The sequence below is a fragment of the Pinus tabuliformis genome, chromosome 6 (assembly GCF_031772625.1).
Source record: "Pinus tabuliformis cultivar Carrire ecotype Pingquan chromosome 6, CPIR1, whole genome shotgun sequence".
Taxonomy (NCBI): domain Eukaryota; kingdom Viridiplantae; phylum Streptophyta; class Pinopsida; order Pinales; family Pinaceae; genus Pinus; species Pinus tabuliformis.
Window position 1 is genome coordinate 1,992,989,557 of NC_142292.1, and position 72,089 is coordinate 1,993,061,645.

At 37.3% G+C, this 72,089-nt stretch overlaps 1 protein-coding gene across 1 annotated transcript; it reads right to left on the reverse strand.

The window, feature by feature from the left end:
- Nucleotides 1-38,108: 38,108 nt before the first annotated feature.
- On the reverse strand, nucleotides 38,109-39,488 carry LOC149267233 (uncharacterized). Its single transcript, XM_089398367.1, has 2 exons — nucleotides 39,277-39,488; nucleotides 38,109-39,137 (listed from the first exon to the last, which is right to left on the reverse strand). The coding sequence occupies exons 1-2, from the start codon at nucleotides 39,484-39,486 to the stop codon at nucleotides 38,490-38,492; spliced, it is 858 nt and encodes a 285-aa protein (XP_089254493.1). The 5' UTR covers nucleotides 39,487-39,488; the 3' UTR covers nucleotides 38,109-38,489.
- Nucleotides 39,489-72,089: the final 32,601 nt, after the last annotated feature.

Genomic DNA, 72,089 nt, shown 5'->3' on the forward strand with positions numbered 1-72,089 from the left:
AAATTATTTTCGAGAAAAAGCCACTACAAGTAGTGGTAACTTTAGACCCTCCAGAAGGATTGCGCTACACAGAGCCAGTGGGCGACTATGAAAGCGATGATGATCTAGACTGTATCTACAAGATAACCGCTCAAGATCAGGACTAGGTGAATCCAACAGTGGGTGGCAGGATTTCATGGGAGCGCAAAAGCTCCTGCACCTCAAATTCGAACGAGGAGATAGAACGATGGCAGAACCGGTTGCATGAGGTAACCACGCTTAACTGCAACATGATGACAAGGTCGTTGTGCTGCGTGGCAACACAGGTAAGAGATCTGAAGTACCAGAACCATAACGGTTTGACGCTCTGAAATGGGTATTGTGCACTACACCCACAAGATGGTGGGGTACGCATCAAAGAAGTTTTGAGGACTGGCGCGAATGCAGAAGGATGATGCTCAGGCAGTTTGGAAAGCCTCAGATGCGGATGAAATCTGGGTATGATGGACGAAACATCTTGCGCTCCCACCTCTCCATATGGGTACAGGTGTATGGTATGCAACCTGCATGAACGCACATCGTCCTTACGATAGGAAACACGACCAACAAGCAGGAGAGGGCAAGACAATGGTGCGAGCAACAAAGTATGATAAGACTAAGCGCACTGAAGATTTAACCGCGTGGAAGCCTTTAACAGAGTATGCGAAGTACTGAACGCGGTCCACCATGTGAAACGCATTGACTAGGACCTGTGCGTATCAGCGGTTCTATGGGCTTATAAGACCATGTGCAAAACCATAACCCCGCAGTCACTTCTGAAGCTGAAGTATGAAGCAGATGTTGTAATCCCTATGAAGCATGTGAAGCCTAGACCGTGCATAGTAGCACCCATAGATATGATGGTTCGCAAAGCCTGTAAAGGAGTGATCACACAACCGCAAGAAACAGAACGCATGGGACTGGAGGAAGAAATCCAACAGGGAAACCTTAGACTCCACAAATTGGAAGAAGAAAGGGTACGATTAAGAAAGAAAAGCGCTTTGATGGACGTGGAGGTTAAGAATATGGAGGACGAAATAACGAAAGATTTTCTCAGCAAAAATACCAGGCTAATAAGATAGGGTGCGTGCGATCTCGATGACAGGGTTAAGGCCTATTGCTCTGAATTGATCAATCTGATGCCTTGGCTTAGACCGAATATTGCTAAGCATAGTGACCAGGGTACCGTGTTGCAAATGGTGAAGTGCGCGATGCCGACCGTAACAATACAAGGTGGGGATTCTCTAGGAACCATGACAGAGGACAGGATGGAACTCTACATGGGTGGTGCGACCACCTGACTAGCTGAGGGAAGGATAGTCTTAGCACTACAAGTAATTGGAAGGGAGTAAGGGACTATAAACTATTCTGCTCGGGAGGTGCGCGCAGAAGTAGAGAGTCACAAGGTCTGCGACTGTGCACAGGGGGTTGCACTGCCGTGTGGGTTGGCCAGAAAGTGACCGTTGAAGTCACTATTCACGATGGGATGCTCGAATTGAGGCCAAATGGAGCGGGCGATAGGTATTTAAGACGCGATTTATGGGCAAGATTTGGGAAAATCTACCGCCAAGAAAGCATTAATAGACCGGAATTGTGGGGAACAGTCGAATTTGAATTCAAAAGGCACTATAAAATACAAAGGGCTGCCTAGAAAACAATAATTTGTCATTTGTGAATTGAGTGATTGAGCAGGGCCCTGAGTATTGTGAGCCAGGCGTTGATTGAGCCCCTAAATTCACGAGTGACAGATTGCAGCACAGACACAATGACAGCAACTAAGGATGGTATGGGGATAGAAGAGGTGACCATCGACGAGGCCGCACAGGCCCTAAATATGGAGGATGTTCCAGAAGGTTCCAATATTGTGGCAAAGACCCCCAAATCACCACGTACGCCAAGACACAAGAAGGATAAACAAGAAATGGCTCCAGTACGTGTGTCCCCACGGAATTTGCTGCGTAACAAACTGTTGATGGAGGAGAAAGGGAAATCTATCACGATAAAATAGATGAAGAAGAAGAAAATTTGCAGGCCCTTATCATCACAGAGGAAGAAAATGAAGGCATGGAGGTGGACACTCAACCTATGCCCTTTGCAACAAAACTTCCCGCCTATGTCCCCCCGTGAAAAGGGAAGGCAAAAGTGCCCAAGGACCTGGACAAGACCAAGAGTTCACTCTAGACCCTGCTCCTCCCAGATGGCATTATGTTTGAAGGCACGCACTTGGGCCGCATGCCAACCATGAAATTTGAAGATTGGGACCTCGCTGATTATGAGAAGTTCCCTCACCTTGATACCAGAAATATCATGAAGTAAAACACCCCGGGGGTGGTGACGACATTAGAGTCGTGGAAGTGGTTGCATGGTGTGGAAAAAGCCGGGCTACTCAACCTACTATGGGTGCCACATTTCCATCGCACCCCAATAACCATTTTCGTCATCAAGCAGCTGCTCTGCCTGGTGCATGATTGGTACTTATGGCTAGAGGAACCCATCCCCATCACGGTAGACCTGATTCATCGTGTTTCTTGACTTCCATACAAAGGAAAGGGCCCAGCGACCATATCAGAAAGAAAGGGCAGTGATTTAGCCATCGTAGAGGCCATGAAGACGATGTACAAGCTGGAAAAGAAGAAGAGGGGCTACGCCATCTCCAACATCAAGGACAAAGTAATCTGCGTAGCAACCCAAATTCTCACAGGCAAAGTTATGTGCAAGTGTCGCACTGATGAGGTACCAGCGTCGGTGGTCACACTGGCCGAGCAGTGCGCGGAGGGGGTCCAATTCAACTGGTCTGAATTCCTCTGCAAAAAATTCTTAAAGAATTGTCTCGAAACCTAGGAACAGGGTAAAACCTTCCACTATGCGTGGCTGTGGCTATCCATAGTGCTCGTAGCAGGGGAATTTCCGAAGGACAGTGAATTCCCCATAATTGACAGAGAATTACCAGAGGCCACGAAGTACGCTTCACTCTGGGCCACGAAGGATGCTACCAAGATACGCAACAACAAGATCTTCTAGGTTCTCATGGATATGAACATCCGAATGTGGATCAACCGGAAGCCGCATTTGTCACCCACGGTGTACAATAGTCTATATATTTTTGAAAAATTTAAGGCAGACATGCACAACATATATATCAGGGTGTGAAAGGATCCAATGAAGTAGTGGACAAAGCTACCCTTTGTAGCCACTAATGATGCCATCTTCACTGTCTTGGAGGCATGGCCTCCAGAATGGTGCGCCCCAAATCTTGCAGAACTCGAGAGGGTAGTAGCACAGAAGAAGTAAGACGATGCCAAGTTGCACATCGTACAGTTGGCTAAGAAAAGGTGGAAGTAAATAGCAGTAGCCGAGGTGCAGACAGCACAGGAAGTGGCACAGAAGGCAGCCGAGTAGGAAAAGGCTGCAGCAGCAGCACAAGAAGTAGCCACGAAAGCGGGTGAGGGCCAAGCAACACCTTCGCAAGGGTAGGCAACAGAGGAAGAAGAAACAGAAGAAGGAGGCATGGACCCATGGACCGCATCCACATAGTTGAAGCGCCAACACCCAACAGAGTGAGCAGGATCGAGGAAGAAGGTTAAGGCCTCAAAATTGGCCATTGACCTGATCACCCTAACTAAGGGTGATCTGCATGACATCGGCGAGACGGTGCGCGATGTCACAAATGAGGCTCTTCAGGATTTCATGCAGGAGCAACACATTGCGTTGGGGGCCCTCAGAGCACAGTTGCAAGAGTTACAAGTGCACCCCCTTAGGTTGGAACCCTTTCAACCCACCTCACAGTAGGATCCATGACAGCAGAGCAAATGATGCATGCACGGATGACGAACACAATAGTGTTGCTGGAAGGGGCTCTAGTGACATCAAATGAGGATGACAGGCTTTCGGTTAGCACGATGAAAGGCCTAGGTGTTAATATAGATGCCCTTCCATGTGAGACACTATATCTATTGCAGGATGGGATAACGACAGAGCTGCACACTAGGGAGAGCTGCGCGCTCCAAGTCCTTAGAAAGCAAAAGATAAATACGAAACAACTCAACTTGCAGCGCGATGAATTGGTGTCGCAAAATCAACAGTTGGTGTAGGTGGTAGATGACACTTGCCAAAGTGTCCCGCAACTGGCCATCCCAGCAGATCTACCAGTGGAGTTGCGGATCCACAGGTTAGCAATAGGAGTCTGCGAGGCCAGGGAAGAAACGACAAAGGTTCAGCTGGAGCTGAATCTTTAGATCGTCGAGCTGTAATTAAAGGCACAACCATCCACTCCCCCGGAAGTCAAAGAAAAGCGCGCTAGCGTTGTCACAACGGGATTAGAGGAAATCAGAGGTGTAGTGCGAGACTATACCAGCATGTTGGAAGAAGCACTTAAGGTCCTCACAACTCTGCTGGAGGACCCCAAGATCCAACACTTAGAGACAGAGGCGCGAGAACTCCAACAAAAGCACGACAGTGTCTGAGGAACTGCGCAGACAGTGATCCTCACCTAGTGGCTTGCGAGGATGCAGCAAGCTAAAGCACTTAAGGAACAGGTGGATGCAGCATGACATAAGGAGGCAGTTCTAAAAGCGCGCATATAGCCTTAGATCGACGAGGCCTTCACCATCACGATAGACATCAAAGGCAAGCTCATGCACATACAGGGGATGCACACATTGATGCAGAGAAGCACCCCAAACATAGAGAAAGTCTTGGAACATGCAGCAGATCCAGCAAGCAGCAACTCAGTGCACTTCTGACCTCTGCGCAATTCGAGAACAGTTGGAGGGACTCCGCGCAAAGATTGTCACGTTGATAGAGTGACTCGAGGGCAAGTCACGATGTTTGTGTTGGGGGCCTGTTGGGCATGGAATCCCCCCCAAGGCATGTTTTGGGGCTCAATGCCCAAGTTTTGACCCATTCTTGTTGTAAATATCCGTGAATTGCGGGTGCGAAGCGCGAAATATATGATAGAGTCACGGGGTTGTCCACCCTATTGTTGTAATGTAATGTCAGCTGGATAGACCTACCCATGGTCGACGGACCATGGGATTGTATAAATAAGCGAGGATCTAAGTGTAAAGAGAGTAGGAAAGAGGAGAGATAGGAAAAGTCTAAGTGACTAAGTGTGTCTTTGGGTCGTAGAGTAGGAGAAGGCTCTGCAGCTAAGTGCGCAGTGGCCTAGTAGTCCGCAACTGAGTGCGCAGACCCCTGCAGCTGAGTGTGCAGGGCGAAGTCAAGTCTGTAACGGAGGAAGGAATTAATAAAGAGAAGTTTGTTATCATTTTGTGTATCTGTTCTCAAGTTAATGCATGTTTGATATAATTTTCAAATATATTGTTTCTTTATTGTGCGCACATGTATGAATGGTTTATGTTGTTAACTATAACTTAAATCACGCAAGCGTAAAATAATCAACTAACATTGGAATACCAGTAAGGACTTGGGTAATAATGCATAAGCACAGAATTTGGCCCCCGAGTAGGGCTGCACGAAGGCAGTATAACAGGCTGTGAGGTACGGGAAAGTGCACAAAGAAGCCTGAGCGCAGGGTCGAACCGCAGACCACTTGAACTCATCAGACATCTCCAGGGTGCGGAAAACGGGTTCTAGCACCCTCCCATACTACTTCAGGTGAGACCTCAGTCTACCCTCTGCGAACTGTTGCCGAAAGGGCCAGTAGTACTGGGATTTGTTTGGCTAAATTAACTCTGAACCTGGGCTAGGCCCCAAGAAGCCAACATCCCTTACTCAAATTGGACATTAAGTTTGAACTTCCAATGTACAATGGTGAAGTGAATGTAGAAAAGTTAGACAATTGGATTTGACAATTGGAGGTATACTGCAGAATTCAGAATCTTCAAGAATATGATATAAAGATCCAGTTGGCTTCATTGAGGCTAGAAGGAGCAACATTAGTCTGGTGGGAAGCAAAGACTCAAGAGGAAATGAGAATTCATGGTAAGATATCCATTTCTTGGGTTGAATTTGTTTCTACAATTAAAATACAGTTGTATCCTTTAGCCTATATGCAAAAAGCCATTATGAGTTGGCAGAATATTAGGAAGCTTAAAGGCTAAATAGTCCAAGACTATACCCAGGAGTTTAGAAAAAGGGCTTTGTTGTTAGGAGTAAACTTGAAATCCCAAGATACACTTTTGAAATATATTGGGGGTTTACCTTCCTATTTGAAACATATTATCTTTATGTTCAATACGAGCAATTTGGATGAGGTATGTGTGCAAGCCACGCATCTAGAAGCAAGGGGAAAGAACATTCATGAAGAGGGTAGTAAGAAAAAGACATTCAAGGGTAAGGAGAAAGAGAAGGGGAGGAGACAGAAGAGAAAGAATAATGCAAGTGTGAAGAAAGAAGGGGAGAAAACCATATGTCAGCATTGTTCCAAAGCTAGGCATGATGAAGCCCATTGTTAGAAATTACATCCCAAACTAAGGCCCAAGAAACAAAACAATAATGGAAAACAAAAGACGATGCTACCACACAACATGACCTTGGTTCAGATTCTAGTGATGAGACCAAGATTTCAGCCATGGTCACAAAAGGGAAAGAAAATGTTGCAAGCACTAGTTCCTCAAACAGTCAAAACAACACTCCAAATGAAGATTCAAGAATAGAGTTGTTTCATGTAAGGGTGATTTCAAATCATACAAAGATTGATGAATTATTTGATAGTGGGTCACAATCAAACTTAATTTCAAAAGACTTGGTCAAAAATCTAAACCTTGAAACTGTACCTCATCATAAGCCATATACATTGGGTTGGATAGTTAACAATGCAAACTTACAAGTTACAAGGAAATGTTTGTTCAAGTTCATCATTACTGAAAAGTTCATTTATGAAGTTGAGTTAGATGTAGTTCCACTTAACATCTTAGGAATCATTTTGGGTAGTCCTTATTTGTATGTGTTATGCTCATATACCAATAGGTGTCATATTTCATGATTGACTGGTTAAAATCCCAAATATGTTCATCCTTTCCCTGCTGCAAAGGTTCCATATTTTGAAAAAATCAAAAAGCTTAAAAAAAATGAAAAGAGGGTATGCCCTAAAAGAAAGATCAAAGGGTAAAAAGAATGAAATGGTCAAAAGAAAAAGAAAAGAAATGAACCCCAAATAAAGAAGACCAGGAAAGTGTGCTAGTCCAAAATGCCACTACTATTCTATTTTTGCAAAGAATCTCATTGTGTGCAGGTAGTTGACTCTTGCCACAGTTGATGGATGGCCAAACAGCTTAACCTTGGCGAGTTCATGTTTGAATTTCTTGTTTTAGGGATAGAGAATAAAATTTGTCCAAGCAGTTCAATCTTGGCAGATAAGTAGATAGGCAGAGAAGCAAAGGAGCTCAACTGTTAAATCTGAGCGCTTGGAAGAAATAAGGGCAGACTTAGATAGGATTTCCATGAAAAGAAAAGAAAATTTTTAAGGGTTTTCTAGTTCAAGTGCACCCATGGAAGAAGAAAAAATGTTAGGTATAATAGGCTGGGTAGGGAGTTTTGGTGTTGCAGAAGCATGCTTATGATTAATCTTTGTTTCTCAAGAGGTTCATATTATTGGTATCATAAGTACAATGGAAATTGTTTGGCTACAAACCAAGTAATGCATGTCTAACTTCCCTTCACACTTCTTCCTAAAAACACTTACTAACCTCCCCCCAAGGATATTGAGATCTGCTCAAATACTCCTAAATTACCCCATTCCATGAAAAAGCCTGAGAAATATAACATTTTTTGCTTTAGGTAAAGAAACCACATTTCTTGTGTAAAAATTCTCCTGTTCCCTCAGCCTAAGTTATCAAACTTTATAGCTTGGCGTCCTTTTCATAAACCCATATTAACTGTTAAGATTATTACATAAATCCCTCACAAATTCCCCTTCCCCGTATTAATATATCTTTATAATAAAACCCCCTATGTATAATAATCCCGCTCCCAGTTGGTTACGGCTATATTTCAGTTTACAAAGGAATTATAGGTTCATCTGGAACCACATAATAACCCTCCCCGCACGCAAATATTCAAGGTTAATTAACTATTAAAAACCTCGACAGTCAATCGAACTACCCCCAATATATTTAAAATCATTGTTTATTACATGGGCCCCGCGCCGTAACAATTAGCCACCCCAGACCTGCGCCAACCGTTGGATCTGGGCCCGTGCATCCAACGGCCCATGATTATATCGCAAGGCCCTCCAATGCCGATATTTACCGCCCGGGGAGCCGACGATATTCCCGCCGTACCTGGGAGACGCGGCACCCTCCCGCTATGCTCACGGCCCCTCCTCCCGATACCACCTAAGCTCGTAAGCGGCGCGGGCCGATACCGCTTACCGCCCTCCCGCTAACCCCGCCCGCTGACATCATTGCCACGTCACCTCCACCTCAGCATTCCGTACCCTGCGTCACAACAAAACATCATGTCCCGATGACATCAGCCAACCCAAAAGTGCCAAAAAGCCCCGCGAAGCCGATTTTTTGTTAAAAAAACTCGTAAAAACTATCATTTTCACCCATTTTACTCGTTGTTTTCGCAAGATTGTTGCATGAAAAATTACGTCCAGCAACTGCAGAAGCTCTAGTCTGCCACCCGACCAAGTAAAGACCAGGATTCTGCTCTGCAACTCGTCAATCAACCTACCAATTGCACTGTTTAGCCTCCACAAATATAGGTATTTACCTAGTCCCACCTACCGAACCTGTGTTTTTGGTTTTCCTTTGCAAAATTGTACCTATAGGAGCCAAATTCAAGCCGAAACAATCCATAATTGCCATACCAACCCATCCAGAACTGCTCTTTTGCCCTTTTTTCCACATAAATTCAACCTCCACTGTAAAAACACAGAGAATTGAACAATGGAAGCTCCTTTGGCCCTCAATATAGCGCCCCTCAATGCACCTCATACAGACCAGCATCATTTACCCTCGGCCGACAGAGATTTCCAAATAAAAGACCCAATTGGTTGCCAAAATCACCTTCATACTTTCTGCCTAATCAGAAACAGTCATTTAAACAACTCTGATATCTATGGAATATGGGAATCCAATCTCCCCAGGTATTACCTTCCTTCAGTCAATGTGTTCCCAGATATTGTTCACCATTGTTGTTCCAATTATGACCCTGTCAGTAAAGTAGTTATGACCCCATCAAAAACTATTCTCTTTTACATAACTGCTGAATCTATCAATGAGATGCTACACTTCCATCCAGTTCAGCCTCTTGCTCCTCTTTCTATGGGATTTTTGCTTGAGTAGGGCTCTCAATTGTCCACTGCAAAAATAACCCGGATGGCTAAGATATTCATGAGACCAGATTGCCAGCCCCAAGGCCCACCTCCTTATTTATATGTCTCCTTCAATGAGACTGGAATAATTATTCTTGACATGATATCAGTAATCTTGGGATTCAGGTCTAGTGAATATGTGGATGAGATGGTCCTGGTTCTGTTATCCACCTTTCTAGGACAGCCCCCTGCTATTAAGTATGACTATGCCTCTTTCATTGCTGACAAAATCCATGCCCAATTTATGAATTTGGAAAGAGAAGGAGTGTTTAAATACACAACTTTCATATACCATTTACTGTTGTATTATTACTCAGACAATTTTATATTTCCGATCAAGAAATTGGATTCCAAAGGAGAAAGGAGGTCTGTGATCTTTTGGACCTCGGTCTTTCACAGAATTTTTGAATCCCCTTATACCTACTGTGAGTTCATTGACTTGTTTATACATCCAACCTCCAGTCTATTGATAGGAGATCCTCCTCCTAGGCTCTCTGGTGACATAAAGAAGATTTTACAGCTCTCCAAAAACTACAGGATAGGTGACTGGTACTTCTACCAGGATCACACTGAAGTCAGGGTATATGGCTGTGAACTGTGCCCTTATAAGCTACCCAAATATGTGCCTATGAGACTATTTGCACTGGAATATTTCAGGCAACTTATCAATGAAGACTTAACCCACTTCTGCAATGTAAAGAAAAAGGCTTAGCTAAGGATAAGAAACCAATTAGGACCTTTTATCATTAACAAGAGGGAAGCATGGGAAGATGCTGATAAGATATTAGGGGAAGACCTTAAATTGAAGAAAAGCTTCTGGTGGGTACCATATGACCCAAATGGCTTTATAAGTGACAGAAAAGTAAAAAACTAGCTGTCAGCTTACACACATAATAGGATCCCTGAAGTAGAATAATATGCTAATCAGGATTAGTGGATAGAGGGTACATTAATAGAAGAACTTACTCGGCAAGAAAAGATGGAACAAGCTATGAAAGATTTAGAAAAGACCCTTGACCTGGACTCTTTTGGACATGTATCTTTCAAGCTGCCTCAGCAAACCGGAGTGGTTACATCTTGTGCTGGGACTTCACAGCAACCAATACAAGAAATCAGCACCCCAGTTTCAGGTTCTTCAAAGGGCAAGGAAGTAGCAGGCACAGAACAGCAAGCCATGACAGATCAACAGGAGCAAATTCCTCCAGTACAGACCAAAGCAGCAGGGATTCCTGCACTACAGACTCATGTAAATGAGGAAAAGGGAAAGAAAAAGGACACAAGAGAAACCACACCTATTAGTGGACCTACAGAATAGCCAGGTGCAAAAAGGCAAAGACTGAATCCTCTATCTGAAGAGGAAATCATTGAAGAAACAATAGAAAGCCTAAGAGGTGAGAGGGAAACCAGCCCACAGACCTCTCCAGCGATAAACACATCAACCAGCTCACATAGGCAGGAGCTAGAAAGGCAGCATAGTGTGGAAGTTTCATCCACAAGGCCACCAAGCAAGCAGACCTCTGATGTCAAAAGAACATTCACAGAAATAAAGGCTAGAAATGATCCATTGAGGCTGCAAATTTATGACCAATATCTTAAGATTGCCCCCACAAAACAGCAAAGATTAACGTCAGCATATGACATAAAGGAGAGCAAAATGATCAAGAGCTATTTCAAGCCCAAAGTGCAGCAACCACAATTAGCAACTGACTACATCAGGACAAATCTAGAAGTCTTGGCCAAGGACATTCATCCAATAGACCAGATTGAGCTGCACAAACAAACTGGAGAGATGGTGTATTCCACACTAGCTGACAAGGAAATGTTGGCTCATAAATTGCAAAACTCATTGGAGAACACCTCTGATCAGCTAGATTTAGAGAAAGCTTCTTCTCTAGCAAAGGACAACAGGATCAAATCCTTGGAGGATATTATCATTGAACTGGGACATGATCCCAAAGATGCCAAAGGCATAAAAGTGCTAATGAGGAAAAAGGAAGAGGATATTGCTGCCCTCAGGAAACAGCTCAAAATGCCTCCTTCTATGCATCCACAAACAGCAGATGTTGTACAACAAAAATCTGAAGAGGACATGATGGACCTACTCATGAGGCTGAATGAGAGATTGAGTGAGACAGAGCAGGCATTGGAGAAAGCACTAGAATAAAAGCAGGGAGAGTCAACCTCCCAGCCACCTGAAGTAACTCCAATAGTCGCAACTGCTCCTTCCATAGTTATAACAGCAGTGCCTCCCACTGTCCCAGCATCAACAACAGAAGTCACCACAGGTACCTCAGCAGCAACAGCACCAGGCAGCAGCACTACTATGACTACAGAGAAATTAATAAAATCCATGGAGGAGTTGAAACTCCAAGTATTAGAGCTAAAACAAGTCAAATAAAAATTGGAAAAGTAGAGCAAAGTTATGATAAATCCAAAATGAATGTAGCGGAGAAAACAAGGGAGGTCAAAGCATTGGAAAACAAGGTAAGAGCCTTAAAAAAAGATCTCTCTCTGCATAAGCCTCTGGCAGAAATCAGAGGAATTTTGTGGACCAACATCACTCAATCCCTTAGTGATGTATGGAGGTCTATTCAGATGATTTATGAACAGGTTGATTTGATAAGAGTAGCCCAAGTGGAAATTCAGAAAACCAGAGCCTTATTGGGACAGATGCCTGAGGAAGCTAACAGGCTAATACATTTTTTGAATACTAAGACCAGTGAAGAACTGGAAGCACTGGATATTAGAGACAGAACAGGTACCATTTTGGACATAAAGAGAGTTCTAACCAAGAGAACTCTAATGCAAAATTTGGACAGAAGATGCCAGGACATGCAAGTATAAATTGATTCTTTCACAGAAAAATTTATAGTCCTACATCAAAAGGGTTTTCCAAGTCCTTTGGGAGATAATGATCGTCTGATGAAGCACAAGGACTATGTACGTAAATTAAATACTCATGCTGTCAATCAAGCTAATGCATCTTCAAGTACTTCAGGAGATAAAGCACTTCCATCTAGCCAGTCCCTTTATGATAGCCTGGAAAATCTATTCTACATAGAGCATGAGGTGAAGCATCTGTTCACCATCCCTCCTAACTTCTTCAGGTACACAGAGATTGAAGAGACTCTAAGGAAGCTGTAGAGACATAAAATACCAGGACCAAAGTGGTGGCAAAACATGTTAGAGATCCTGTAAATTTATCTTGGGTCAATGCAAAATTTTGGATCATCGACTATAATGCGCAGAACAGCAATAAATCGCGGTCACGTGGGTTAAAGCGCATCACTTCAGAGTTAAGGGAGGTCCGACTAATACAGAGTAATCAGCACAGAGAATCAGTAGAAGGTAGCTGGGAACCGACTAGCAGCACCTACCTCCAGTACTTTTCATAAAGACAGAACAACCAGCGCAGCATAAATTTATTGTATCTATTTATTGTCTCCCTATTTTCGAGACTATCTGTCTCTATCTATGTAAAAGAAGCATTAATTGTCAGCAGATATTATGTTATGTACCTAGGGGGGATAATATGGGGTACCAAGGGAGTTACCCAAGGTAATAATGTAATAATGGGATGGGCCATAGTAATAAATAAGGTGGTTAACCCATGTCATGTAAGGGACCACAAGTAGTTAATAATAATGTAAGGGGCCCATGGTATTAGTTGATGGTATGAGGGAACCATGGTAATGACCCATGGTATTGTATGTATGAGGCCTATATAGAGGCTAGAGACTCCACATGGAGAGATAGGAAGATGAAGAGAAGTATTATTGTATGAACAGGCATATGGCTTGTGGAGTGTTCTCCTTCCTTAAGGAGTGAATGTATGGTGTTGCCCTACCTTAAGGGTTTTGATCAATAAAGTGAATCATTTCTATCTATTTCAATCTTATTATTCTTGGGTTTATTTCTGTTATCATATATATTTTGGTATCAGATCTACAACATATTATTTCTATCAGATATTTTGTATGATGTCTTGACATTTTTGCATAAATCCCCCCCCCCCCCCAGACAAAGTATTTGGGGTTGGTTGGTGGTGGATGTTCATAGCTTTGACTGTAATACTGAACAATTTTTGGAATAAAAGGCTGTTGGAACCATTTTTGTCAAGCTCACCGGATGAGGAATTGATGCTAAGGACCATGTTGCAGAATTCTTGAATCGTTTATGGATCAATAAGTCCCTTCTAACTTGTGTTTTACAGTTTCTGTGTTTATTATATCATCTATGTTTCATGATCTAAATAATAGAGAAAAAGAATAACCCAGAATTTCCTTGTTTGCACTCTGTGTTTAGTCTCTGTTATTATTAATGTTTTCTTCAGAATTAGCATAAACAGTGAATTCTTAATTTCTCCTGTTTCCCCTGGTTCTTTCATCTTGAATATTAGTTAAGGAATTCTTAATTGCTCCTTAGCAGTAATCATCCATCTCCCCTCTGTCAACATGATGAAGGATTCTTAATTGCCCTTCACCCATTGACTCCATTCCATAAGATTTCAGCCTTTAAATTGTTCCATATTATAGTACCTTGCTCTGTAATAAATTCTCTGATAAGAAACTTAACCCAGGAAGCCATCCTTCTTTGACTCCATCATGCCCAATGGACTGAAATGTTTCAGTTTTACCTCACTATTCTATTGAGTCCCCATCCTTCTAACCAAACTCTAAACAAAACCCTTGTACTTCATAACTAGCCTAATATACCTCAAAACAAAGCTAAACTATAAAGAGAGAGCCCTCTCTAGATGCATATTGGCTATAATCTGTATCTAAAAGATTGGTCTGTGGTTACCTCGGCCGTATTCCCTTTTTTACAACTTTTGGGAACAACTTGAGTGATAACATCATTGGCGACTCCACTGGGGAACAGAATAATTGTTTGTTACTGCTGTTTAATTTTTAAAGCTACAGATGGAGCCTGAAGTTGGCCAGGTATCCTTTGAAACTGCTTTTGCTATGCAATTGCAGGAGTAAATAAAAGCTGCTTTAGTCTATCTCCAGTCTAATTTTAGGCTTTAAACAGTTGTCTCAAATACTTGATCAGATCCCTATTTCAATAGATCTTTAGGAAAATTCAAAACTCCCATATTTTAAAACTTCGTACACGACATTGTTAAAGTTGTATTGTTTAGATAGTTCAAGAAAAACAAAAAACATATTCAGACGCTGGCTCAAAAGAAGAAGATCCGTTACACTAGATCAAATCCAGATCCAAATCCTCCTCTTGTGTTTCAGAATCCTAATTTGATTTCCAAGAACCTTAGAAGCCAGAAGAACCTTGTCCAATCTGAGCTTACTCCTGGAAAAGCACCAGTCCTTTCTGCCATTACGGTTGCTTCTCCTAGTTCGCCATCAGCACTTCAAACCATCTTTTCCACTCCCCATCCGTAGCACCTATTTCAACTGATATTCCTGTTCTTCCAGATGTTATGCTTGTCTCTGAAAATATGGCAAACCGATATGCTCCCCTACAATTACCTGCAAATCCAGGGGCTATGCCTCAAGATTATCAAGGCAAAATCACCTATTTTGATGGTACTGGCACTCACATAGCTCAACAACACACCAAGAAAATGATGGATCATTTTGAGAACTATGAGATTGATGATGATGATGTAATAATGAAAGTCTTTGTCCAAAGCTTAACTGGAGATGTTAGAGCCTGGTTTAGAGCACTCCTTGCAAACATTATTGTTGATCCAGAAGCCCTTTATCAAAATTTCTTGAATAGATGGGAAAAGAAGAAAGATCCTCTCCATATTTTATCAGAATATGAAAACTTAAAGAGAGGTCCACAAGAAACTGTTCAAGATTACTGCACCAGATTTAACAATGTATACAATGCTATTCCTCAGAATCTAAGACCTCCCCCAGAATTAGCCTTGATCAAATTTCTTGATGCATTTGAACCTGACATGGCATACCAACTTAGGGAAAGAGCTCCTCGAAGCCTAGAAGACATGCAAAGTATAGCTGTCAATGTTGAGGCCAACCTGATTTCCAAACGAGCTCGAGCCAGAGCTGAAAGGAGGATACCCATCAAAGAAGAACCTTCTGCATTTGAGCAGAAATTAGATGTTATCATTAAAAGAATGGATAGACTTGGTGATAGAGTAGAAACAATTGAGAGAAAATCCCCTTGGGATAGTCAACCGAGCAACATTGCAAGAAACCCAAATTTTAGAAAAAAATCAGAATCCCAATACTGGGAAGGCTGGCCCTGACCAAAACATTAGACCTCCATTCCAAGAAAACTATGCTGAAGCTTCCACTTCTAGTGAACCAATAGAAGACACTCAAATTAACTTAATGGGGCTCAGTAGTGAACAGCAAATTTTCTTAACCCAAGAAGACCAAGAGGCTCATACTCTTAATCAATTCCAAATCCAGTCAAGTGAATCATTTGGTTTTAGGGAGGGATATGACACAACCATCTATGAAGTCCACAAGCAATATAATCTGAGAAGCAGAAAAATAGATGTCCCTGGTGACATTAAGCAGAAAGAAACCAAACAACCTACCAAAGCTAAAATCAAGAACCCTCCCATACAAACTCCTCCTAAAGCAATTCCTAACCCAAATAGTCCAACAGTTGAAGATATTTTAGATAATCAACAACCTAATAAACAATCTTCAGCTTCCATTTCTTCCAAACAAATTGCGGGAGAACCTACAAAAATTGACATACAAGCAACTTCAGCTCATAACAACATCCCTGTGAAAGAGATACACACAGAAAATGCAGCAGAAAAAGAAAACCTTGCTGCCCGAAATGCAAAAATACAAATAGAGAAACCGTTCAGCCTTGAGGTTGAAATAGGTAAGTTAAAGGTAGCCATTACACTGTCAGAATTGGCTAAGCATAATGTATATAGAGAACAAATCAACAGATCAATTCAAATTTCAGAAAACAGAGATGCAGTGAATGTCCTTGATGACCAACCAGAATTAATTTTTGGCCCTGAAGTAAACGGAAAATCAGTAGATGGAGGGGTCCCTCCTTTCTACGTAAGTCTGAATATTCATGACAAAATACTGCACAATGCAATGTTTGATTATGGAGCTTCCCATAATTTAATGCCCAAATCGGTAATGGAGAAATTGGACCTAGATATTACTAGACCATACAAAGACTTGTTCTCCTTTGATTCAAGCCAGGTCAGATGTCTAGGATTGATCAAAGATCTATGTGTATCATTAGTTCAATACCTTGCCAAGACAATTTTAATGGATGTGGTGGTAGCTGATATTCCACCAAAATATGGCATGTTGTTGTCTAGATCTTAGGGTGCAAAGCTCCATGGATCTTCACAGTTAGACATGTCCTATGCCACCATTTCAGTATTTGGCCAGCCAAAGAGATTGTACCGAGAAACTTTGATGAAATATGTGGTCAGCAGCCAAGAGAAACCTCAAAAATTTCCCATCTATTCCACACATTCTGACATGGACTCATTCATCCTATACAATGCTGAAATTCACCCTTCAACTAATGACAAGGTTTTAGCACTTGAACAAGAAGAGATCATAAACGAAAAACCTAGTGCTCAAACCCAAGAAATTTCTGAAATAATTGATATAACATATACTCAAGGGAAACCATATGAAACTAAAAATCCAAATCTCCCTAGTAAGCAAATTTCTGATACCCTTGATACTAGCTATAATCAAGAAATCCAATGGTACTTAGAGTTTGATGGATCAGTCAATAAGCTAGGAGCAGGGGCAGGGATTTGGATTCATAATATGGAAAATGATCATGCTGAAGGGCATGCATACAGGTTGAATTTTAGATGCACTAATAACATGGTTGAATATGAAGCCCTCTTGCTAGGACTCAAATTGATCAAAAGTCTAGGGGTAGTTAGGGTATCAATTTTGGGAGACTCTGATTTAGTTATTCAACAAATGAAAGGAAACTTCCTCACCAATGATCTCAGATTAAGATCTTATAGAGGGGCAGCAATTTAAATACTCAATACATTCTTAGAAACACAGCTTATCAAAATTCCAAGGAAACACAATTTGCATGCTCACAGTTTGGCAACATTTGCCAGCACTTGTAAACTGCCATTTGAGCCTAATCATCATTTTACAGTTGAAATTAAACACAGGCCAACTATACCTGACAATGTAAAAAACTGGCAAGTGTTTGACAATGACACTCAGATTAATAATTTCTTGACCTTAAAAGAGGAATTTTCCAGCACTAATATAGACACAGGCACCATGGGAGAAGTTGATCAAATATGCAAAATTGAAACGCACGTTTCAGCTGAAACAGCAACTCAAATACTACATCCAACAAAATTTACCAGCAAAGAGTTGCAAGAGCTTAAAGAAATAGACTTTGATGAAACTATTGGAGGAGAATATGAAGTTATTGATTTAAAGGACAATTTTTTACCCACGAGATTAACTCCTCTGGAAGACATTTTTGATTCTAATGATATCCCAAGGAAGCCCAAAATGCAGCCATTAAACGCAAAGATTGAGGACTGTAACATAGGGACTGAACAAAATCCTAAAATGATAAAATTGTCCAAAACTTTGCCTCCTGACCAAAAGCTTAAATATGTTGAACTGTTCAAGGAATTCCATGATGTTTTTGCATGGAGTTATGAAGATCTTAAATCCTATGACACTTCTGTGATTCAACATACAATACCCCTCAAATAAAATCAAAAACCTTTCAAGCAAAAACTCAGAAGGGTCAACCCTGTACTCCTCCCTCTAATTGAAAAAGAAGTCAAAAGAATGTATGAAGCTGGGATAATTGCACCCATTAGATTTTCAGAATGGGTCTCTAATTTAGTGCCCACTAGGAAGAAAACAGGAGAAATTAGATTGTGCGTTGATTTAAGGAATCTAAATAAAGTCTCTTTAAAAGACCACTACCCCTTACCTAAGATGGACCACATTTTACAAAGGGTAGTAGGTGCCTCTAGAATTTCACTGCTAGATGGGTTTTCAAGCTTCAACCAGATTTTAGTTCACCCTGATGATAAAAAAAAAACTGCTTTTACAACTCCATGGGGGACTTTCAAATTTGTGAAAATGCCTTTGGACTCAAGAATGCAGGGGCAACCTTCCAATGGGCAATGAACATAGCTTTTGCTAAGAAAATTCATGATTTTATAGTTATATACCTAGATGATCTCACTGTGTTTTCCAAATCAGATCAGCAACACCTAGATCATCTGAGACAAGTGTTTGTAACCTGCAGAAAATATGGTATATCACTAAATCCAAAGAAGTCGTTATTTGGCCTAGAAGAAGGCAAATTGCTAGGTCACATAATCTCAAGAGATGGAATCAAAATTGATCCTGACCAAATACAAGCCATTTTACAAATACCACATCCCAGAAATGTCAAAGAACTCCAAGCTTTCCTAGGGAAAATTAATTTTCTAAGAAGATTCATACTCAACTTGGCTGAACTAATAAGATTGTTGAATAATATACTGAAAAAGGATTCCAAGATTAAATGGACATTAGAAGCCAAACAGACGTTTAAAGAAATCAAGATAGCTTTAACCAAAACTCCAATCCTCACAAGCCCAAAATTTGACAGAGATTTCATAATATTTTCATTTGCATCTGAACATACTATTGTTGTTGTTTTGCTACAAAAAGATGATCAAGGATGTGAAAAACCCATAGCCTTCTTTAGCAAAGCACTGAGTGATGCACCTCTAAAATACCCAATCATGGAAAAACAAGCTTATGCACTTGTGAAAGCCATCAAATATTTCAGATACTATACTCTCATAAAGTAGCTTATGTGCCAAGCACTGTTGTCAAAGATATCCTAACCCAAGAGGGGATTGAAGGAAAAAGAGGTAAATGGATTGCTACTATATTAGAGTATGATATTGAAATAAAACCTACAAAGCTTATAAAAGGACAGGGATTGGCTAAACTCTTGATTGAAACCAATTGCCAAGCCCTAGATATTAATGAACTAGATAATGAACAGGAGATGGCGACTCCACAAATCAGTCAGGCCTTCCTAGAATCACCTTGGTATGCTGATATATGTCATGTATTATTAAATCTGCAGGCTCCTCCAGGGTTATCCAGCACAAGGAAAAGGTTTATAAAAATGAAAGCTTTGAAGTTTTTTATTTTAGATGATACTCTCTTTTGGAAAAATCATGAAGGTGTTCTATTAAATTGTCTAACAAAAGATGAAACTGACAAAGTACTCAAATAATTTCATGCAGGGGACTGTGGTGGACATTTTTATTGGAAATCAACTGCTGATAAAATCCTAAGGGTTGGATTTTACTGGCCCACCTTGTTTGTTGATGTCAAAAAATTTGTTACTACTTGCCATAAATGTCAAATCTTTGAAGGCAAGAGGAAACTTCTGCCTCTACCCCTTACACCAATTTCTACTGAAAAACCATTTCAACAATGGGGTTTAGATTTCATTGGGGAAATTCACCCTCCCTCTTCCGACCAGCATAAATGGATTTTGACTGCCACAGATTACTTCACCAAGTGGATAGAGGCCATCCCTTGTAGACAAGCCAATGATTCAGTGATCATGCAATTCTTAGAAACCAACATCCTGTCTAGATTTGGCTGTCCTGAAAAAATTATAATAGACAATGTTGCTGCTTTTAAATCCAAGAGAATGATCAATTTCTGTCACAAATACCACATTACCTTAGGCCACTCCACAGCCTATTACCCCCAAGGTAATGGTTTAGCTGAGTCATCCAATAAAAGCCTGATGAATATCATTAAGAAAGTATTGGAAGAAAACAAGAAAAATTGGCATAGGAAGCTTACAAATGCATTATGGGCAGACAGACTTACTACCAAGAGATCCATTGGAACTAGCCCCTATGAGCTTGTCTATGGTATGGAGGTTGTATTTCCCTCCTCCTTGGGAATACCTGTAATGAAATTGTTGCAAGAAGTCCAAGTACAGCCCAATGACATCCAGAGAAGAATAAATCAGACTATACATTTGCAGCAGACTAGAGAAGAGGTATATCAAAGATCTCAAGTGCTACAAAAAAAACTCAAGAAGATTTTTGATAAGAGGACTAAGGCAGAGGATTTCTTCATAGGAGACAAAGTTCTGAAATGGGACTCCAGAAGAGAAGATAAAGGAAAACATGGGAAGTTTGACTTCCTGTGGAAGGGAACTTTTATTATTCAAGCCTCATAAGGAAACAATACCTACTTTTTGAAAAGCCTGGATGGTACAGAAGTAGAAGATGGACCAGTTAATGGTCGAATGCTGAAACACTATTTTGATCCAGTTTGTTGATATGTCAGGACTCTAACTTGTACATAAGGATGTTTAGGTTTTGCAGTTTATTACAGCAATAAGAATGGGCGGGAATGTGTAGGAAATTTTGAGGAGCAGTCAAGGAACTTTACCACCTTTTTGTGTTACCTTTTTTAGTTCAAATAGAAGTTCAAGAAGAAGACTTGGGAGCTGAAAATATCAGAACAAACATTCAGACAAACCACCCAAAACCGAAATGCAATTGTTTGGATCAGCTCATGAGAGATGTCTATATTTTACATGGTCCTCTGTACAGTTTTTCTATTTACAGCAAAAGAAGATTCCGAATGCAGCAAGAATTGTACATAAGGCCATCTGACCTGCTGTTCTTGACTTTTCACGAGGAAAATTCATCCCCAAGTGGAGCCAGTGTTATGCTCCTATACCAATAGGTGTCATATTTCATGATTGACTAGTTAAAATCCCAAATATGTTCATCCTTTCCCTGCTGCAAAGGTTCCATATTTTGAAAAAATCAAAAAGCTTAAAGAAAATGAAAATAGGGTATGCCCTAAAAGAAAGATCAAAGGGTAAAAAAAATGAAATGGTCAAAATAAAAGGAAAAGAAATGAACCCCAAATAAACAAGACCAGGAAAGTGTGTTAGTCAAATGCCACTACTATTCTATTTTTCCAAAGAATCTCATTGTGTGCAGGTAGTTGACTCTTGCCACAGTTGATGGATGGCCAAACAGCTTAATCTTGGCCAGTTCATGTTTGAATTTCTTATTTTAGGGATAGAGAATAAAATCTGTCCAAACAGTTCAATCTTGGCAGATAAGTAGATAGGTAGAGAATCAAAGGAGCTCAATTGTTAAATCTGAGCCCTTGGAAGAAATAAGGGCAGACTTAGATAAGATTTCCATGAAAAGAAAAGAAAATTTGTAAGGGTTTGCTAGTACAAGTGCACCCATGGAAGAAGAAAAAATTTTAGGTATAATAGGCTGGGTAGGTAGTTTTGGTGTTGCAAAAGCATGCTTATGATTAATCTTTGTTTCTCAAGAGGTTCATCTTATTGGTATCATAAGTACAATGGCAATTGTTTGGCTACAAACCAAGTAATGCATGTCTAACTTCCCTTCACACTTCTTCCTAAAAACACTTACTAACCTCCCCCCAAGGATATTGAGATCTGCTCAAATACTCCTAAATTACCCCATTCCATGAAAAAGCCTGAGAAATATAACATTTTGTGCTTTAGGCAAAGAAACCACATTTCTCGTGTAAAAATTCTCCTGTTCCCTCAGCCTAAGTTATCAAACTTTATAGCTTGGCGCCCTTTTCATAAACCCATATTAACTTCTAAGATTATAACATAAATCCCTTACAAATTCCCCTTCCCCTTATTAATATATCTTTACAATAAAACCCCCTATGTATAATAATCCCACCCCCGGTCGGTTACGGCCATATTTCGGTTTACAAAGGAATTATAGGTTCATCTGGAACCATATAATAACCCTCCCCACACGCAAATATTCAAGGTTAATTAACATCTGGTTAATTAACTGTTAAACACCCCGACAGCCAATCGAACTGCCCCCGATATATTTAAAATCATTGTTTATTACATGGGCCCCACGCCGTAACCATTAGCCACCCCAGACCTGCGCCAACTGTTGGATCTGGGCCTGCGCATCCAACGGCCCATGATTATATCGCAAGGCCCTCCAATGCCAATATTTGCCGCCCAAGGAGCCAGCAGTATTCCCACTGTACCTGGGACACGCGGCACCCTCCCGCTATACTCGCGGCCCCTCCTCTCGATACCGCCTAAGCTCGTAATCGGTGTGGGCCGATACCGCTTACCGCCCTCCCACTGACAGCGCCCGCTGATGTCATCGCCACATGACCTCCACCTCAGCATTCCGTACCCTGCGTCACGACAAAACGTCACGTCCCGATGACGTCAGCCAACCCAAAAGCGCCAAAAAGCCTCGCGAAGCCAATTTTTTTTTTTAAACTTGTAAAAACTGTCATTTTCGCCCATTTTACTCGTTTCTTTCGCAAGACTGTTGCATGCAAAATTACGTCCAGCAACTGCAGAAGCTCCACTCCACCACGACCAAGCAAAGACCAGCATTCTGCTCTATAATTCGTTAATCAACCTGCCAATTGCATTGGTTCGCCTCCACAAATACATGTATTTACCCCGTCCCACCTCCCGAACCTGTGTTTTTGGTTTTCCTTTGCAAAATTGTACCTATAGGAGCCAAATTCAAGCCGAAACAGCCCATAATTTCCATACCAACCCATCCAGAACTGCTCTTTTGCCCTTTTTTCCACAGAAATTCAACCTCCACTGTAAAAACATAGAGAATTGAACAATGGAAGCTCCTGTGGCCCTCAATGTAGCGCCCCTCAATGCACCTCATATAGACTAGCATCATTTACCCTCGGCCGACAGAGATTTCCAAATAAAAGACCCAATTGGTTGCAAAAATCACCTTCATACTTTCTGCCTAATCAGAAACAGTCATTTAAACAACTCTGATATCTATGGAATATGGAAATCCAATCTCCCCAGGTATTACCTTCCTTCAGTCAATGTGTTCCCAGATATCATTCGCCACTGTTGTGCCAATTATGACCCTGTTAGTAAAGCAGTTATGACCCCATCACAAACTGTTCTCTTTTACATAACTGCTGAATCTATCAATGAGATGCTACACTTCCATCCAGTTCAGCCTCTTGCTCCTCTTTCCATGGGATTTTTGCTTGAGCAAGGCTCTCAATTGTCCACTGCAGAAATAACCCAGATTGCTAAGATATTCATGAGACCAGATTGCCAGCCCCAAGGCCCACCTCCTTATTTATATGTCTCCTTCAATGAGACTGGAAGAATTATTCTTGACATGATATCATTAATCTTGGGATCCAGGTCCAGTGAATATGTGGATGAGATGGTCCTGGTTCTGTTATCCACCTTTACTCCAGGACAGCCCCCTGCTATTAAGTATGACTATGCCTCTTTCATTGCTGACAAAATCCATGCCCAATTTATGAATTTGGAAAGAGAAGGAGTGTTTAAATACATAACTTTCATATATCATTTGCTGTTGTATTATTACCCAGACAGTTTTATATTTCCCATCAGGAAATTGGATTCCAAAGGAGAAAGAAGGTCTGTGATCTTTTGGACCTCAGTCTTTCATAGAATTGTTGAATCCTCTTATACCTACTGTGAGTTCATTGACTTGTTTATACATCCAGCCTCCAGTCTATTGATAGGAGCTCCTCCTCCTAGGCTCTCTGGTGACATAAAGAAGATTTTATAGCTCCCCAAAAACTACAGGATAGGTGACTGGTACTTCTACCAGGATCACACTGAAATCAGGATATATGGCTGTGAACTGTGCCCTTATAAGTTTCCCAAATATGTGCCTATGAGACTATTTACAATGGAATATTTCAGGAAACTTATCAATCCAGACTTAACCCACTTCTGCAATGTAAAGAAAAAGGCTCAGCTGAGGATAAGAAACCAATTAGGACCTTTTATCATTAACAAGAGGGAAGCATGGCAAGATGCTGATAAGATATTAGGGGAAGACCTTAAATTGAAGAAAAGCTTCTGGTGGGTACCATATGACCCAAATGGCTTTATAAGTGACAGAAAATTAAAAAACCGGCTGTCAGCTTACACACATCATAGGATCCCTTAAGTAGAACAATATGCTAATCAGGATGAGTGGATAGAGGATACATTAATAGAAGAACTTACTCGGCAAGAAAAGATGGAACAAGCTATGAAAGATTTAGAAAAGACCCTTGACCTGGACTCTTTTGGACATGTATCTTTCAAGCTGCCTCAGCAAAAACCGGAGTGGGTACATCCTGTGCTGGGACTTCACAGCAACCAATATAAGAAATTAGCACACCAGTTTCAGGTTTTTCAAAGGGCAAGGAAGTAGCAGGCACAGAGCAGCAAGCCATGACAGATCAGTAGGAGCAAATTCCTCCAGTACAGACCAAAGCAACAGGGATTCCTGCACTACAGGCTCCTCTAAATGAGGAAAAGGGCAAGAAAAGGGACAGAGAAGAAACCACACCCATTAGTGGACCTGCAGAACAGCCAGGTGCAAAAAGGCAAAGACTGAATCCTCTATATGAAGAGGAAATCATTGAAGAAACAATAGAAAGCCTAAGAGGTGAGAGGGCAACCAGCCCACAGACCTCCCCAGTGATAGACACATCAACCAGCTCACATAGGCAGGAGCTAGAAAGGCAGCATAGTGTGGAAGTTTCATCCACAAGGCCACCAAGCAAGTAGACCTCTGATGTCAAAAGAACATTCACAGAAATAAAGGCTAGAAATGATCCATTGAGGCTGCAAATTTATGACCAATATCTTAAGATGGCCCCCACAAAACAGTAAAGATTAATGTCAGCATATGACATAAAGGAGAGAAAAATTATCATGAGCTATTTCAAGCCCAAAGTGCAGCAACCACAATCAGCAGCTAACTACATCAGGACAAATCTAAAAGTCTTGGCCAAGGACATTCATCCAATAGACCAGATTGAGCTGCACAAACAAACTGGAGAGATGGTGTATTCCACACTAGATGACAAAGCAATGTTGGCTCATAAATTGCAAAACTCATTGGAGAACACCTCTGCTCATCTAGATTTAGAGAAAGCTTCTTCTCTAGCAAAAGACAACAGGATCAAATCCTTGGAGGATATTATCATTGAACTGGGACATGATCCCAAAGATGCCAAAGGCATAAAAGCGCTAATGAGGAAAAAGGAAGAGGACATTGCTGCCCTCAGGAAACAACTCAAAATGCCTCCTTCTATGCATCCACAAACAGCAGATGTTGTACAGAAAAAATCCGAAGAGGACATGATGGACCTGCCCATGAGGCTGAATGAGAGATTGAGTGAGACAGAGCAGACATTGGAGAAAGCACTACAAGAAAAGCAGGGAGATTAGACCTCCCAGCCACCTGAAGTAACTCCAATGGTCGAAACTGCTCCTTCCACAGTTATAACAGCAGTGCCTCCCACTGTCCCAGCATCAACAGTAGAAGTCACCACAGGTACCTCAGCAGCAACAGCACCAGGCAGCAGCACTACTATGACTACAGAGCAATTAATAAAAGCCATGGAGGAGTTGAAACTCCAAGTATCAGAGCTAAAACAAGTCAAAGAAAAATTGGCAAAAGTAGAGAAAAGTTATGATAAATCCAAAATGAATGTAGCAGAGAAAACAAGGGAGGTCAAAGCATTGGAAAACAAGGTAAGAGCCTTAGAAAAAGATCTCTCTCTGCATAAGCCTCTGGCAGAAATCAGAGGAATTTTGTGGACCAACATCACTCAATCCCTTAGTGATGTATGGAGGTCTATTCAAACCATTTATGAACAGGTTGATTTGATAAGAGTAGCCCAAGTGGAAATTCAGAAAACCAGAGCCTTATTGGGACAGATGCCTGAGCAAGCTAACAGGCTAATACATTTTTTGAATACTAAGACCAGTGAAGAACTAGAAGCACTGGATATTAGAGACAGAACAGGTACCATTTTGGACATCAAGAGAGTTCTAACCATGAGAACTCTAATGCAAAACTTGGACAGAAGATGCCAGGACATGCAAGTAGAAATTGATTCTTTCACAGACAAATTTACAGTCTTGCATCAAAAGGGTTTGCCAAGTCCTTTGGGAGATAATGATCATCTGATGAAGCACAAGGACTATGTATGTAAATTAAATACTCATGCTATCAATCAAGCTAATGCATCTTCAAGTACTTCGGGAGATAAATCACTTCCATCTGGCCAGTCCCTTTATGATAGCCTGGAAAATCTATTCTACATAGAGCATGAGGTGAAGCATCTGTTCACCATCCCTCCTAACTTCTTCAGGTACACAGAGACTGATGAGACTTTAAGGAAGCTATAGAGACATAAAATACCAGGACCAGAGTGGTGGCAAAACATGTTAGAGATCCTGTAAATTTATCTTGGGTCAATGCAAAATTTTGGACCATCTACTATAATGCGCAGAACAGCAATAAATCGCAGTCACGCAGGTCAAAGCGCATCACTTCAGAGTTAAGGGAGGTCCGACTAAGACAGAGTAATCAGCACAGAGAATAAGTAGAAGGCAGCTAGGAACCGACTAGCAACACCTACCTCCAGTACTTCTCATAAAGACAGAACAACCAGCGCAGCATAAATTTATTGTATCTATTTATTGTCTCCCTGTTTTCGAGACTATATGTCTCTATCTATGTAAAAGAAGCATTAATTGTCAGCAGATATTATTTCTATCAGATATTTTGTCTGATGTCTTGACATTTTTGTATAAATCCCCCCCCCCAAAACAAAGTATTTGGGGTTGGTTGGTGGTGGACATTCATAGCTTTGACTGTAATACTGAACAATTTTTGGAATAAAAGGCTGTTGGAACCATTTTTGTCAAGCTCAGTGGATGAGGAATTGATGTTAAGAACCATGTTGCAGAATTCTTGAATCGTTTATGGATCAATAAGTCCCTTCTAACTTGTGTTTTACAGTTTCTGTGTTTATTATATCATCTATGTTTCATGATCTAAATAATAGAGAAAAAGAATAACCCAGAATTTGCTTGTTTACACTCTGTGTTCAGTCTCTATTATTATTAATGTTTTCTTCAGAATTAGCATAAACAGTGAATTCTTAATTGCTCTTGTTTCCCCTGGTTCCTTCATCTTGAATATTAGCTAAGGAATTCTTAATTGCTCCTTAGTAGTAATCATCCATCTTCTCTCTGTCAACATGATGAAGGATTCTTAATTTCCCTTCACCCATTGACTCCATTCCATAAGATTTCAGCCTTTAAATTGTTCCATATTAGAGTACCTTGCTCTGTAATAAATTCTCTGATAAGAAACTTAACCCAGGAATCCATCCTTCTTTGACTCCATCATGCCCAATGGACTGAAATGTTTCAGTTTTACCTCACTGTTCTATTGAGTCCCCATCCTTCCAACCAAACTCTAAACAAAACCCTTGTACTTCATAACTAGCCTAATATACCTCAAAACAAAGCTAAACTATAAAAAGAGAGCCCTCTCTGGGTGCAGATTGGCTAGAATCTGTATCTAAAAGATTGGTTTGTGGTTACCTCGGCCGTATTCCCTTTTTTACAACTTTTGGGAACAACCTGAGTGATAAGAGTATGATAGAAAAGCAATATTTTTATCGCCATGAAAATAAATACTTATTTCTCAAGAATGGGTGGAGTACATTGTGAGAGTCCATCGTAAAAATATGAACATTTCTTTGGTTAATGCAACACAGATGAAGAGACTAGTAAATGCAAGTAAAAATTTTGTGCTTCTCGTGATCAAGAAAAAGAATGATATTGATTATGAATCTTTTGAAGGTTGTGATGTCAAATTTTAATCTAATTTGTTTCATGTGGTAAGCAAGCATGGCGAGATGTTTCAAGAACCAAAGGGGTTACCTCCCAAGAGGGGAATTCAGCATGAGATACAGCTGCAGCAGGATGTTCCACTTCCAAACATTGATATGTATCGCATGTTGATTGTGTAGAGCATGGAAATCAAGAAGCAAATTCAAGAATTGTTGAACAAAGGTATCATACGCCCATCTACTTCGCCATGTGGTTCACCCAATTTTTTGGTGCCAAAGAAGGATGGGACTTGGCATATGTGTGTGGATTTCCATGCACTGAAAAAAATCACGTAAAGAATCGTTATCCACTCCCAAGAATTGATGATTTTCTTGATCAGTTGAGGTATGAAAAGTATTTCACAAAGTTAGACTTACTAAGTAGTTATCATCAAGTTAGAATAACTAAAGAGAACATTTGGAAAACCACATTTAAAAAAAAACAAGGATTGTTTGAGTGGCTTGTTATGCCTTTTGGTCTTACAAATGCTCCAGCTACTTTCATGAGAGTTATGAATGATGTATTGAGGCCATTTCTAGATGAATTTTTCATTGTGTAATTAGATGATATACTCATATTCAGCAAATCCAGAGATGAACATGTCATGCGTGTAAACAAAGTACTTGAAGTCTTGAGAAAAGAACAATTATTTTTAAATATGTCAAAGTGTGAATTTGGCAAGACTTATTTAGTGTATTTGGGACACATTGTTGGAGGAGGTGAGTTGAAGATCGACCCCTCTAAAGTTGAGGTCATTCTGAATTGGCCCAAGCCTAATACAGTTATAGAGGTAAGAAGCTTTTTAGGGGCAGCACAATATTGGAGAAAGTTTATTGCTAATTTTTCTTCCATTATAGCTCCATTACATGCATTGACAAGTGTCAAGAAATTCTTCCATTGGGGAGATGTACAACAGAAAGCATTTGATGCTTTGAAGCAAAATATCAGTTCAACACTGGTATTGGATCTTCCGGATCTTAGACAACCATTTGAGATTCAAACGGATGCTAGATGGGAGCAGTTCTTATGAAACATGGTAAGCCCATTTCATTTCATTCTAAAATTTTTAATGGAGCTGTAACTAACTATCCCACTTATGACAAAGAATTTTAAGCATTGGTACAAAGTGTAAAAAAATGGAAACACTACTAGATGGGGAAAGAGACCATTATCCATACCGACCATCAACCATTGCGGTATTCACTGTCACAGTCAAAGTTGCAGCAGTCACAACATTTCAGATGGATGGCATTTCTACAACAATTTCATTTGGTTATCAAGTATAAAAAGGGAATCTAAAATAAGGTAGTTTATATTATTTCAAGGCCTATTGTAAATTCATCTGTTATACTCAAGCATAATTCTGTTTTGCATGAAAGTTACATTGAACAATATGCAAATGATAGTGACTTTCAAGATGTGTATGCAAGCTTGAGTCAAGGAAACCAAATTGAAGAGTTGGATTATCATGTACATAACAGTTTGTTGTATCATTTGGGCAAGTTATGTATTCCACAGGGAGAAAGAAATAGTATCATAAGGGAGGCGCACACTTCATTGATTGTTGGACACTTTGGTGTAGGCAAGACAGTAGCGAATCTCCAAAGGTATTGTTATTGGCCACGCATGTTTGATAATGTTTCTCGTTTCATAAGAGGATGTTCTTTGTGTGCAACAAGTAAGCCTAGAAATAGGAAACTTGGATTGTACACTCCACTTCTGGTACCTTCACGTCCATGGGAGAGTATCTCAATGGATTTTGTAGGAGGTCTTCCATTGTCAAGGAAAGGTCATGATTACTTGTATGTATTTGTAGACAGGTTCAGCAAAATGTGTATACTAACACCATGTAAAAAGAAAATTACAACTGAACAAATAGTTCTTCTTTTCTTCCAAAACATTTGGGTTCATTTTGGTCTTCCTACTTCTATTGTAAGTAATCGAGATTCTCAATTTGAAGGGAATTTTTGGTCAAATTTGTGGGACATGATGGACACAAAGTTGAAGAAGAGTACAACCTTTCATCCACAAACAGATGGAAAAACCGAGGTGGTCAACGGGACAATAATTCATCTTCTTAGAGGATATTGCAGCAAACATCCCAAGTTGTGGGATGAACAGTTGCATTACATACAACATGCACACAACAGGGCAAAGCATTCTTCCACAAACACATCACCATTTGAGGCATGTTATGGGTACTTGCTAAGATCACCATTGGACTTCATCTTTGAGAAAGATGTATCCATTGATGGTCAACGTGACATCGATAAGGCAAGGGATTTCATAGAGAAAATTCAGTTGATACATCATACAGTGCAGGAACAGCTTGAGAAAAGTCAAAGCAGCGATAAGGAAAGGCATGATAAACACCGGATTGATTACAAATTTCAAGTTGGTGACAAATTTTAGTTATATATTAGCAAAGAGAGACTGCAATGGGAAGGTAAAAATATTAAACCAATCCGTTATGGTCCTTTTAAAATTCTAGAAAAGATTGACAACAATGCATTTAAGCTTGATTTGCCTCCTTATATGCAAATATACTCTGTTGTTAATGTTGAGAATTTGAGATTGTTTGAGCCTCCTTTGATTGATGATCAAGGAGAGCATGTTCAGATGCCATCAATAGATGATTTCTTGCTAGAATATCTTGATAAAATTCAGCAGGATCTCATACTTAACAAAAGAACCAGGACTTCGAAAAGAGGGGATGTCAAATACCTTAGAGTGGGACTCAAGGGACAAAATCCTTCTAAAGCCAAATGGTTGTAGATTGAGAAGGTGAGGGAGATATGCCCTCACTTGCTGAACAATTGATAGTATCTTTTGGGATCCAAAAGGCTTCTAGTGGGGAGGAATGATCAGACACTCAGTATTTAGCTCAAAAATCAAAGTTCTCAAAATGGCTCGAAACTTGAACAACTGCGTCCATCTCGAAAAAATGATCCTAACGTAACTCATTTCACTGAAAACCGAGTTCGTATGAGGAATTTATTGAGTTTTGTGTGCTTTGCTAAACAGGTGAAATTTTCAAAAAAAATGCCTAGTCACTGCATAGTCAGCAGTCCGTACTGCTAACGTGACAAGTGACTAGGAAGGTTCAATGGATGGTCAACATCTAATCACAATGCGACAAGTGTTGTGTTCTTATTGTGTTTCAGATTGGTAACGTGGTGAATTTATATTAGTTATTTTTGGGACCAATGAAAGAATGCCAAATGGCAAGCCCAGAGGTTGCCACGTGGCACCTCCCAACAGCTTAGGCAGTCAGCACAGTTCAATAGAAATTTTATGGAGGCGTCGGGGTTCGACCCCACAACCTCTGCTACACAGTCCAAGACTCTCTACCGCCTCCACTATTAGTTGTCGCTTAATCGTTATAGTTGCACATATATATTTAACGTGTGTTGGGTTCAAGGTTGGCGATTAGGGGAGGGCCATCCGTCCCCATGTGAACACGCCCACAGTTACCAAATAGTTAATACCACCGGTTCCATAAACCTTAACACCGACAATTATCGCAAAACATGTGAACATGCAACGGAGCACATGGTTATGTTAACCTCTCATGGTCCAACGTAAACCTTCACCGTGACAGTTAAGGGTTGTCATGTGACACCACACGGAAACTGCTAGGTCACGGTTTGTGGTTATGGTTAGTTAACCCAGCGGCCAGGACTAACAAATGGTTACCACAGCATGCGAACCCTCCGTAAATACTGCCATCAGTTTCGAAAAGTAGTCAGACTTATCCGTGTGATTCACGCTAATCCTCCAGCTAATCCCAGTTTAACATTTAGTTAATCTGTAGTTAACACTAAGTTTAAAGTGACGGAATTTTAGTAGACTCCACCATTTTTGGCGACAACCCCAAATTTAGTGGCTCTAACTGGTGTTCTTCCAAATTTGGAGGAGAAATTGTAGGGAAAGACTATTTGAGCCATAACTCGAGAATTTTTCGAGCAAATTGAGCTAAGGAAAAGGTGTTTCTAGCTAATTTCGACATTCTAAACACATTGGTGTAGGTATCAGGAGCAATAGAGCTTTGTAAACAACATTTTTCCATATTGAGCTAATACAGAGGCTCAAGCGATAGAAGCTGGACCAAGTAGATGTAACCAAGGAGGGGTGAACTCGTTCATCAAAACACTATGTTAAATTCTCTTGTTGATGGTTTGTTGTACTTTGAATGTTTGATGTTCAGTACTTGTTTTTGAAGCTATTTTGTTCATGTCTTTCCCTTAAAACTTGATAAAAATTTACCTGCTTACAATCATAATCACCATAAGATAACCATGCATAGGAAGCAATGAACAAGCACATGTTTATAAAGTGTGATTGGAAATCGACGAAGGATATCATCCCTGCCCGGATCAATGGCAGAGGATGAGTTTGCGACCCCCCTGCACTATCAGAATTTAACAGGGGGGACGGGTGTCTGAAAAGAAGATTTATGAAATCTCCTACTCATTACATGGCGCCTCTTGGTTGAGTTCGGGACCCCCCCCCCCCATCCTAAACCACTAACCGCATGCCTCCCCTCTGAAAACCACTTTCCCAATCTCTTTCTGCTCCTGCATCTATTCACACTTTTCCACTTGTTCCTCTCTTATTCATTGTCACCAAAAAATGGTTATACCATTAAAATCCTCCTACAAAATGTTCATATAACCATTTCTCATTTAATCATTCGCGCCAACATCTAAATAATTAATTTGAAGCACCAAAAAAACGGTTTAAACTCTTTATTCATTCAAATCCTCTCTTTAAAAGAAAGCCACGCATTACCTGCATTCTCTTCTTTCGCCATTTAGCTCCCAGCAGCACCAGTGTGATCCTGAATTTCACAACTATGCAACAATTGTCATACGCCAGCGATCATCATTTGTCTGGTAATTCGCCACCTTAGCTAGTAATTTCATGTTCATGATGTCTTCATCTAAAGGCAAGTCGAAATTAGTTGTAGAAAGCCCTACGCTGCCCTCTATAGTTAACCTAGATGAGCTCCCTCTGGTAGATACACAATACAAGATCTCAAAAACCTAGTGCAAGTTCGATCTTTATGAACTCCACAACTGGGCAAACCAGAAATTTCTAGATGTTAGTGATGAATTGAGCATTTGGGAGTCTTTCCTACCCCAATTTGTCTTTCCCCAAACCCATATCTTCCCAAAATTTGTCACATGGTGCCATCTCAAGTATCTTCCCAGTCAGAGGGTTGTAATTGCCCAAAATAATGAAGTTTTATTTTCCATTACACCTAAATCCATATGTCAAGCACTTCAAATCAATCCCTCAGCTCCTTTGCACCCTTTTTCTATTGATTCCCTCATGGAGATTTATCAAAAACTCACATTTCCTCAACAAGCCCATATCTTTGAGTCATTCTTACTTGAGAATTTTGAGTTGCCTAGAACTAATCCACCCTATTCTACTTCAATTTTCCCATAAATGTCAAGGCAAGTTATATCCATGGTCACCTGTTTGCTAGGTTACCCTACCAATCAGTGGGTCGATGAAGTAATATTGGGATTTTTATCAGTGTTCTTTGTGGGTAATAAGCCCTCATTGATTTTCAACTATAGTCAGTTTTTGGCAGACAGTATTCATGATCAGTTTTTAAAGTTTTCTATTGAAGGTGCTTTTAAACATCAATCAGTTATTGTGTATTTACTTTTATTTTATTAAGAAGATAGGTTTAAGTTCCCATTGCAGAAGTTATATGCATAAGGAAAGCCTCAGTCAGTCATTCACTAGACTTCCTTGGTAAGGAAGAACACAGAATAATATTCCTTCAGTGATTATGTAAACCAGTTTTTGCATATGTCTTTATGTCTTCTTAGTAGTGATGTTATACCAAGGATTTCATCTGAAATCAGAAGAATTCTACACCTCACTGAGCAAGCCAAAATTGGAGACTGGTACCTCTACCAGAATTATATAGAGATTAGAATATATGGATGTGAACTCCCTCCCTACAGGTTACCAGTATTTGTGCCAATCAGGATCTTTGCCTTAGAATACATCAGGAAAATGATGAACATGGATGATTTGCATTTTGTATCTAGGAAGAAGAAAGCACAATTCAAGTTGAAGGCACAAATTGGCCCTTTAATTGTTAATACCAGCAACGAAGGAGGCAGATATTTTATTAAAGCAGATGAAATTCAAGTTGAGTTTTACCTGGTCCTATGATCCCTTAGGAATTATTTCAAAATTGAGAGTTGAGCAGAAAACAACTCCTTATGTACATACAGCCAGGCCAGAGATAGAACAATATGTAAATCAAGAAGAATGGCAGGAGAATACATTACAGGAAGCTGAGGAATAAATTTTTAGTCAGACATCTTCACAGACTCTAGTTCCTCAAGAAAAAGAAACCAAAAGACCAAGAGAAAGTTTGTCTCCTACAGACTCAGAAACTCAAGCTACAGGTTTCACAGTTTTTAAAAGGAGAAAGAAGACAAATACTAATTAGGAGTCCTTAGAGGACAAGAGTTCATAGGAGCAAGCCACAGTGGTGCTGTCAGGTTTTCCCACCACTTATTTTCCACATATTGAAGAAATCACAGATTCTCCTATGTCTTCTATTTCTCATGATACAATGTAGAAAAATATTTTTGCTAGATACAGAGAAATTAAAAGGAATAATGAAGCATTAAAGGCCACTACCTATTCAAAATTTTGGAAGCAATCTTCCACTACACAACATAGAATTTTTTTTACACTTGATACTAAAAAGGGACAGTTTCAATTAGCTTTCTTGGAACCTAAAGTTCTAGTCCCTAAAAGTGCATAAGATTACAAAACATCCATTTTTGCTTTTGACACCAAGCAAATTCATGCCATTGATCAAATTGACCTGCATAAGCAGGCTGGTGAAATGATATATTCTACATTGACAAGTTCAACTATGGCAACCTCTAAACTGCAAGCTTCCCTGAACAATATTCACACACAGTTGAAGATGGAGAGAATGTCATCTCTGGCTAAAGATACCAGAATCAAAGCTCTTGAAGATTTGTGATAATAAAAAAAAGAGCTGATAAAGAATAAGAATGCTGACATTCAAGCATTGAGGAAGCAGCTTAAACTTCCTACTACTAAACATCCACAAGCTAAGGAAGTTGGTTAACTTGAAAAGGAAAGAGAAAATATATTCATAGGAAATTTAATGCTTTACATTAGAAAGGACTTCTAGCTTTGCAGAATAGAAGTGGTAAATTAATTCCACTTGAAGATTATCAACAAAGGTTACATGATATAGTAGTGGACAAGACCAAATTTGCCAAAATCAGAGGAATTATTATTGGGAAATCCTTCATTGAAGGTTTAAGTTATGATTTGTTAATTCAACATGAAATTAGGCATTTGTTTCTAACTAGACCCACTTTTGAAAAATATACTAAAGTCGATGAGTCATATAGAAAATTGTTAAAGTTTTCTATCCCTGATGAAAAGAGATGGGATAAACTGTGTGAGCTCATCGAATAGGAACAAAATGCAAAATTTCAAGAGTAGACAACAAAATTTCAACAGAAAACAACAGAATTTCAGGGGCAGTGAACAGAAAAGCATATTTCTAGCTATAATCATCAACAACAGCCCTCGAAATCAATTCAAATCCACTATTTTTAGTTCTATTTTTGTAATATCCCAAATATTTTGTAATAAATTTTGATTCCACTATAGATATGTTGGAAAGTCGAACTCTATAAATATTTCGTAATTCAAAGAAGAAATGGTTGAACCCTTGTGATGAACCAATGAACATGCTTGTAATTTTATGAGTTATTTCTGAATTTAATAGAAGGATTTTGGATTCATTCTGAGCATCTTGTGTATCTCTGTTAGTTCTTATGGTTATTCAATTATGTATTCATTTTATTTTTCTATGCACATGTTTAAGGTAACATAGAATTATGGGTAAGAATAGATGAATATCAATCTCTCTTAAAGCTCCTGCAAAGTTATCATCATTTAGTGTGATTAATTAACTGAAACTATTTGTCTTAGTTAATTCCTCTAAATTTTTAAATTGTTGTCTTTTTTCGTGTACTGTTTGGCTATAGAAAAATTCTATGCGCGTCTGTTATATATAAGAAATTAGATGTTCAATCTGAATACCTAAGGAATTATATATCTTCTTAAATTATGCGTTACATACCATTTTTAAAGCTTAATTATGTTAAGAATGAAGAATCAACCCTTATGTTCTCTCAGAAATACTTAGGATTTGCATTTGTTTAACATTTTAAACATTGGTCATCCATTCAAAATTAAAAACACTATTTTAGATGCTTTGGCAAAGTCCCTTAACTTAGCACTGTGTACAAAGGACAACAGATACTTTGCAAATGTTTGGAATATATTATAAGATTCCTTTCTACCCACCTCCATTACTTTAACCTTCACTCTTTTATAATGTTTATAGTTTAATAAGAGATTACAAGAGTGAAACTAACCATATGCTAAATTTAAGCAACCACCTCATACATTTTGAGAAATTTGTGCCCGACATAAATGAAACAAAAATAAGTTGGTTTAGTATTTTTACTTTCATCCTTCACTCATGCAAAAGGAGGAAATTTTTAATACATAAGAGAGAGTTGATTTTTGGGAAGCATACAGTAGAGGAAAAGAGAGTTTTATCCTAGAAAAGGAGGGATAGCATATTGTAGAACTATGTAGCCTATGAAAGGAGATCCTTGGAACCTTGAGAATAGGAGAAGGAAAAAAAAGTTTTATCATGGGAAAGGAGGGCTACCATATTGTGGGACTATGTAGCCCATGAAAGGAGATCATTAGAACCTTCACAAGAGGAAGAGGAAAGAAAAATCCATAGAGAAAAATAAATAAATAAATAATGTACAATAAGAGAGGACAAATTGATTAAAGAGACATCTTTGCAATCTGCAAAGAAATTTGATCATAACATTATCCAAGAACCAAGAGGAAAGTTGTTGGAGTTAAACTTGAGAATGGATAGTAGATGGACACATTGAAGAGCATTGAAGGAAAGAGAAATTATGATGCACTATTGAGGAATGAAGGAACTATTTTCCTCATGTTGTGTGGAGCAAACATTATGAGCGACAAAGCTAGTGTGGTTATAGAACTCGACAACTAGTTGTTTGGTTCATCTTTCATCATTTTTGTGATTGGAAGAAAAACTTGAGAGAGTCCAAATTTTTCCTTCTCCCCCTTGGCAATCTCATAGTTTGGCTAAGTGATGGTATCCATAGAATTGCCTATAATAAAGTGGAAAATTGTTCCTGCTTAGTTGTTCGTTGTTCATCTTTCAAAAAAAGTAAATACCTTCTCATTGGTTTGAATTTTCTTGTTTATTCTTATTATAATTCTTTATTATTTACAATTAAATACATTATTTCTTATAGATAACTACCTGGTTTTGCAAATCCTTTACTATTGTTTTGTAAATTAATGCAATAAAATTCTTATATAAACTTAGTAATGATTAATTTACAACCAATATACTGGCAGGTAAATATTCTATATTTTGAAATACATAAATTATAAAATAGCACAATCAAAATACATAACAAAATTTATGTTTGAGAAATGCATCACCAAACAAACTCCAAGCATATATTACAAAATTTGCAAATAACAAAGTATGATTAAAATCTCTTAGCCTTTTTAGCTTTGTTATTACAACAATGGTTAACCTACAAATTATGTTACATAATTTGGCAATTTTATATTTATAATTAAAATTTACCATAGAATTGAATGTGACAACTTTTCATATAAAAAATTGCAATTGGATGAGGTTCTATCTAAAAAGTGGTAGTCTATTTGGACTATTTTTTGGAAAGTTTTCCAATTTTTTTATTTTATTTTTTTTTTTTTGTCTAATTTGCTTAAAATCCAGCAGGAATTTTTTGGAATCAAGTTGAAAATTCTCCACAATCTAAATGTCTCAAAGTTTTTTAAGGATATTGAAACTATATATATGTAATCAAAAACTCATTTAAACAAAAAAAAATTAAAGTTTAGCTGAAAAAATTTCTCCCAAAGTCTAATAGAAAATTCCAAAACGACATTGCCTCAAAATAATATATAAATACATAAACACACGGTAAGAAACACTTTATTTTCATATTTTCACTCAAAAGGATTGAAGGATCAGTATAGTGTTTAACAAAATAAATTGGAAATCCATTTAAGACCAATAAACTATATTTTTGTTTTTTAGAACTTCTAAGTTGTGGCCTAATCTTAAGTTGTAGCCTAATCCCTGGGTGCCGATGCTTGGTTCCCACACATGAAAAATATATATTGGTATAAAAAACTATTGTTTTCGAGATAAAGCCTAATAAACTATTGTTACCGAGGTATACAGCTTTATTTTTACTGTTTTGTTCAGGTATTTGTCAGATGCTCTTCAATGCAATGGCCGGGATGATAAGCTTGAGATCAGAAGCATTCGAATGGTATTGGGCTAAACAACGCCTATTCTGAGAAACACAGCCCAACTTACAGTCTTCACCTCCTCATCATTTCCACCCCAAGCTTCCTTCAAGCGGGCAACGATTTGATCGTCCAGCACCTCCACTCCCGTGGCCTTCGCAGTCTGATAAGCAGACCACGATCTGATCAAAGACAGGTACCCCTCCAACCCCATCTCTTTCTTCATCCACAGATTTATTGGAGGCGTTGTCGACTCTTCTCCTGAGCCTTCATGGACAACGCCTCCGAATGGGAAGTAGAGCGATGCGTATTTCTCGTCCACCATTTTACACGCAGGGTCTCGGAACGGGTCCGATGCCCGTAACAGTTGCTCGCAAACGCGGTCGACGCCGGGGTTCACAACCGGCTCTCTGCTGTAACCCCACGCCGCAAATACGCCACCGGGCTTCCGAAGCACGTGCTTCACATGCCCATAAAAGGTGTCCAGATCGAACCAGTGAATAGCCTGGGCCACGGTGACGAGATCCACGCTCCCCTCCGCTCCTACGGTGCTCTCCAGCTCCTCCACCGACATCGCCCGGGGAGTCACCGCGTAAGTTATGTTGGGGCGCCTGGGAGCGTAGCTGATCTGCTTCTCGCTCGCATCCGTCGCTATCACTCTCTCGAATATCTCAGACAACTGTCAACATCGAAATCAAGAACATTAAAAATGAAATGAGATTGCAACAACTGTCAACATCGAAATCAAGAACATCAAAATGAAATGAGATTGCAATTGAAGAAACAGAGATCTTGAATAGTATGTGTTATAATGTTACAGCGACTGCAGCTTGGCCATTGCCGGTGGCGACGTCCCAAGCGAGACAACGCTGCGGAGTGTATTTGGCGATGAGTGAGAACAGTTGAGGTGGGTATCGTGGCCTCGCAGACGCATACTCCCTTGCTTGTCTGTCAAACAATCCCGCCATTTCTGGATAATCGTTCAGCCTTCCTGCCCTGCGCTGCCCTTCTCCCTTACACAAAAACATTAAAAAGGAAGATTTAGCTGAGTGGGTAGCTCTAGGTAGCTCGTAGTAGGTATACCTTCAGTTCCCCGTATCACTAAAAGAAAGAATCTACCAGAGACGACAAAATAGTGTTCCTCGCGTGTATCGCGGGCACATGTTTATTTCCTTGACGACTGCACTTGAAAACCCGGGTTAGCGACTGATCCTCTGGAGTCTCCACTAAAGAAAATGTAAGGATACTCTCCCAAATAAGCATCTTTATCGCTTCACTATCATAAGATACCAATATTTTCAATATCTTAAATCATTGCCATATATATCATCATTATCATTTAAAAAAAACTTTGATATCAAGCAATCATATCGAACCAAAAAAAATTATAATTATATAATTGCATCAGAGGGATTTAATTTCTTCACTTTATGAGTCAACATAATTTAAATGTTTTACATAGTTATTTTATTTTTATATGTTTAAATTAAAAAAAAAAAAAAAAAAATTGATCTACATGAGCAAAATTTTAATTTTGATGATGGATAGAGAATGAGGCTCTCGGCTCTCGAGGATAGGTCGTATGGTGGAGATAGTTTGTGGTTTGAATTTTATACAAGTATAGATCCATCTTAATCACAGATCTACTAAGCGCTGCGAGATTTAATACATGCAAGAGATTTAATCCCTTTTAGTGATTGGTAAATACGTGACTAAGATGATCTATAATGGTAAAAAAAATTTGCTTAAAGTAATTTTTAATATTTTATCATTTTTAATATTTTATATTAAAAAATGAATGAGTTAGATATTTTCTTTCTATTGATGATGATGATAATGGTTAAAGTCCACTGAGACCAAACTTTGGTCTATCAAACCTAAAAAAACAAATTATTTAGTTTGATTTAAGATCCTATGCTCAGAAAGCTTGAAGAGAAGTCTCCCGAGCTCACTATAATTTTGACATCGTAAAAGGCTAGGAAGGTCAGTAATCTAATGTGGTTGTACGCCGAGCACTCTAAGAGAAAGTGATTTTCATCTGAGAAAGTGATTTTCATCTTGGATGTTCATATTCTCACAGAGATGGCAGATCCTTTCCATCCATGCTGTTTTAGGAACTACTCAACCACCGTTTCATTATGGAGCTCATGAGACTTCATATTAATTTTCTTCTTTGAGCTAGTTAAAACAGAGAGATATTTTTGATCTTCTAGGGTGGGGTTGATGACCTCTTTATAATAGCTTAATTTTCTTTTAGTTGCTAAATATTTCTCTCACCACATTTCTTTGAACTTAGAAGTAACAATATTTTTAATGTTATTAATATTTTTAAAATTATTTTTAATGTTATTAAGAAGTAACTACATTATTTAACTTTTAATTATTTTTTCTTAATAGAATATATTAGTTAATATGGATATTCGAATAGTTTATTTAAGTTCTATAATGAAATATTTAAAAGAGAAATAGAATTTTTATTTTTTTTACTCTATTTCTTAAAATTATATTATTTAACCCCCGGATGCGGGTGATGAGGTGCCAGGGAGGGACGCGACACATGCCCAGCATGTGCCGTCCCGTGGAGTGTTTAATAAGGCAGGTTCGGACGCCGTCAAAGCTTAAGGTTCAGCAAACATGTGATGGCATTCAATGCAGAGCAGAAAATCTCGATGGTGGAGCAAAGAGCAGTTAATGCTCTGTCGCAGAGCCGGTTTAGAAAACGATATCAGCATGGGAGGTGGATGCATTGGCGAGTTCAGAGCAGATGGATGCGAGAGCAGAGGAATTGTGAGTCGGCGGATGCTAAGCCTCCTGTCGCAGTGCAAGCTCTGGTCTGCCGCTGCAATTCAGGCTGTGGCTGGAAGAAGGGGAGGAAATTTGAAGGATTTCTGCTTCAATTGGAAGCAAGAAGGGTCAATTCGCGTGCAGGAGGGTGCTCAGAAATTTCACTGGGGTGGGCATACGCGAGTTACATGGCTAAGCTGCGGGAACGACAGCCTAGCAGACGAGGACCAGGGAGAGGTTCCTCCTCTCGAACTCCTGCAGCAGACGAACACCACCATTGCTGCTGCTGCTATTGTCATAGGAGAGCCCGAGCCACACAACTCCCATGCGGACAATTCTTGGAGGTTGGCAGCTCGAGCGAGGGAGGGACATCGCTGCCAGCGTTTGGCTCGGTGGTGTTCACTTTGGGAAGCCCAATGGACAATACAGGCGTCAATGCCCATATTTCCGTTCTCTTTACAAAAATCCCTGAAGAATTCGGGGCTGGTATTCCTGAAGGTACGTCGGAGAAACCTCCAGAAGGCTCGGGCAAGGAAGCAATGGCGGGGCAACCAGGAAATTCGGGAAAGGACAGTGCTGAGAAGGAGGGCCTTGAGGAAGCGCCACCGAATGAGCCAGACAATTTGGGGAAGAAGGCGGTCCAAGACACCTCACCCTATTTGGGGCCAGCACCTCCAGGCGTGGATGAGGACAAATGGAAAGCAATGTGGGAAGGAGTCCCGGAGGGAAGGGGATGGTGCTATGTGGTGGAAGACCCAAGCCTCTGCGAGGACCAGGACACCGAGCCCCAGCTCCACACAGTGCCACCTCTCTCCACCAGAACTCAGGACTAAAACTATTGCGGGTATGTCGGTTCCGGATTCTACTGTGCTTGACGGTTGGCAACTTCTGTGTCTGTTCGGTTGGCATTTTCTGGGTTTATATGTTTGGTTTATGCATGTCGAGTCTAGTGTCAATTTTGTTCAGTGTGAGGTTCAGTCAGATAATGTCGAGAGCCCCTGCGTGGGCAGTTGTGACTATGCTCAGAGTAATGAGGCCAATCAGCTTGCTGACTCTTACTGTTTCCAAGCCTCCAGAAGCAATTTGTTTTGAGAGGAACTCTATCAGTTTGGCTGGTTATTTTGAAAAGTCTGTCGGTGCTGCCCCTGCGAGGGAGCTTATTGTCTTACAGTCAAATTATACAGGGTGCAACTGCTGGCCCTGGAATGTCTGTAAAGTCTTTTTGTAAATATAATAGAAAAACTTAGCTAGTCTTTTAACGACAAAAAAAAAAAAAAAAAAAAAATTATATTATTTAACAAACGAACTCAGTTAATTGTTATGTTAATCGATTTTTAATTATTTATTTATATGATTATTTAATTTTTCTTTTTTCTTTTTTTTTAATTTTAAGATGTGACATATTTACACATGACCCTCATACTAGATTGTAAAATAAACCTTTCAGCTTTATTATAATATGTTTATTTTAATTTATAAAGTTATTATCTATTTTAATACGTCTAAATATTATCTATCAAAATTGCTTGTACCAAATTAATATAACGAACCACATCATTAAAAATAAAATAAAATATCTCTTCAAATTAACTTAATACCCAATTATATATTAAAACAATAAAATTCAAAATTAATATATAAAATGAGAAAATTGAAATATTCATATAACCACATATTTTAATATATTGAAAAAAGAAACATTATCATCTTTACGTATAGTGTATACCTAGCTGTATGCTACAGCACTATAATTCAAAATTTATATATAAAATGAGAAAATTCAGAAATTCATAGGAAAGATAAGGTAGTAAATTTTTTGATTCTGATTTATATAAATAACAAATTGCATTTTATAGATAGAGTATATTCCATCTCAATATATGTCCCATTTCTTTCACCCCAGAGTCAAACAACTCTTTATCCAGTGTTCCCAGCTTCAGGGTTCCTTCAATAATACGAAAATCCTGGAAGGCTGAAAATGCCCGTATTGGCTTGAAGCGGAGGGATGTGCCATATGCCAGCGTGGACTTCCACGGAAATCCTGACATGCAGCTGCCGGCTGGAGAGCAGTGGGATGACGGTGGTATGACACTTGATCACATTTTTTGTATTATTATTTTTATGATGTTTTTTGAATTTTTTCATGTATATGTCTTATTGACGAATGCTATGGTTTGTAGATGTAGCACCAGTGAGACCCGTTGGGCTGGCTCCAGAGGCGCGAAAAGATGTGCAGTGAATCGCGGCACTAGCCTTGGCTCCTCCAGCTGATGATACAGTGGAGACAGTGGCCCGAAACCTTGAGGACCTGAAAGCGGGGATTCCAGATTACATGGGATCCACTGTAGTAGCAATGCTGTTAAACTGAATTGAAATTTGACAACTTAGTAATTTTCGTAAGCTGCGAAGGAACGTTGTGAAATTGAAGTGTGATTATATGCATTGGATTTGAGGATATATGGAAAAGTGCAATGCATAAAGCCAATTCCAAATGGAATGTTAATCTGAATTGAAATTTGACAAAGGTGCGAAGGAATCTTGCGATAATGAAACGCGATTAAATGTGGTTATATGCAGTGCATTCGCCCCTTGTGATAATGAAATGTGATTAAATTTAGTTATATGCAGTGCATTTGGATGTTTTCCAAACCTGGGTTAAAGAACACTATGTTTTGCCAATTGAAACTGTCTTTTTTTATTTTATCTTTTAAATTTTGTTACATAAGTACATACTGTTAAATCGATTTCAGGATAACTGTTAAGAGAAAGATCTCTGAAAATCGCCCTCTAAAAGTTGAAGTGTTGGAATTTTTTGTAGGCATATATACATGTTTTTCTCTGTAAATTTTATGGAAGGTTATCTGTCTCGCCAGTGGCCAAAAACAGTGTCCTGTACAAGGAAGGCATGTACCTCCTCGTTACATGGTGTCTTATTCTAAGTAAAAGCTAGTTTCTCTGAAAATCGCCCTCTAAAAGTTGAAGTGTTGGAATTTTTTGTAGGCATATATACATGTTTTTCTCTGTAAATTTTATGGAAGGTTATCTGTCTCGCCAGTGGCCAAAAACAGTGTCCTGTACAAGGAAGGCATGTACCTCCTCGTTACATGGTGTCTTATTCTAAGTAAAAGCTAGTTTCTCTGAAAATCGCCCTCTAAAAGTTGAAGTGTTGGAATTTTTTGTAGGCATATATACATGTTTTTCTCTGTAAATTTTATGGAAGGTTATCTGTCTCGCCAGTGGCCAAAAACAGTGTCCTGTACAAGGAAGGCATGTACCTCCTCGTTACATGGTGTCTTATTCTAAGTAAAAGCTAGTTTCTGATCTGATGGTACATATATTTCGTTTCAACTTTTTCACTTTTGATATGGCGCAGGTCTTTTGAAGACACAGATTTCTCTCTAATGCGAGGATTTTTTTTCTCCAATCTGGAATATGTTCCTTCAGCTCAGCTTCAACTGAGGCATATGATTCTCTTCAGTTTTTGCAACAGTTTTTTTGTATTTTCTTACATGCTACTGATCTGTAAATGCACTAATATCAGCAATACTGCCAGAATGGTTCTGACTATTGTGAGAAGCAGGACCTTGGATCTTGTTTGAAGAGAAATAACTCTATCTTTTGTAATTTTGCCTATAGCGACAACAAACAAAAGCATGTTTATAATGTACCTTCATGACCGATATAATATATAATGCTTTTTTCTTTCTGAAAATATATATATAGAAATGTACAACGTATTATGCATGGTGATGATATCATAAATATTTAAAAATAATAATAAATATTTTATTTATTTATTTTTAATATTTTTAAAGAAAAGTATTTTATGAAATAAAATTTAATAGAAATTTTGTATGAAGTAGGGTGTTTTTTGAATTCATTAAATTAAAAGTGTAGTTTAATTATTTTATATTTTGGTTTTTTTACTTATATTTTTTAGTGAATTTTATTTAAAATTTGGTAGGGATTTATTGGAATTGAAGTTTTAAGCTATGTAATTTACATAATTTAAGTGTCTCAAAAGCTTGGCATTGAATCATTTTTGTATTTATAAATGCAATTTAAATAATAAAAAATTGCAATCTTACTATGAATTGTATCACCAAATTTTGACAAAAAAATTCAAAATGTAAAAGAGTTAGACTATATCCTAAATTAAATTGAACAAAATTTCTTGCATAGAACATTTCAATCACAAGATTTACTTAGATGGAAAGAGGTCTTGATGGTGGAATCTTTGTCCCAATAAGTGGCCAAACTCAACCCATTTTTTTTTACAAAAATAATAGGATAAATATAAGGTGATTGACAATGGCCATAAAAATCATCAAGTGATCTTAACATATTATTTCACTTCCTAAAATTGCATTGTCAAAAATCCTCAACCATATCACAAAATGTTAGCAACCTCATAATATGTTCATAATTGAAAGACATATCTAGCATACAAATAATCTCTTTACATTATTACAACCATAGTAATCTTAAAATAAGCATACCTTTTATGGATTAAGGAAATACTCAAAATTACTCATACATAGTGTTGTCTTTTTTTTAATGTCAACAAAGTATGAAAAAAAACATAATGGTGTCAAATTGTCTCACCATTAGTCCACGGATTGGGCCCTTTGATAAACCCCATTGGAGTAAATACACAACCATAACAATAGATTCAAACTTATAAGAATTAGAAAATGAATATAGAAGATGAATCTCCCCTAGCAATGAAGGTAAACCACAAACTAACATGTTGATGTGAGTACAAACTCTAACATTGATGGTTGATCAACACGCACTTAAGAAAAATATATAAACTAATGGTCATGCCACAATTTACATTGATATAAAGTTAATACCTATAGCCCTAGTCTCAACATAATACCAAGGATGAATTCACCCACATAATTAACCCCAATCTAGTTCGGTTATTGAACTTAAACTCCACATAATATGCATAATTTACCTATAAGACTAGTAACCCGAGTTATTATACATGAGATTAAAACAAATTTTGAGTGAATAAATGGCATGAAACCTATTCTTGAGATTTGGAGCTCACATAAATTATACAGCAATACAATACAATAGCAAGGTACTTTGAAAACTTATATATGCTCAATGTTCATCATCTCGAAACAAGATTCGTAAAAATGTCATTCAACAATTTTTCAAGACATTTGATCAACTAGTTCTAATTTTATAATAGCTACAAACCTAACATTCATCCCACATGCAATTGAATAACAAGAAGCACCAATGCAAAACAATTGCCTTCAAAATTATTTATTTTCTAAATTGACCATCTTATTTCTTAACTATCATGGTGTCTCAATGCTCTCTTTTATATTGTCAAAAAATAGAGAGAAAGAAAATAGAAGAAAAAATAGAAAAATGCCAAACATGTAGACTATCATGGTGTCTCAATGCTCTCTTTTATATTGTCAAAAAAATAGAAAGAAAAAAATAGAAGAAAAAAAAAATACGAAACATGTAGAAAATAATTGAAGAGACTAGAGATTCCAATTTTAAAAAAAAAACAAAAAAAACCAAAAAAAAAAAAAAAAAACATATATTTTTCAATACTTTACCTAACGATATATCTCATGCTTTCTATGTTCATGCATCGAGTGAAATATTTTACCAATAATAAATCTCATGCTTTTTATGTTCATGCATTGGGTGGATACGCAAATGACAATGCCTTCCAAACTAGCAATGAGAATTTAAATTTAATTACAATAATATGAAAAAGACCATGAATAAGTTCAGTACAAAGAAGTAATGGCTTTCGAACTATTTACAAAGGATTCTCCCAAAGAAAAATGCCATGGTTAACCTAAAATGTGTTACCAAAAGAAGCAAATAAAAAATGGTAAAAAAACCTTCAACGTTTATCTAATAAGATAGAAAAATGTCCCATTAGTGTATAGAATCTTCATAATGTAATATCTTATCACATAAAAACATAGTAATTATATAACATTTTTAGTTATATCTTAAATAGTTTTCCATGAATAATTTAGGGATGGTTTTAAAAATGTGCCCAACAACGGAAGGAGGTCCACTAGTAGAAGCAAAAAAGTTTATTATGTTTTTTGTTTTTTTCTCTAGATTGAAGTAAGCATAAAGGAAGAGGTATTATGATAATACATTTTAAAGTGGAAATCATGAATAGAAATAAAGTAAATAAATAATTTTATTTTTATCTTTTTTAATTAGGTTTTTAAATTTTTAATTTATCAATAATTATTAAGTTATTTTGTAGGGATTTAATTTTCTCAAAACATTATAAAATATTTTTGGTATTATACATAAATTATTGATTGAGATTTATCTCCAAAATTATTATGTTTTTTTGTCATTTTAATTAAAAATAGTTATTAGAAGGAATTCCAAATGAATAAGTCGTATCATTACCTATAACATTGAAACCTATTTACAGATTAAGAATGTTCATGGTAAATTAAGGATAAATATCTATGATAAAAAATCTTGTTCAATGTTTATCTAAATGAATATATCTTTAACTTTTATATTAATTTTTTTTATAATTAATAATAATAATGTAAAATAAAGTTACAATGTATTTAGTTTTTATGATTTTTTAAATTTTAGCAACATAGATCATGAAATGTTTCCACACTTACTATGGATTGATGCCTATTGGTACCAACCATTTCATTTATGTAACTAAGCTAATTATATAATTATGTGTTATAGTAAATGTTTAAAAAAAATTACATTTTACCTATAATATTTACTTCTATGAAAATCACCATAGGAATTTGGTATCTACTTATAATTTTCTAAAATAATTTGTCTTTTTAGGTCCGATAGATCATTATTTGGTCTCAGCGGACGTTAACCATCATCATCATCATCATCATAAAGTGTATAAAAAATTATATGAGAAAAGAATAGAATTTAAACTAACATATATGATGAGAAAACTGAGAAATTTGTAGTAAGAAAAACAATTAAAAAAAATCGTTTTTATTCACCTACATAGTCATTCAGCAAGAATACAACACATAAACAACATCGGTTCTCAACAACATAACCGCAGCAAAGGTATTACAACAATGGTGTTGCAGCAACGTAACAACGATGTAGTATTGCAGCAGCGGTGTTACAGTAATGTTGTTATTTTGTCTTTTAAGATACCAACCGAAATCAATTGATGTGGATTTCTTTTGATAAAAAATTCTCCTACATCATTACTCAAGTATAAATATAGACCTAAGATTAAACTACTTGAAATTACATATGCAAATGTGTAGATTTATAAGTATTTGAGATGTAAACTAAAAAATAATCATTAGAAATTGAGATTTAAAAATATTTTTTGAAATATTTTTATGTTCATCTTCATAAATATAATCATTTTTACCAGTTATATTTTCAAGTTATATTTATTAGAGTAATTATTTTTAATTATTTTTGAAGTTGTATCCTAAAGCTACTTTTTAATTGATTTTCAAATTTTTCTTTTAAAATTTTATTTTTTATAAAATTATTTAAGGAAACAATAAAAAATTCAAGTTAAACAAAATGGAAGAAAATGAAGTTATCAATTGAATATTTTTTTTAGAGATGATATAATAAAAGTTTATTATAAAATTATTTAAGGAAACAATAAAAAAATTCAAGTTAAACAAAATGGAAGAAAATGAAGTTATCAATTGAATATTTTTTTTTAGAGATGATATAATAAAAGAACTCATGGGAGAAATCAAGATGGAGGAGAAAGTTCAAAGGAGTTACCATCTTGAAGAGAGAATAGATTAACATGTTGCATCTCTCCAAATAAGCTTTGAAAGGATATGAAATTAGAGCAAACATATCACTCAATTTGTCCCTTCACTTTCCCATGGTTGAATACAAGCAATATTTGGGTAGCAAGGATGTGGAAGATTGCAATACTAATGGATTAAGCTAGCTAAGAAGATGAAGAATAGTGATATTGATGATCAAAAGAATGCTCTATGAAGCTTAAATCCTCCAGGAATTAAAAGGTTATGATGTGATGATGTGAAAGCCTTATTAGCCCCACTAAAATCTATAAATTGATAGGGGGGATTATTTAGCATGAATATAGGCTAGGTAGTGTATCACAACCTTGAGCAACATCATGAATGGTGGTTATTTTTCTTCTTTAATGGTTGTGAAAATGTAAACGCTACTAATCTAGTTAGGGAGGAAATGAAAGATTGCAATATTGATGGATTGAGCTAACCAAGAGTTAGAAGAGTAAAGATACTAATGGATCTTAACATGAATCTGTAGGCTAGGTGGTATCTTTTAATGCTATATACTCAGTAGCAACTTGAATCGTGGTTGTTTTTCTTATTTAGTGTAACGTATTAAATTGAATTTTGAAAAAGTATAGTTTCCTCGTTACTACTATGATTCCTCATATTAAATTCTACAAATTACATTATTGACAATTGTTAATTACAATTTTGTGAAAAATAATATTATAAATACGTAAAAAAAAATATGATAACATATATATTTTTATCAAATATTTTACTAAAATATTGATATAATATCTATAAACTGCTACACATTTACATATATAATATTAATTCAATACAAACATAATACTTATGCCATAACAATTTTAGTCACATAATTTTTTTTATAAAATTAACAATAATATAATTAGGTCGATAGGCCTTCTTTTTGAATCAGTCGATCGTCTACACTTCTTCTCTCCAAATGACACGTGTGCACACTTTTTTAGGCTGCCCACCCCTCTGCGCTTGACATACTTGTTATTTAATAGATCGTGTATAATAAGTTGTTATTCTCTCTTGCGATTTTTTCTGCTAATTTTCCCACGACTGTTTCCTACAGTTTAAGATTAGTCAGGGAAATTTTCACTGTTGTATGGTGACATAATTACTACTCAATATTGTAGGGGACAACTTGTAGATACAGTTGAATCGTCGCCTTCATCTCCTCCGCATTCGTGGCCTTCACGTCTGCCGGCCTCGAAGCCTTCACCTTCTCGGTCATGCTTCCTGTGTCCAAGGAGATGACCACCACGTGAGCACTAGTATGTATGCTCCAGAAATGAATCATCATGCAAGTCAGAAGCTCCTAGCTCTTTCGATTTGGCTTGAACCCTGTGCACCGCTAAGTTGACCCAGAGTATCAGATTCTCATCGCATTTATGTTGTTACTTTTGTAACAGCGTCAGGATCTGTTTCTCCTCTATCGAAGGGCGTTCTTCCGACAGTATCCGATGCTATAGAATGTGGTGTGGGATTTGTGGTTTATTGAATGGATTGTTAGGATGTTACAATAGATGTTTCTGGGAAAAAGACGGGCGGGATAAGAGTCATGCGTCATCTTGGTCTTGTTGCTCCACCTGATTTCCCTTTTAATGCAAATTCTCCTGTCAAAATTGCTGCATGAGTAATTCCATATACATCTTCGTTATTTTTTGGGTTGTTATATAGACTATAGTTTCCAAAAAATGATATGGTTAGTAGAAAACTTAACGCCATATACATCTTAGTTATTTTCTGGGTTGTTATATAGACTGTAGTTTCCAGAAAAGAATATGGTCAGTAGAAAACTTAACGATAAAGTGTGCCAAATAATATGGCAAATTTCATGTTATTAAACTTTGCTCTTCGGTTTATGTTAAGTTAATTTTTGCCTAGATTGCAGGGTAGTGCAATTGATTATCTCAGTGTTAAGTTCCTGGGAACAATCAAAATTCTACGATACATTTTCATATTTTACATTTATGCTCTGATATCTAAAAATGCCCACAAAACACCAAAAAAAAAAAAAACTTAAAATCTTGTTTTTTTAACTTAAAATTTTGTTTTTGTCAATCTAATAGTGTAGTGCAGCTCTGCTTATTTAGTTTATCATACTCCTTGTAGGTAGAAATATAACTTATGAGGCCAATAAATTCGAGGCTCAAGGAAAAGTTGTCTTTCTAAGATTTTAGGTGCGTAGTAGTGAAGTTGAAGTTGAGTTCACATCTCTATTTTCACCAATTTTAAATTCTTTCATTAAATTTTTGTTTGAAAGAATTTAAGGATATATAGCTCGGCATTGTAATGTGGAGAAGAAAACAAATTTCTAAAGTTTAATGTCTACTTAAAAGATACAAATAAATGCACATTTTCTTTCCAAATAGTTATTTGATTGGTTCCGAAATCATGAATAGTCTACAGTAACTCTTGTTGGCCAAGAAACCTAAAGTATTGGCAACTTTATTACTACTTTTCAAACAACGTAGGAATTTGTTATAAGAGAACATGCATGGAGGACTAGGGTGACGAGAATGGATGGCAAGAAGCTCTAAGTTAATTGTCCATTTTCCTTTTACCAACAAGAATTCCAATAGATATTGATCAACGATTTTTTTGGCTTTTTGGGGATTTGGGTAAATATTTTGGAGAAGATTGAAAAAATATATTGTCTATATGTAAAAAATCGCAAATCCACACTGTAATGGTAAATTCATTTTCTCAACCCAAGAATATGATATTGAGGAATATATGAATTTCATTATGAAATTTAAGGTATTTCCACACTCTTTATTCATGCAGGTTAGAACAATGTCCCCCCAGGATGTATTGAATATTTCCTTGTTTAAAGGTTGCGTTCTTTTGACATGGTAAAGATATGTTTTATATTTATTGTTAAATTTTAGATTTTTGGTTTGTTGTGGACTGTTATCTCTCACATTATTGTCGTATCAGTATTGTTATTATTATCTAAAATATTGATTTATATATATTTTTAAAATTTAATTTGAAAATATTTTATTAAATATTTATATGTTATTATAGTTTATTTTAACAGGTATATATGATAAAAAATTAAAGTTTAAAATTATGTGCGTAAATCAATTGTATTTTATAATTATTTATATAGAAATATCTAATTTTGAGATTGGTATGTGAACTTTTGCATGTACAATTTCACAGAGAAAAGATTCACATCAAAACAAATGGTACAAGTAAAGAAATCCAAAACTCTTTGGAGGTTTAATTAAACACAATGAATGTTGATTTTACATGGGCGTTAATTTCAAGGAGAATTGAGTGAGGATATGAAATAGATTGTAAAATTTAATGATTGAGATCGTATAATTTAAATAGTTTAAGATATTAAAATTATAATTTAAGTAATGAAAATTTGTAATTTTCATAATAATTTTATGATTAAATTTAGAAAATAATTATTAAAAGTAATATAAAATATTTAAATTTATTTATCTAAAAAATATTTTAAATTCAAATAAATTATCAAATCTAAAAGATGGTGAAATATTACAAAAATCTATTTTTAAATCTTTTAAACAAAGTACTATTCATGTTGCACATTTTATGTAGGTTATTAAAGATTAGTCATTTTAGAGAGATATGCTAGACGATGAAGTTTTATTTCGAAAGACATCATTATCAAAGTGTATTTTTTTTCCCGATGGGGTGATTGCACTAAACCACACCTTGATAACATGAATGATTAACACGATGAAGAGGATAATGACACAAGGCTTGACAACATTTAATATCTTTGCTACTCTTTTCCACCTGATTCCTTTGGAATCACCGCATCGCTCCCGCTGAAAATTACACCTTCGGGTTACCTCACCTAGTCTTGTCACTATAAATGTGATAGTCGAGTAGGCATTAAAGGGCAGTACAAGGGTATATTGTTTTACAGTCTTTCTCAAGGAGTAATGACAACCTTAATGCAGGATCGATTGGAGCAATCTCCCCGGATTTTTGACATCACATTATTCACGATGATTCATGAGAGCATGTTTTTTGAATGGTTGGAGGGTGTTGAAGGGTGTGTTGAGCATGCCAAATGTCTATTCAATGACTCAACATTCACCACAGAAAATCCTCTCATGATGGTAAGTGTATTCTCATTTAACCTTTATAGCTGCATGAAATCTCTTCTTAGTGGAAAATATGCAAACAATTTATTACAAGGCTTGTTTAAGGTACTTCAATCCCATATTAATTAAAAAATATGGTTGGTAGTACAAAAAAATTGCATGGTCATAACCTTATAGGTCAAACCCTCAAGATATGAAATTCACTAAATGAAAACATGTGACATATGTCTAATTGAATTACGCTCAATGATATATATATAATTTAATATAATGTTTATTATCTAGTTGATTATGGAAATCCAAATACAATATTTCCAATTTAATAAATCTATCTACTTTTATTTGCACCTTTTGGAGCAATTGCTAGTATACATAATTTTTTTGTAAAATTAAATTTTCAATATCATAAACTTAATGTAGACTCGACCTCCCCCGGATGCGGGTGATAGAACGGATGGGACGCGCGTTTAAATGTGGCCACATGCCAGCGATGCGCAGTCGCAAGGAACACACATGGGCGCAGGCCTGTTTTCAGCCGCGCGGGAGTGGTTTGTTTGATATTTACCAGAGGAGCTTAAATGCTCCGTGCACCCTTGTACGCAAGCCAGAGTCCGGCTCCTCGGCTCGCATGGAGGTTGCAGTAATGGCGGACGGGTTTCGAGGAGCAGGCAGGTATGATAAATGCAATGGTGGGTTGGGCTTCATTGCGCCTGTTTATGGTATGTTCATTGTTCAACCTCAGGGTATGTTTATGCAACCTCTGGAGCTGCGAGCAGCTCCAAGCGGCTATCTTTCCGTCTGGGCCAATTCGCCGTCTGTTTGTGGTCTCCCCGGGACTGGTTTGATTCTCAATTTCGCTCTGCGCATTATCCATTCGGACCCTGCAATCATGGTTAGGCCTCGACAGCGAATGCTCAGCCGTCGAGGCACCTCCCGTGGAGGGTCTTCGCGCCCTCCTGTAGATGATACCTCTCCCCATTGTTGCCATTGCCATTGCCATCGTACCCTTGAAGCCAACCCCCTTCAGTCAAGTCAATTCCTGGATTCAAGCGCTCCTGATTCTGCTTCCTCGCCCGCCTTCGGCTCTGCCATTTTCAATTTCAACAGTTCTTTGAACTGCCCCCGGATCAGCGCCCATGTGTCGGTTCTCTTCATCGAAGAATCCCCGGATGGTAGTGATGCTCAAGACAGTCGGGGGAAGCAGCCAGCTGACGGCTCAGAGAAAGTCATGAAGACGCCCACTGCAGATCCAGAGAATGTCTCAAAACGCCCTCTGGCTCAGGAAGCGATGATCAGCCAAAGAGAAGATGTCAACATGGAAACCACTCCAACTACAGCAGAGGTGTTGGAATACGGGTGGTGTCGGGTGGTTGAGGAGGAACCTGAAGAATAGCGGCGCCTTCGTTCCAGGTCTTTGCGGCACATCTGTTAGGACTTTCGGCCTCTCTCGTTGTTTTGTTTATGTTTTGGTTTTTATGTTTATGTTCTGATGGAAAACTGTCTATGTTTGGGTCTTTGGTTCTGGAATCTTTTCTATGGTTGGGAAGTGTTTGTTTCCCCTGCGCGGGATTAATCTGTGGTTCTGTTGGCGCCCCTGCGAGGGCTGGTTTATTTTTGGTCTGGTTAAGTCCTCGGACATTGCAGTCTCAGTTGTTCCAAGCTGCCATTACAGGCAACTAGTTCTTTCTGTCTTGAAATGATGTAACTGTTTTTTGTTTATGTATATAATAGAATAGTTTTAACGAGAAAAAAAAATGTAGACTCGACCTCTAAATCAAGTTGCTAAATCCCAATGCATTCCACCCACATAAAAAAACAAAAAAACAAAAACAAAAAAAACAAAAAAAAAAACAAAAAACAAAAAACTACTCGTCGTATTGCAATGATGATTAATGTGGTATCTTCCCCCATAAAAAATAAAATGTCTATTGAGATAATCTACTTAAGCCTTCATCAAATTGCATCATTATATCAATTAGTGTTACAATTTATATTCTTGTTGGCACTTTCAACTTAACACATTCATCATGCATTAATGATCATCATGCATTAATGATAATAAAGCTAGTAAATTTTAAGTCAATAACGTTGTTGTACTATAATTATCCTAGCTTGGGTGCACGCAAGATAAAACGAAAGCTTGCTACAATCAACATTAGAAAAAGCTTTGCAACATTCCAACTTTGAGAAGACCCCTATGCTTGTTTTATTTCCATTTTAACTAGTGCTAACTTATGGAGGTAAGGCATTTCATGTTAGTAGGTGGATAGCTATTTATATTACTTAACGGGCCTACATCTATACTCAGATTTCTTACCCTTTTGCATTTTTACCACAGCGTTGAACTATGTAAGATATACTCAGATTTCTTACCCTTTTGCATTTTTACCACAACGTTGAACTATGTAAGATTAAGAGAGAGCGAAGTGGGAATGTTTCAATATTGATGAGATTTAGTGAATGTAATATATTAAATTGATAATTGGCAGAGATTATTAGAGTGATGTTTGGATTTAGATTTAATCGATTATTATTATAAATTTTAAGTTAATATTAATAAATTGTAAATTTAATAGTTTTGAGGGTTAAATTAATTGGTTGAGTTCTCATTTCTAAAGCGTCTCGTGAATGGGAGATCACAGGGTCAATTTTCTTTGACACCTTGGGGTTATGCTTGGCTAATAAATCGATGGGATGTGATCCCTTCAGATAGATCTACACAGATACTTCCTCGAAAAAAAAATTGCAAATTAATATATAAAAGAAATTTATGATTTATTAAAAGTTAAATATTTAAAGATACATTTGTAAGAAAGTCTCACTCTTAGATTTGTGGTCTTCTAATCTTAATATTTTATTGGAAATATAAAACTAAATAGAAAAAATGTAAGACTACCTTCTATTTATTCAAACTATTATTTTTTAACTCAATCAATAACACAATTAAATGAAAACAACGTCGCTGACGGATTTTTTGAAAAAAAACTACTTGGCATATGCAACAAATGCAAAATGTAACCAAAAGAATTACGCTTTGCAATTTTGAATTGATGATCCAATGAAGTAGAGACTGTGGTAAGTGAAGGCTACATTGTCCTAAACATATGCATGTGTAATAGTTCATTGCATCGTTTTACACCATGTAACAAATAGTAATATGCAATAAATTTATTTCCCGTCAAAGTAGGAAAGGGAGAATTAGTAAAGAATGCATGTTCCAAAAAAAATTACGATTAATAAAATAAAATACATATCATCCTAATATAAAAGTGTGGACTATTACTGTAAAATATATATCATTCTAATATAAAAGTGTGGACTATTAATGTCACTACTTGTTATATATAAAAGTGTGGACTATAAATGTCACTACTAAAATTGTTATGATGTTATATAAAGTCATAGAAAAAACTCAAAGTTGAATTTGTTCAAGCCAAAACATTTGAGTAAATAGTGAGTATGATAGTGGTATAAAAAGAGCCCATGCTACAAACATTTAATTAGAATACTCACAATTCGTGGGCACTCATTATGATCATTCAAGCTAGGGTTCAATTAAGTAAATGTGGGAGGCTTCTTAAGGAGTGAATCATATCCCTAGGGACTTGGGTTCGTCGTAAATAATAAGTAATAAGGTGGAAAACTCTTTACCCCATGTAAGAGGGGACATGGGGTTGAGTTGATGCACTATAGATTGTTCAATATATGCTTGTCCTTACTTCTTTTTAACTAATTTATTAGCCACTTCACTATGTTTATGGTCATGTAGGTATGGTTGCTCTCAAATCATTATCCACAAGACATCTCTATAATCCATAAATTTTTACAAGTGATCCATATCCATTCTTATTGTGCATAATTGTGCAATACTCTGCATGAACAAGCACGAATTAATGCCCCATCTTACCATGAAAAAGAATAAGCATGCTTATGCTTATTAAATATCACATCATTGTTCTTGTTTCCCAAGAAAATTAAACAAATTAATTTTCACAAACATCTCAACACTACCCATGGAAATGTGTCCATTAAGATACTCGCTTTACATGAACGGGGTGTTGTAAGGAATTATTGGTAGAGGTGCCTAAAGGGAAAAACTAGAGTATATCATGCTTTAAATTCTAGGGCATGCACATTGTGGGTAGCATTGGTTTAGAACTCCTAGGTATGTCATCCTTATCTCACTTGGTAAGCCTCCTATTATCAAAATCTACGTTAGCGCTACTTTCTTAGGTTTTATACCTAACTTTCAAAGCTAAAAGAGCTGAGGTTTCTACTTTATTTTAACTCTCCATAGGTCAACCTAAGTTCTATGAAGTTGTGAGAAGAAAAAGTAAGAGGTAGAGTTTAAGTGTGGTTATAATTGATTATTGTATATAATAAGTATTAATTAAATAAAAAATATGCACCAACATTATATATATATATATATATATATATATATATATTCAACTTTATTTATGTTGGAAAGACATTTAATGTAATGTTATAGGGTGCATATTGTTTGTCTTAATTAAATGTATCTTTTTAAATATTAATGTTTAATCTTGAATAATAATAGAATAGAATAATAATAATAATAATTTAATTTTAAGAAAACAATCAAACTAGACACCAAATTGGTGTACGAGATCTTCTTGTTTGTGATAGGCAGGTTGTTATTCTTTGTCTTGATGGAACAATTGAATTATCCTATGTTTGGGGTTTGGTATACAACACAAATAATCAAGCAATGACATATCCTCATTTTCAAGGATTAACTCAAACACGTGCCAAAAATATCAATAATCTAATTATTTTCAGAGATTTAAGGAAAGTTATATATCACTTAGTGATTGGTGCTAGCCCTAGAGATGTTATGTTGAAGGGAATTCTTAATAGAATTAACTCTATTAAACAGTATTCCTTTTGTTTCAATTTTCCACATTTAATGTCAGAATAATCAAATAGTTGATTGTATAGCCAATCAAGGGATAGATTTAGCCATAGGAACCTTGATGATTAATGAGAAAGAGGGGTATTGCCCTTTCCCTTAATGAGGTGTATTAAGAACTCAAGAAAGTTTAGCCACCTTAAGGCCTGCCTACAGTTGAAAGTGATATATGAAATGAAGCATGCAGTTGTGTATATAGGTGCCCCTAGGTCCCAGGGGCTGTATTGCAAGATTGATCCAGGTGGCTCTGGAGAGGCTAAAAAATTGAAGTCTTTGGATTTCGTCGAAACTAGAACCAAAAAAAAGAGATCGTCATCTTGATTCCATTGGTGCAGACAACACTCAAATCCAACTTCGTATACGTAATTTATTGGCAGTGAAATTTCAAGTTAAAGGGAACAATACTTTTGTTGCCAGCTAAATTTGGAGGCTCACTAAATTTGGTAGTCTGGCTAAATCTGGCAGAATCCGCTAAAATTGGCAAAAACTAACTGAGTGACACTTTAGCACGTATCGGTGACCGAAACTGGTCAAATTGTCACCTACTTAATTTTTCTAGTAACCCCAATTGGTGGGACAGATTTGATTTATTGTTTTTAAAAATCAAAAAACAAATAAAAATTTGGGGTGAGCCCAGCGGATCTGCCATATATATATATATGTATGTATGTATGTATGTATGTATGTATGTATGTATGTATCTATATATATATATATATATATATATATATATATATATATATGTATATATATATATATATGTGTATATATATCTATACATATATATATATATATACATATATATATATATACATATATATATATATATATATATATATATATAGATATAGGGATAGGGCTCGTGGCACTTGCCCAATGCCCACATTCAAAATAGTGGACCGGTAGGGTTTGAATCCGCGTTTGTCAGGTGGTCAGCCCATTGACCAGCAGTCCAACACAAAACGCCAACTATTAAAACAATCGACCACCAAATAAACACGCCGCCAACACGGTTTAAATAACAAATGTCAAATTTGATAGGGGCGAGGTTTGAACCTGTGCCCAGCAAAACCCCACACCGATGACTAACCAACGGCCCAACAGGTCATGTTCTAAAGTTTACCCACCTCGGGCTATATAAACGAGTTTTTAACATTCAACCATACAAACGAAGCTGAGAGGGACTGCACAAGAGGAACCAAGACACAGGAAAGCATGATTTCTGAGAAGGGTATATTATAGGGGAATAATCCCTAGAATATTCTTTAAAATATTCCCTATGCAAAATCTTTGAGGAATCTTTAAGATTCCCTAAGGGCCGAAATTTGATAGTTTCAGAACAAGGTCAACTTTATACTCAAATTTCATGATTTTTCACGAGGAACATGATGGCATAACCCATTTCTTCATTTGAGCAACCGATTTTCAAGCCATCATCAGATTTGGAGGTATAAGGTGTATTTTTGTCATGTATTCAATTGATTTTTTTATGAATATGATTGGATCTGATCAACGGATTTAAGAGGACAATTTTATGCCATCTTGTATGAGAGGTCCATTTTATGCCACTTATGTGTGACATCGTTCCTTTCTCATGTTGAAGGATAACGTCTTGTGAGTGAGAGTTCTTTGCAGGAGAATGTCTCTTTGGAGAGACATGTCACTATAGATGAGGGATCCATCATTCTATTCACAGAGATTACACTATGTACTCATCTTCTTGCAAAGACTAATGAAGCGGCCTCCCCACTCTTGACCCAGGGCCTGGAGACGTAGTCCACACTAGACGAACTCCATTATCATATCGTGTGTTATGATTGCTTCTTATTTGCTTCTTGATTATGGTTGATGGTTTGTTGAAGTGTTGTTTAGAATATGCATTGCTCATGTTTCACATGCAAATATAAGTGTCAGTAAAAGGTCTTGTATAATGGATATTTTTGTTTGAAAGCATTCACAATTTTTTTATGGATCAAGTGGTATTAGAGTGGTCTGACCATTTTTCCAGGGATTGTGAATGTCATCATGGGCAAAGGATTGAAGTGAGCAAGACTTCAAGAGTTGGAAGAGATTAACCATTTCATTCAAGTAGAGAATGTAGAGCTTCGAAGGCTTCTACAAGATGTAGAGGAAGAGAAGCAAAAATTGAGGCTCATGTTAGAGCAGGTTGTGGAGGAACAAATGGGAGAATGTTCCACTACAAAAGGAGAGTTGGCCAAAGAAGATGATCAAGCATCACCAATGGGATCGAAGGTAAAGGAAACTTCTTCTTCTCATGATGTTATTTTTGTTGGAAGCATTGAGATACCCATTTCAAGAACCGACATGAGACTCCTCACCAAGATGGGGTATAAAGGAGGAGGACTTGGTATTAATGGCCAAGGAATTACTTAGCCATTGGAGGTTGTACGAAGGCCTCAATTTGTAGGATTGGGGTACATTGAAAGGAGAATGTTCGAAGGCAGCAGAATCAAGGGGTTCTTCAGACATAGAATCCAAGCCATTGCCAAAACTATCGAGGAAAGAGAATGTTGAGAGTACATCACAATATTCTCGTGACTGTGAGTATTGCAAAAGAAGCGCTAAGGCAAGTACTTCTCATCAAATCCACACCAAAGACAACCAAGAAAGGTATAAAATGTCTCGATAATCTAATATTCCTTTTGATTACAAGCAGATTGATAATAATGACCAAAACTTATGGCATAGAAAACCATGTATTTTTTGTGGCTTGAATACCCATGTTGTTGCTAAGTGTTGGAAAACAATGGCAGCAAGGAAGAGGGCAAGACATGAAGACCCTTCTCCACATCAGGGTAGAAATAAGGTCAAGAAAGTATGGAGGAAGAAGAATTTGTGTAGCCATTGCAACAAGGATGGACATCATAAAGCCACATGTTTGGAACTCCATTCAGAACTATGTCCAAAGGAGGACAATAAGCTTGGGAAAGCACATGTAAAGGAACCAGCAGACAAAGTAGCTCATGAAGCAGGTCAGTTATGGAAACAACTTGAAATAAAGAGAATGTTTTCCTTGGTGACTAAAAGGATGAATAGCATACTTGAGAAATTGCCATCATTGTAAATCACATGTTGCTTTTTAAAGACTGTCTGGATGGGAAAAAGGTGTAAAAGTGGTGTAGTGTTTGTCATCACTTATAAATGCAACATGGTGATATTTTTTGCCTTTTAGTTGATAGCTTAGGGTATGGTTCCTACTATGATTCTGATTTAAATTTGACCATGAATGTGTTATAAACTCTTGGCTTATGGGGTTTTCTTGGGTCATGATTTGTCTTTTAATTAAACATGTATTAGAAGTACAAGTTTTACATATGATACAGGTGTCAATGTCATCATTTTGAGTTCGGAAGTGCAAAAGTGAAGGTGGCCTGTAAGAGGCATCTGTTGTGCAGATTGAGATTGCAGTCATGTTTATGCTTTTGGAGGATTAAAAGCTCCTTAGTGGGGAGGAATGATCCAGGTGGCTTTGGAGAGGCTCAAAACTCAAAGTCTTTGGATTTCATCGAAACCAAGATCAAAACAAAGAGCTCGTCATCCTAATTCCAACGAAGCAGGAAACACTCAAATCCGACTTCGTATGCACAAGTTATTGGCAATCAAAGTTCAAGTCAATGGAGTAGTGCTTTTGTCACCTACTAAATTTGGAGGCTCACTAAATTTTGTAGTCTAGATAAATCTAGAAAAATATGCTAAAATTGGAGGCATCTAACTGAGAAACACTTTAGCACTTATCTGAGATAGGAATTGGTCAAATTGTCGCCTACTTAATTTTGTCGGTGACCCCTAAAATCTGGTGGGATGATTTTGATTTGTTGTTTAAAAAAAAAAAATTGGTGGTGAGCTCGGCTAACCCGCCCAAACACTAACCACATTGTATATATAATAATAATATATATATACTAGCAATTACCCCAAAAGGTGCAAAGAGACGCCGATAGGATTGCTAAATTGTGTGATAATTTCAAAGACACATGTACATATCCAACATTTTTAAATTTCACTATCCCATCCCAATATTATTAGCCTTTCAAGGGGGACTACAACATTGTTTAATAATAATAAAAATGTAGTGTCAATATGAAAATAACACATTCAAATTGAGAATATAGTGTAGTTTCCTCAAATCAATAGAAAGAATAACTCAATTACCTAATTGAATCAATGGATAACTATAAAAATGGATGAATAGAAAGCTAAGCTAGCCCAATGAAAATGTTAAGTTTTCATTTTAAAATATATTTTTACTTATTTATTCATTATGAATTGAATGATTTTAATTTATATACAAAATAAAATAAAAATGCCATATTTAATTAATTATGAAATTATCCATAACAATAATAGAATCTTCCCCGGATGCGGGTGATATGTGAGATGGGACAGGCGACGGGAGACGGCCACATGCCAGCCTGTGGCCATCACGTGGCAGCAGTTAAGAACCTTGCCATCGGCTGCAGCTGGTATAAGGTGGGATGGCAGACGAGAGTTAATGACCCGCGAGGTAAATTGGCTCAGGCGACGACAACAGTTATGGCGGGGGAGATCCGAAGCAGAGCCGCTGAAGTTATAAGGGAAATCGCAGCTTGGGATCAGAGAATGTTTGGGGTTTTGCAGGTGCCCGACCTCTCCGTCTCTGTCGGGATTTCTTATCCGTCTGTCTGGTTTATCCCTCATTCGGAGTTGGGTGCAGGAGGTCTGGTTGCAGGGGGTCTGGTTGCAGGGGACTTGAACTACCCTGTGGTTGTTTGGCACTTCGCTCTTCCGCATCCCGCAAGAATGGTGAGACCTCGACAGCGCATGCTTAGCCGCCAAGGTACCTCCAGGGGGGGTTCTACGTGCAGTCAAGAATCGGACAATGCTGTCCATTGTTGCCACTGTCACCTCGCTCGCTCTTCTCATGCCAACCCCCTCCACTCCAGCCAATTCATGGATACAGGGCTTCGAGCTCGAATGCTTTGCCTGCCTTTGGTTCGGCCATATTCAATTTCAGCAGCGCCATGAACAATCCGCGGATTAGCGCGCATGTCTCTATCTTGTTCATAGAAAATTCCAGGGAAGATGAGGACGCCCTGGACGAACAGGGGCAGAGGACGAATGACAATCAGCACCATGAAGCAGTAGCCTCTGAAGCGGACAAGGAGTAGAAGGGTAAGGATGCGGCCTTAGCCCCGGAAGACGTAATGCAACGCGAGCAAGACAAGAAGCCGGGAACTTGCGAGGAGGAAGACACCTATCCCACTGCGGCTGAAAGAGAAGCCTATGGCTGGTGCCGGGTCGAGGAGGTGCAAATGGACGACTGAGGATGCCCGCACATAAGGTTTCTATGGCCTTCTGTATGGTCTTTTGCTGTTTGTTTTATTTTGAACTTGTTAAAGTAACAATGTGTCTGCTCTCTTTCATGTCTGGGTCTATTTCCAAGTTACTGAATTTTGTGTCAATGATCTGGGTAAGGTCGGTCTCCCCTGCGTGGGATGAAATGGTTAATGCCCCTGCGTGGGCGAGCTCCTATGGAAGTCTAGTTTCAGTGTCTGGCGCCCTTGTGTGGGCTAGTTTTGGCATGACTCAATCGCTCTCGGGTGACATGCCCAGAGCCTGACTCTCTTCTGTTTCACCATGATGTATTTTTGTTTCCTGTACATAATAGAATAGTTTAGTCTTTTACCGAGAAAAAAAAACAATAATAGAATCTTGAATTTATTTAAAAAAACAAATTAATAAATCTATATTAATTTTCATCTCAAATTCATTAAGTTTCTAAGAAATATATTTCAACTTCAATGTTATTATTTAAAGTGAGTTTAACGTATTATTTTTGTATGTCGCATCGCTATTAATTTGGCATTTTTTACTATGTAAAAATTCTTGCAAGAATAATTCAACATCGCTGGGGAATCCCACCAGGATAATCTATTGGAAGTCTCGTGAGGCATAGAATGGATTTATCAATGGGATTGGGTGGAGTTCATTGTAATCTAGGATTTAAGGTTTCATGCCTGCATTTTGGCATTGCACACACTTTTATGACCAAATTGAAACAATCCTTGAATAATCTCGAACACCACATACTTTAACACAATCTATTCTGAGATGTCCTAGTAAGGGGAAAATGGCCTTTGATGATGCTAGAATGGGCATTTGTAATAAGATGATACATCATGGATTTTAATGACAAGAGATGGATTTTAATTATCTAAAAAGGAAAGTCCCTGATAGAAAAATATTTGAATCCTAGTGAGCCTGGTTCCAGAGTACACTTACAAGTGCTTTCTATTTTTGGTGAGACTCAGTAGAAAATAACTAATGCACGACTACTAGCCACACTTACAAACTTCTCTTTAATTTCTTTCTACATTGCATATGCCAATGAAATCCATTCAATAATCAGAGAAAACACATCATCATTGTTGCTTATTAAACTCACTTGCATTTGTCTCACTAATTTGTTTTTGTGCATTTTCCCTAGAGACCAAAAAAAAGTAACAAAAAATGGCATTTAAATTCAAAATATGAATCCTTTGGATAAATTAAAGATATATATATATGTTTCATATTATTTTGAAACAGTCATAAGATAAGGTATTTTCCTTTGAAATGACTTCCTTGTTTCTTTCTACCTCTACTACATTTATCTCCAGTGTATCCAATGTGAAGAGTTTTTGCTTCATTCTTTATCTCAGAAAAGTACATGAAAATATGCAGGGATAAAATGCATTCAAGGAAAATCAGTAGGAGGAAATGGTAACCATTTGATAACCACATAGGTAAATTTGAATTTAACTATAAAATATTTTCAAACACATAGTATCAATTGCTTTAGACTATACCTAATATTGATGAAAGTTTCTAATTTATCTCAATTCAAGACCTAGATATTAATACCATCCTGTGCTAGCTTGTCAAATGAAATGAGGAACCTGCAAGTTATCAAAGAAATCACTTTAGTTCCTGTGAATAGATGAAAGAGTAAAAAACAATTCATAATACAACAAAGCATTGTCCCTTTCATGAGTCATCAACTAATGACATCAGAAATTGTGCCATAAGAAAAAAAAGGACATTTTTGATATTATGACCTACCCCCTTCTGCAGTTTCTCCTTGACAACGGTTGCACCAACAAGAACCAATTCCCTTTCAAAAAAAATTGTGATAACATCCACTTTTTCATCCCGATCTACACTTACAGTATTTATAACCTCCATAAATTCTTCATTCCAAATTTTGTACTCCTCTTCATCAAGATCACAAAGCTCGCAACATGAAATTGCCAAGGCTATTAACTGGGCATCAACATATTTACTTATATGATTTATTGTCGCTTCCTCGAATCCTCTTCCTTGATTCTTTGACAATGTTTCAAAATGACACTGCACAGACATAAAAATAGCCATTATAAAATATTCCATCGCCCAATACAAGCATTATAAGCAAAACAATCATTAGCATTGACTTTAATAAAGTTTCCAAAATAATGTTGGCCTTCATGCTTCCAATATTAATATATAAGACCCAACATCTTCGAGACACTTCATAGACTTGAAATTTTTCTACCGACCAATATTTGGAAAATCTTTGTTCTCACATTTTTTCCCATAAAATTTTGATCATATTGAATCCTTGTATTTCCATGCATAAACAGAAATAATTTATAAAAGGTTGAGCTATAATATTCCTGCACCTTTGCAAAATAGAAACCATTGATCCTCCTTATTCCTTACTATCACAAACAATCTTTTTCGAGCACTACTAAACTCCAATACATTTAAAATTATGTACTCACTGCATAACACGACCTCTATCACATTAGGGGCCATAAAATGGTCTGGAGCTTACAGCCTCCACAATAAACCTATGTAGCATCAACCAGATATAACACCATAAATAACCAACAAAAATCCTCATGGAGAAAATTATTGTGTACAAGCACCCACCTCTCTATCTAGGTCAAGGGTTGGATCTAGTTCATGCAGTATAACACTTGTCTGTGTATGTTCTAAAAATTCAAAGCCAAGCTCCCTCGTTAGTACAACAAAAGTTGATTCTTTTGGTGGCTCATCTTCATAACTGATTTTACCAATCTCTTCATATTCTTCAGGGATTGCAATTTGGCAAATGGAAGGGATATTTGTGTACTTTTCTGCCATTTCCCTTTCCACCGTTGTCATACCTTGACCATACCCACAATAGAGAACTTTAGGAACTCAATCAAATTGTGGTTCAATGTACAAGTTTTATCAGATATGATAGTGTCAACCTGCCCAATTTCTTCATTCAAAATGGATGTGTCAGTTTGTGCAGGCCTATTTGTTTCATCACAATACATTTTTTGGCCCTTATTATTAAACATGCTCTATGCGGCGTTCACAATTTGTATTGATACATAGAGAGAAATTGGGATGAGGTAACCATTCAGGATAAGTGTTGTCACAAAGTGCAAAAATGATGCTAAAGCTGGTTTATCATGATTAAAATAAACATTTGAATCATTTGGTCTTAAGTCCCACCAATATGGCATGCCATCCCTATTTTTGACACCAAAGGCTATTGACTGAACCAATGCAACCAAAACCAACATATTGAAGAGGAAATAAATAATTTTATCCATTTTCCTCTTAATCCCACTCTTTTTTATGGTGGGTCAATTGTGTTTTGCATCACTTTTGTATCATGTTCACTAAAAATTATCACACACTAGATATATTATGTGTTGCAAATTTTTGAGTCTCTAAGAAGAATCTATTGAGATGACAGAGAATAGGTTTGACCTTCATATTCTATACTACCAACAAATGTGTACAAGCTTGGGTTTGGATCCTCACATTTGATAAAAGCCTTAAAGGACTGGAAACTTTCATTGTTATGTAATTATGTTGTCGCCTTCAATGCTTGCTTTAACTTTAAATTTGTCTCTCTGTCAAGATTCATTGTCTCAAGATAGAAAAAACTATCGTCGTAGCCTGATGACAATAAGAAAAAGTAAGTTGGGAAGAAATAACCTTCTCTACCATCACTACATCAACTTCCATCATTTTTTTCCACTCTGTTTCAACAAAGTTACCATCATTTGCATTAACTTTGACAATTTTATTATTCACCTCCTTATCCTGCAAGTTATAAAAATGTCTTACTAATCCATAAATCACATCATGAGACGATAATGTAAAAATAAAAGGATATAAAAATGTCTTAATGATCCCTAAATTGCATCTTGAGACGGAAATGTAAAAAGAAAGTCTAGTTGCACATATTGTAGTACAATATTCCTTCTAGCAATTTGAACCACAGTGCCTTCTAAACTAGGTTGGGAAGTTGAGCTTTAGTTATCACTTTTGGTGCCCTAGGCTCTTTGGCCAAAAGTTTTCTTTGTTTCTCTCAAATAACTATACACACAAAAATTCAAATAAAAACAACATTGCAAATCCATATAGACATAGGATAAAATGTAGGCAACCAAAAGGATGAAGTGAATCATTCCACAGTCCATACCAAAATAGAGTATGATCATCTTAGAGAATCACAAACAATCCGGGAATTTAGCAAGGTACATTCCAAAGACACAAATTCACCTTTTGTGGAGCTAAAAATCCAGAGGCTCCGTGTTAGAATTAGCTTTACCTCCTTATCTGTGTTAACTCTAGCTACAGGTCCTTGCCTTTTCTATCACAAAGGATAAGAAGACCAAAGTCATATGTTTGGAGTTTGAACTAGTGCCCATACATTTCATAGCCACACTATGGCCCTGCACTATCCTCTAGCTATGAATGCTTGTCCCATTTTTTCTATGGGGAAGATGTTAGTGATGTAGGGGGCTTTTGGATTTGATCACCTTTGCCCAAACTTCTTGTTCAACAAATTTTCTTCAACATATCAGGTATAACATCCACATATTCGTTGATCATGTTAGAACATAAACCTATGAATTGTGAAGTTTTTGTAAAGTTTGTGTGTATAAATAAGTTAGAAAGTATTATCCACTGACATACATGGTGTTTCTTGTTGATAATTTGAATCCCTCATACAACTACGTGTTTTTCTTGTGAGAGCTCGAATCAATCGTCGTTATTTCTTGTCACTAAAAGTGACTTATCTAGTGACTTACATGGGGTTACTATGTGGTTTCATGGGAGAGATTTGAATCATGCAACACTATTTATTTTCATCAAATGTGACTTATCTAATTACTTACATGGGGTTTACTATGAGAATTTGGATCTTTCAAGCGACACTTGAACGAGCACCCTCCAGCACACAATCCTTTGATATTTTCCCAGGTATTGAGACTTGATATATCTGTTGCAAAGTCTCAACTAGCCATTTGGGAAGAGTTTTAATTGGACTTTTCATGTTCTCATTGGTTTCCCTCTTTGCTTTGCACTCTATCTATTGACATGTATTCACCTATGCACAAAATAATGAAAGCGTAGCTTAAATCCACTCATTCATTCTGTTTATTTTGTTAAATTCAAGCACAAAATCATAGAAACTCATTGAGAATTTATCTATCTCATAGTCACTATAGGATATGTGAGGATTTAGGCAATAATGCCACCTTCCACTGGCCAATGCGTTCACCAGGGAAAGCGTGGAAAATGTAACAGTAAGTGGGCGAAATATCTGTGAATTGTAGTTGGAAAAATGGCTCACCCTTTGGAAAGCATAACAACACATACACCCGCCACTATATCCACCTGCAAAATGGAGACATCCTTCCAAAAGATGTGATAAGAATAATAGTAACAACACATCCACTCGCCACTACATCCACCTGCAAAATGGAGACATCATTTTGGCAAGTGTTGCAAGCGTAACAGTAAGAAGGTGAAATATGCATAATTGTAGTTGGACAAATGTCACGGTCATACGAAAATGGTAGACAAAAATGTGAGGTGAACTGATTCAAAAGAAAACCATATCACTGTAATTAATTGGGATGTTGGGATGGAGCCCACAGTACCCTCCAAATGGCCACATTCAAAATAGTGGATCAGCGGGGTTTGAACATGTGTTGCCCGGGTGGTCGGCCCACCAACAAGCGGTCCAACGCAAAATTCCAGTTATTAAAACAACCAACCACCAAATAAACACATCGTCAACGGGGTTTAAATAATGAACATAAAATTTGACAAGGGCAGGGTTTTAACTTGCACCCTCCAGATCCCCACGTTGGTGACTAACCAACAACCCAATGGACCATGTTGTAAATTCCATCCACCTCAAGCTATATAAACCAGTTTTTTCCATTCAGCCAGGCAAACGAAACCGAGAGGAACCACACAAAAGGAACCAAGACACAAGTAGACATTATTTTTTAGATGTGTATATTCAAAAGAAATATTCCACAAAATATTCCCTATGTGGAATCTTTGAGAAATCTTTAAGATTCCCTAAGCGCTGAAATTTGACAGTTTTTAACAGGGTCAAGTTTATACTCAAATTTCACGATTTCTCACAAGGAACGTGATAGAGCAACTCATTTCTTCATTTGAGCACTTTTTTTTTAGGCTATTATCATATTTGGAGGTATAAGGTGTATTTTTTCCATGTATTCATTTGATATTTTGATGAGTATGATTGAATATGATCAGTGGATTCAAGAGGACCATTTTATGCCATCTTGTATGAGAGGTCCATTTCATGCCACTTATGTGTGAGATCATTCCTTTTTCATGTTGAAGGAGAACATCTTGTGAGTGAGATTTCTCTGAAGGAGAACATCTCTTTGGAGAGACATGCCATTCTAGATAAGGGATTTATCCTTGTATCATTAGATATTTCATTATGTACTCATCTTCATGTAAATACTAATGAAGCAGCCTCCCCACTCTTAACCCGGGGCCTGGAGACGTAGTCCGCACTAGACAAACTCCATTATCATATCATGTGTTATGACTGCATCTTATTTTCTTCTTGATTATGGTTTATGGTTTGTTGAACTATTGTTTTGAATATGCATCACTCATGCTTCACGTGAAAATATAAGTGTCAATAAAAGGTCCTGTATAATGGAGATTTTTGTTTGAAAGCATTAACAAAAATTTCCTGGATCAAAAATTATCTTCACACCACCATAGAACTAATGAGGCAAGGGTGGAAGTATTGGAAAGGCATGTTGCTGAGAGATACTTATCAACACTATACCGAGCATGAGTAGGGATGGTTTGGGCTCATCTCGAGTAACTATCAAGTTCATTACATGAAACATAATGCTCTGAGGTAAATTGCAATATAGACATGAGTATGATCATCAGCCAAATTTATGAAACATCTACTCAATGAGTGGGAAAAAGGATGAGATCAAAAGGAGGAGTCAAGGATGGCAACTTCAATTCAATTCAAAACCATAATTTGTGGTCGAAACTAGCTCCTTAGTCGTGTTATCAACTGAATCAACACTAGTGGATGGATCTATCATCATGGTGAACTGAATAAATATGACACTAATTTTACAGAACTCCTGAGATACATGTATATTATTGTGGGCATTCATCTTTCGTTATTTGTAGTTCCAGTTTTTATTTATGTGGGGAAGCCTGCAATGGAGTCAAGACTATGGCTGAGGTTTTATGGTAGAGGTGATTTGCATGTAGGCTTAGTTTCAAATTTAGTCTCGTGTAGTGGAGCCCTTAATGAACTATGAAAGAGTGTTTCTAGCATCTTCTTCTTCTCTTTCCCTTAGTGTGGCTCTATGCATAGGGTGCTTAATTATTGCATGTGGTAGTCTAACTCTAATTGTGGACTGTGAAACACTCGCCACCTTAATCTACCCATTGGTTCATGTTTTTTTCTTCATGGTGTAGTTATTCATTTCAACCTTTTGATTGGATCCCTTATGTAAAAGAGTGGGAAATGTTTCAAACTATAATTTTTTAAAACCTTTTCGAGGTTGGCAACCCACATGGGCTCTACTTTGGAGACTAGCCTACCTTGGAGGGTATTTTCCATGGTTACCTTGGAATCCACACCTTGGAAGCTTTAATGAACCTAATGGAGCCTTTGTGTATGTGTAACCATTACTCTTTGGAGCTTCATCATGCATGCATGAAGCTTCATGTGAATGTTATAGTGAAGCCTAAGCCTTCAACTTTGGATTATGCAATTGTTTAACCCGTTACTCATTGGAACGTCATGTTAGCCTTTAATTTATGAATTTGAACTTTTCACCTCATGGTGCCACCTGAGCAACACATACACCAAGACTTCCACCTCACTTGCACATGGATTGAGGTAGTGCCACATCAATAGCACATAAATTGAGATTAAAACAAAAATTATAATCCTCATTTTGTGAGCTTTCAAGATGCATAACTTCTACATATGGGTACAATTTTGGGTTTTAATTTTTTAAGTATTTAATTTTTGATCTCTTTATATTCAAGTAATCAATTTTTATTTTTAGATTTATATGTATTCCATATTATAATACAGCTAGTCCAAGAGAGGTCCTACTTAATAGTTTTAACTATGGAAATCCCATATGGAGGGTTAACTAAGGAGTAAAGGAATTTACCAAGTTTCCTTTGGAATAAAAACTACCCCCACTAATGCATCAAAGAAATTCAAATGGGATAGTAAAAATGGTTCAATTTTTAGATTGACAAAGATGTCAATCTGTATTGAATTATTTTTTCACCCACAAGGGATCGAAACCCTATATGAAGCTTGGAAAAATATGGAGTTTTTGTATGGTAAACACAATGAGATTCAAGCCACCAACTTGACAATCAATTCATTGCTTTAAATCCTATTGATTTCTCTTTCATTAATATTTTTCTATGTTTAAGAAACTTTGCCTTTTACTTAAAGAATGTAAGATAGGAATTAAATGTGATCAACTCATATATGTATTCCCATTAAGATTAAAACTACTTACAGGTTTACCCTCCATTAAAGCATGTTTTTTTTCTCTCCTAGAGAACAATTTAAGCTCTTGAATTTTGAATTTATTAGCATTGCAGGTACATCTAACAAATTTTTAGTGGCACAGTAGGAACAAATCCCCAAGAATTCAAAG

Coding starts and splice junctions, on each gene's coding strand:
- LOC149267233 (XM_089398367.1), bottom strand. CDS start 39,486: ATGTTTTTGTGTAAGGGAGAAGGGCAGCGCAGGGCAGGAAGGCTGAAC. Junction 39,138..39,276: donor ATGGCCAAGCTGCAGTCGCT/GTAACATTATAA, acceptor CGATGTTGACAG/TTGTCTGAGATATTCGAGAG.